At 36.6% G+C, this 72089-nt stretch overlaps 3 protein-coding genes and 2 long non-coding RNA genes across 13 annotated transcripts in view; 2 read left to right on the plus strand and 3 right to left on the minus strand.

The window, feature by feature from the left end:
* Positions 1 to 598: 598 nt before the first annotated feature.
* On the minus strand, positions 599 to 2710 carry LOC147406747 (uncharacterized). The gene is made up of 2 exons (XR_015175796.1): positions 2632 to 2710; positions 599 to 877 (listed from the first exon to the last, which is right to left on the minus strand). It is a non-coding gene; the product is annotated as an uncharacterized LOC147406747 (long non-coding RNA).
* A 3716-nt stretch (positions 2711 to 6426) lies between these two features.
* Positions 6427 to 11849, plus strand: EMB2453 (Tetratricopeptide repeat (TPR)-like superfamily protein). 3 transcript variants are annotated; one of them, XM_086434940.1, is made up of 3 exons: positions 6427 to 7000; positions 8863 to 10147; positions 11392 to 11849. In XM_086434940.1, exons 1-2 carry the CDS (start codon positions 6638 to 6640, stop codon positions 9973 to 9975), a joined length of 1476 nt encoding a protein of 491 aa, XP_086291066.1. In that variant the 5' UTR covers positions 6427 to 6637; the 3' UTR covers positions 9976 to 10147; positions 11392 to 11849. The 3 variants fall into 3 exon arrangements, with proteins under 3 accessions (XP_086291066.1, XP_086291067.1, XP_086291068.1); XM_086434941.1 differs by having other exon boundaries at positions 11396 to 11849; XM_086434942.1 differs by having other exon boundaries at positions 11498 to 11849.
* Positions 11850 to 12707: 858 nt separating this feature from the next.
* LOC147406749 (uncharacterized) lies at positions 12708 to 22480 on the minus strand. The gene is made up of 3 exons (XR_015176573.1): positions 22060 to 22480; positions 21105 to 21241; positions 12708 to 13148 (listed from the first exon to the last, which is right to left on the minus strand). It is a non-coding gene; the product is annotated as an uncharacterized LOC147406749 (long non-coding RNA).
* A 1660-nt stretch (positions 22481 to 24140) lies between these two features.
* On the minus strand, positions 24141 to 52366 carry LOC147406750 (transcription factor TGA4-like). 4 transcript variants are annotated; one of them, XM_086434944.1, is made up of 11 exons: positions 51781 to 52366; positions 50322 to 50382; positions 50134 to 50229; positions 41818 to 41983; positions 41640 to 41714; positions 38281 to 38340; positions 38110 to 38187; positions 37949 to 38012; positions 29145 to 29416; positions 26599 to 26826; positions 24141 to 24776 (listed from the first exon to the last, which is right to left on the minus strand). In XM_086434944.1, exons 4-11 carry the CDS (start codon positions 41977 to 41979, stop codon positions 24624 to 24626), a joined length of 1092 nt encoding a protein of 363 aa, XP_086291070.1. In that variant the 5' UTR covers positions 41980 to 41983; positions 50134 to 50229; positions 50322 to 50382; positions 51781 to 52366; the 3' UTR covers positions 24141 to 24623. The 4 variants fall into 4 exon arrangements, with proteins under 4 accessions (XP_086291070.1, XP_086291071.1, XP_086291069.1 ...); XM_086434945.1 differs by lacking the exons at positions 50134 to 50229; positions 50322 to 50382 and adding an exon at positions 44953 to 45097; XM_086434943.1 differs by lacking the exons at positions 50134 to 50229; positions 50322 to 50382 and having other exon boundaries at positions 51781 to 52365.
* A 14643-nt stretch (positions 52367 to 67009) lies between these two features.
* LOC147406751 (UBP1-associated protein 2B-like) overlaps positions 67010 to 72089 on the plus strand; it is an 8987-nt gene continuing 3907 nt past the window's right edge. For 3 of the 4 annotated variants that reach the window (XR_015176574.1, XR_015176576.1, XR_015176575.1), the window contains exons 1-2: positions 67010 to 68416; positions 69108 to 69288. Coding sequence is in view for 1 of the 4 variants with exons in the window: in XM_086434948.1 (XP_086291074.1) it covers positions 67157 to 68416 (1260 nt within the window). In the remaining 3 variants the exon portion in view is untranslated. Of the gene's footprint in view, positions 68417 to 68556; positions 68819 to 69107; positions 69289 to 72089 lie in introns of those variants that run through there. The other variant, XM_086434948.1, reaches the window with a different exon arrangement.

Raw genomic sequence — 72089 nt, forward strand, 5'->3', positions numbered from 1 at the left:
TCCAAATAGCAAAGGATCTACGATTCTATGATTGGGGCGTCTGCAAAAAGAATGTCAAATTGTCACGATTCATACATTTATCACATTAAAAGGTAGACGATATGAGCTGCTTATTTTCAAATTGTAATAAGATAGACGAGAATTAATTCTTAAGAATACACGAGGATTTTATATCTTGGTGTCCGCCCCCATACCCCTCAGCATAGCACCAAAACTCATAGGCGGACTCCTGAATTGAGATTGATTATAATAAACAAATATGCCTCTATTTCTGACTTGGGCACAAGTTTTGGTTTCTTTCTTAGAGATGAGATAGGCTCCTTCATAGATTATTTGCTTGGACCTCACCGTGAGATTGATATAAATAGAGTACGAGACATTGCCATGATCAAGGCAGTAATGTTTCCTTTCCAATGAAACTTTCAAATATGTTCAGGTGGTATTGGATTCAATGATTGCAAGTAAACTTTACTTAATTATCAAATAAATTAACGAGATTTGGGCGAGATATGGTTCTTTAAGAGGCCAGTTGCCTCATCCATGCTAGTCTGGCCTATGGGTCTGGAAACCCATCAATTTAACAAACACGCAGACACAATGATTAAAGTTTATTTAAAATAGGTATTATTGATTTTAAAATTTATTACAAACTTAGTGAAGGTTATATATCGAAATAGCATCGACATATCCCTCTAATAAGCTAGTAAGCCAGAATCCGCACAAGGTTTGTCACTATAGTAACGGCATAAACAAAGAATAGGATTCTTTCTATCACATCGACCTTTTCCACCATAGTGATATGCACAGAAATTCTTGCATTTAGGTACACATGGGTCACGCGAGGTCATTTTCTTCGTGCAGATGTAGAGTGCTTCACCTGTGTTTCAAAAACATGCAAAATGTAGTTACTAATATAAAAATTGGGATATTAATTAATAAGAAAAAAAAAAGATTCATTGTATCTATATTATTAAAATGCGAGCAAGATGAGAATTGTTAACAGAAATTAATATTTAAAAATTTTAAATTACAAAAATACCCTTGAATAAATTTATCGATGAGTTCAATAATATATATCCATCGTAATTTAAATAAAATATTATTTTTATTTTTTAAAATTCTAAAGAAAAAAAAAAACACCCTAACAGTTAGAGCCCACTAGTTTGATCGGGACTATCGACACTAGTAGGATGATTTCGATAACTCGATATCAGTGAACAGTCTTTCACCACCTAAATGATGTGCTTGAATGGTTCTCTTAATGGAAGGGTTTGAAGTACTCAGTCATTTAATATATAAAATTTATGTTGAATAGGTTTCTAAAGGGTCTGGATCTAGTGAATCATGAAAAATCACATGGTTCTAACCATGAACATACAAAATCCAATGGTTAGAATTTAATCGCAAGATAAGTATCTCCGAGATATGTATTAGTGGGATATGTATATGATAAATTTAGGGGGAACTCAAAACCAATTGGCAATGACTAGAGAAGCCCATGAACTTATAAGCAAAGAGACAAGGTAATTTGTGTCCAATGTGAGACTAAACTCAACAGTATAAATCCTAATCATTTGATCTCATGTTTACACGACCGGACCATATGTATTTATGAGTAATTTTCTTTGAATCATCAGATTCTGATTATTTTTAAATTATAAAAGTACCATTAAAAAAAATTCATTAATGTGTTAGAAACAATTTATAAGAAAGTAACTTACAACTGGTAAAATAAGGTTTTGAACCCAAGTTTGTAGTATCAACACTCACAAACTTTACCTACTTGGCGAGCTAACACTTTCAATTTAACTTCGTCTAATTAAACTCTTATTACTACAGTTAAGAAAGACTCAATCATTAGAATAATAACAAACAAAATATAATCGGACATATGGCAAATCTATCTGTTGCATTTTTATTACAAAAACTCATTTAGTTTATCAAGTTTGTTATTCAACAAACATTGAAGTGGGACTCATGCCATTATAAATGATTAAATACCCATAATTCAATCTATTCTCTCTGAAAATATGATCAGGGTATAATAGATATTTAATTAAAAGAATTAAAAATATTACAAGCATTAAACCTTTTTAAAAGATGAGTCTCATTCCAAGATTTATTAAGTAAGAAAACACTTTCCTTATCGCATCAATTTGTGACTCCAAAAGCATGATCTCATGTCAAGATTGTAGAGGACAAAATTCTAAGAACTTAACAAAAAAATATTGATTTTCACCATTAAATTTTAATTTTAAATTTAAGAGTCTGATGGCCATCTTTCTTCAACATCTTGAATCAATCTTAAAATATATATATTTTTTTCTACTTTTCTGAATCTAAAAGTTTTTAGCGATAATCCATGTGGGACCAACAACCCTTTGTAAGATTACATGCTAGCATGGTTTATAAGGAAAAGTTTGTTGAGGGAGAAACTTGATTAAATAAAGGAGTTTTTGTAATAAAATTGTAACAAATAATTAAGTCTGCTGGTAAATCTTTCTTAAAGCAAAGAAATCATATTTTTCCTACTCGACGTAAAGAAACCTCGACTGTTAAGACTAATTGTCTTCATTGTCTGTGAAGTTAAACTTTTTTTTAAAAGAAAAAGTGAAGTAGTTGGAATATTACCTCCTTGGAAGCATAAGAGGACTGCAAAGAGCATGAGAATAACAATTGATTTCATGGTGATGGATGAGTTACAAACCGCAGGGTTGGATGTTAGAAGTTAACAAAGATAAGTGGTATTTGTAGTCCATCACGTTTATTATTTGACAGTTACATTGCCTTGTACAATAAATATACAGGCAATACAACTCATTTTGATTGGCTGATACCTGAAATACATTTATTATACATAAAGATATGAAAAAAAATATTTAATGGTTAAGGTCATCACCATCCTCATTGATTTGGAGAGTTTACCAAAGGAATCCGACTTTGAAGCAGTAAAAACTTCGAAGCCGGTATCCCACTTCAAAAATTTGAAGGAGCCTCACCATTGGATTACATCTGGCATTTCTAAGGAGATGTTTCAAATTTTGGTGTAATTATAGGGGTATTAAATAAATTCAAAACACCACGTGTCTTTTAATGAGAATGGTTCCTTCAAAATTTGAAACGGGCTGCCTGTTTCAAAGTCAGACACCTTTGAAGTGGCCAGGCCGCTTCAAAATTTTTGTAGGAACCCTCCTTTCAACATGACACATAGCTTTTTGTGTTCATTCAAACACCTACATTTTCATTAATGTTTTAGATATATCCCTAAAGCACCACGTGTCATCAATGAAGGTGGCTTTACTGAACTTTTGAAGTGGGATGCTCCCCTCAAAGATTTTTCCTTACAAAAGAGTCTTTTACTGGGCATATATACCTCAAACACAACTACTATATACAGATGAATGCAGCATTTGGTAAATCATAATCGGTCTATACGCAGCTGATACTTGTGTATCTGAAGAAAAATATCTATGATTTTGTGCCCTTGCCACGTCAACTGCGAACCTTACTTTTTCAATTTTGTCAGGCAAAAAAATAACAACATTTATTATTAAATAACAAGATTCCCCCTCCTTATAAAATGATCATAAATTATAAAAGAATAATTCTAACTTTCCTACAATGTTCAACATTAAACATTAAATATTTACAAATTTTTTACACAAAATATGAAGGATATATTTTATTTTAATCTTATTAGCAATATAAAAAATATATATATAAACCCCGAGGGGGTTAGTTCAATGGTAAATTTTAAATCCAATAAACGGTGAGAATCTATAGATTGTGAGTTCGATACCAAGTATGAGTAGTATTTCCTTGAGGTCACCCGCGGGGGCACACCCTCACTTATCCAGTGCATGTGTTGTGCAAGCGTTGCACGTGCCCGAAGGAGGGACTCATATGCCTTGGCTCCGGCCCTTGCTCTTCCGGTCCCCCTAGTCGAACGTAAGTTCAGACACCCCCCATCATGCCTAAAAAAGTATGTATATGTTTAAAGAAAAATATAGGAGTTAGTGTATTTTAATTAAAGTGCCCCACAGTGACAGGCAGACTTATCTATTTTATGAACTACACTAGGCCTGCCATTATTCAACAAACAATCATAGTATACATACAAGGAATCCTAAACATGAGCCGGCAAGGGTATTGAGGTATTATATTTTGGGATTAATTCTTTTAGGAGTTGTCTACCGTACCAGAAGGACAGAGATGGTGATGTGAAATGGACTTTAGGATTTAAAACAATCTAAATTCACTGTGGGGTTATATGTTTACTCTTGGAGTAGATATGTTGAAAATCAACCAAACAAACCTATATAACCCCAATCGATTATGAAATTAGAAGTTTATAGTTTTAGATAGTTAAGGAGAACGTAAGAGCTTGAATATTTGTTAGAGGACATATCACCATGGCCAAAGTTGGTACCTATTGGTAGCTAAACTGTTATATATAATAAGAACTCAAAATAATGCATATAATGGGAGATCTCGAGACATTCATCATAGACCCAACATTCTACGATAATTATTGATAGATGAGATCATAACAATTGACTTTGCAAGGTCAAAAGAGAATTTAGCATATCAATTAATTTATTTAAAGAATAATGCTGAAGTGACCTTAATATTGGACCTCACATCGTACACCTTGACATGAAAGTGTATGAGAACCATATATACTTTTCCTCGAGATACAAGTGAAAAAGCATCTATGGTTCCTATCCACTTTCCCGTCAAGATGTGCAATATGAGGTCCAATCTTGAGGCCACTCCAGCACGACTCTCATTTAAAATGTATTGAGGGGATGCAACTGAAACCTATAGATAAATAAATATTTGGTGATTATAACAGTTTGTGGGCTACCATAGTTGAAAATTACTCCATATGCATTCCTATGACATAATACCAACACATGAACTAATGAGAGAATGAGTCTATGATCTTAATGTTTTTGTTTTTTATTTATGGTGATATACACTTGTTCTCTTGATAGATGGATTTCTATGCCGTGGAAGTAGGTTTCTTGTTATAAGAATTCAGGACTATGTTCGAAAATGATATATAATACAAAGGGGCGGAGCTAGGATAGGATTTTTTATTAGTGGGAGTAAGTGCTAATTAAGGGTGGTTGACCAATAATCTCCATAAGAGTGACAAAAAAGATTTCGATTGAAATCATTTTAAAGCTATCATCTTCAATGTCTTGTAGAAACCCTTGATTTTTCTACTTAAAAAAACTTTTACTTCACTAAAAATCCAATCACATTCTTGATGTTTGAAGATAGAAGCAGAAAGTCATTCAAGACTAAAAGCAAAGGTAAACACCCTACCGTAAAGTTGAATATGACTGATTTTGGAGATATAAAAAGGGTTTTTAACTAGAAATTGAAGATGATATTAGGTTAAACTCATAGACTTCAATGTCTTATAGAAACCCTAATTTTGGTACCCAGAGATCCAATCAATTTCTTGAGATTTGAAAGTTGAAGAATATAGAATCTCAAAGCTACAAACGTGGATGAAAATACTTACTTTGTAGTTGGAGATGACTAGTTTTGGAGATAAAAACAAGAGTTTTTGTCATAGTCACAAATTTTTCTGAATTTTAATTTCTAAAAATTTGTAAAATTCTCCCAATAACGGACTTGCCAATTAAATATTGAATTGACAAATTTATCAATTAATTGTTGAATATGATAACAAATTTTCTCTTTTCCTCTCAAAATAGTTGAAAATGTTGAATTTTGATAAGAAACTCAAAAACATCATTTTTATCTTTTTTGTTTGTTTTTTATAATGAAAAAACATTATTGACTCAATCCAATTAACCACTTGAAACTCCTCTTAATAAGTACAGAATCCGAACTTAATTACTATAGTTCTTGAGACTGAATAGTGATTGAAAGTGAGGAATCTTAAGTCAACATTCATGTGGGCCCAACGATCCTTAATAAATTTAATTTAATTAAAATTATGGATAGTATTATTTGCACCCACAGTTTATGTTCCATGCACCTAATTTCTTAATGTACATTAATCCACCAATGTGCTGAAAAACATTTTTCTTACTAAGATATTAGGAAAAGTTTCTTGATCACATCACCTTGCGGCATCCAAAAACATGATACAATGCCATAGGGTTATAGAGAACAAAATTTTAAGAACTTTGAAAAAAAAATTAATTTTTCATCGTTGAATTTTAATTTTAAATTTGAGACTTCAGTATGAAATATTAAGTTGAAATTTAATTTAATTCAATTTTAATTTTAATTTTAAATTTGGCAGTTGGATTGCCAATATATTAATCCACGCGGACCCAACGATCGTTAGTAAGATTTGAAATCTTGCTTAAGTTAAGTAAGGATAGCTTGACTCAAATGTGTTTTGGGTAGGTGCAGTGAGCAGAAATGGTGGGTGCAAATAGTCTGGCCCAAACATTAACCATAGGCAGGCATTTCAATCCGACTCTCAGCACAGCCGCTAGCCGCTCAATCTTAATTCTTAGCAGAAGCATTGCAAATTTCTCCTCTAAATCTGACAGTAACAGACATGTCTCCTCTAAAACCCCACTTTAAAATCACACCTTTTCTTCAAAACCACCCATTTCACTAAATTTAGCGGAATCCCACGAAAATGTCCCAAAATCTATCACTCTTGTCCCTGCAATTCTCCTCTCTAGGTTCTGTATTTTCTTCCAGACAGAGAGAACCCACCATTTCCGAGCTCAAACCAACCCACCATTTTCTTCCACAAAGATATTTAAAGAAACCCATTAGCAGAATTACCTGTATTTCGACTCGCCCAAAGAGGAAATCGGGTTTTAAGAGCGATAAATCGGAGTATGAAGAACTTGTTCGTATAGTTTTGAGGAATTTTAATGACAAGAAGCCATTAGTTTCGACATTGAACAAGTATGTTAAGATCATTAGGACTGAACACTGTTTCCTTATGTTCGAAGAGCTTGGAAAGAAAGATCGATGGCTTCAGTGCCTTGAGGTTTGTTTGATTCTCTTCATCTCTTATTTCTTATTTTATAACTTTTTTAACATTCTTTTATCCTATTTTTGAGTATTTTAGTTTCTGGGTTTTTTTTTTCGTTGGTTTCTGAATGTATCTAGTTGTTTGTAATTTGAATCTTGTTGTATGGTTCAGTTTGCTATGAGTGAGTAATTATACAACTGAACTGAATGGGTTTTTTTTTTTTTTTTTCAAATTTAGATAAGGCATGTTCTGCAAAAATTAATGGAAATAGATAATCCATTAGGCTTGAATGAACGAGAGAAGGTTTGGGCTAGGTTGACAACTTGTATAAAAATAATATCAAATCTTTAACATGGATCCAAATTCTTTGATTTTGACTGATGGATTGTGATGTACCCTCCCAGCTTATCAATCCCACATTGCTTAATTGATTCAAATTGTGATATGTTTGCATTATTTTCTTTTTTCGTAGATTATTTTTCTGAATGGTGCATACTCTTGTCAAATAAAAGCTTATTTTACATTATGATAATTACATTTTTTTAATATGCGTAGTGATAATTAGAAATATGCCACCATATTATATAATCTATATACGTCATGGTTTTAAAACTCGTTTTGACGTCTCATCTTGTCTGTGAATGAGACTGAGTCGTCTCGGACGAGTTTTTCGATACGTTTTAGACGTCTCGTTCAAAAATGGGAAAAATGAATGTGGATTTTAAATCTCATCCGATACATTGACTTGTCTATCTGTCTCGTTGGTGGACGATACCGAGATGTATCAAAACAAGTCGTCTCGGTCTCGGATGAGATATAAAACCGTGGTATATGTACAAGTATGTGACCCGTTACATTAAAAGAGTATTTTTACAACCAATATAATGAATATTTGGGCTAGGAGATGGGAATGTGATGAAAGCCACCCTTGAATACTCTTGGATTGTGAGATTTAAATGAATGTGAGGGTGGTTAAATACCACTTTCTACAATAAAACATGCATGGTAACCTTGTGGGATGATTTTGAAAATTGATCAGTGGCATTGTTTTGGATTAGGAAATGTGGAAATGGTCCTGAAATAGTTCATAAAGGGCATATAAGATTTTTTATCTGGCACATATCAATACCATATAGTGGGTGCCAACCAATCTACGTGCATACAACATAGGTAGGAAGAATGTCTCTTCCCTTCCACCCATCCTAAAGCAAGTATTTCTCAGTATATGTCACAGAACCACTTAATTGAAAATATACCATGGTTCCGTAATTTTGTCTTTAGGAGTTTGTGGAGTATTCAGGATTCATGATAAGATATGGAAAAAAAAAAAATTTATACCAGCTGCCAACATATGTAACACACCTTCTTTATCCTGTCTCGGGAACTATGTTGTAGGCCTATATCTCGACACTGGTGGAGTGCAACATTTATTATGGATTATGATAATATACCATTTAATGTCATGTACAGGGTGTAGAATTTCATCCAACTCAGGTGTAGCTCAGCTGAACCGTCTTGTGTTCTGGGGGTTCTGACATGAATTTCATAGAGAGATTCTATTGCCACACCAACTTTTGCTAATACCACCCAGTCATATGTAATCACCAAAGAATTAGCACACATCTTGGGGTGGCAATAGAAACTCTCATATCATATGCAAGTCATTTAGAAGAGTCGTGCCAAACTTCATATGTATTGTACAGTGACATAGCTGAGTCGGAATTGAATATGGTTGCAGTGTTAGCTGAAACACGCACAAACACTTAGGTTTGGTTCCATGAAGATATAGGTTTCTGCACACACAAAAATTGATGTATCAAACCCCTCTAACCCAACTAGCTTGATTGACCAATGTTCCATCTAAATTCCTCTTTCAGGTATTCAGGTGGATGCAAAAGCAACGCTGGTACATTGCAGATAATGGCGTTTACTCAAAGTTGATATCAGTGATGGGAAAGAAAGGCCAAACTCGGATGGCAATGTGGCTCTTCTCAGAGATGCGCAATAGTGGGTGTCGACCAGACACTTCTGTGTACAATGCACTCATCACGGCTCATTTGCACTCCAAAGATAAATCCAAGGCTTTAGCCAAAGCCCTCGGATACTTCGAGAAGATGAAAAGCATAGAACGGTGCAAACCCAACATTGTAACATACAACATTCTACTGAGAGCTTTTGCTCTGGCACGTAACATGGATCAAGTAAATGCCTTGTTCAAAGATCTAGATGAGGGCATTATCTCCCCTGACATCTATACTTACAATGGTGTAATGGATGCATATGGGAAAAATGGGATGATGAGAGAAATGGAATCAGTACTTACCCGCATGAAGACTAATCAAACTAAGCCAGACATCATCACGTTCAATTTGCTGATTGATTCATATGGAAGACGTCAAGATTTTGATAAGATGGAGCAAGTATTCAAGAGCTTATTACGCTCCAAGGAGAAGCCTACATTGCCTACATTCAACTCAATGATCACAAACTATGGGAAGGCAAGGCTTAGAGAAAAATCAGAGTCCGTATTTAAGAAGATGACTGATATGGGCTATGCACCAAGCTACGTCACATATGAGAGTCTCATCACAACTTATGGGTTTTGCGATTGTGTTTCAAGGGCTAGAGAAATTTTTGACGAAGTAACAGAATCTGGGAAGGAGTTGCAGGTTTCAACTCTAAATGCCATGCTTGATGTCTATTGCATGAATGGGTTACCAACCGAAGCAGATCTGCTTTTTGAGTATATGTGTAGTAACGGGTTGCTTCCTCATGCATCAACTTATAAACTTCTTTATAAGGCCTACACTAAAGCTAACATGAAGGAGCTTCTACAGAAATTGCTGAAGTATATGGACAAAGATGGTATTGTCCCGAACAAGAAGTTCTTCCTGGAGGCTTTGGGAGCCTTTGGATCTTCACGGGCAGGATCTGAGTCTAACAATAGGGAAGCTCGCTCAGCTAATTCTCGGGGACGTGCAAAGACATAGCCTGAAGTCATGGAGTTCTTGATATACACTTTCCATCTTTTCTTGAAATTGAAGATTTAGAGTCAAGCCCATAGCTCAAATGGGATGATGCACTAAGTCACAACCATGAGATGGTGGATTCAAGCTCAGCTTAGTGAAGTGCATTCTTGATTTTTGTCTCTGATTTCGTGTGGTATGAATTCTTGGCTTCGATGAGCACTCTATCGTTTTTTCAGTAAATATATCCTTTTGGCATCTTCTTAAGTTAGTTCTTTTTTTTTTTTTTTTGTACTTATTGTTTCGTTTGATTCTTGCATCCACCCTTTACTTTATTAGTTCAACTGGTACATAGCTTAAAAGTCTTTGCTTTGGCTTGATCATAGCGTATTTACCATATACTAGAAGGTGGCATGTGCAAATGCACATATATCCAAAGGCCTTATTTGTAATTTAAAATAGTAATTAAAGGGTGGTTTTGAAGATCACATAGTAAAAAGGGTATTTTGTAATTTTGAAAACTAATCAACATGATGTGTGATTGCAATTTTCTTAATTTTTGACCAAAATGACCCTGATTATATTAAGTTTAAATGTTAAGGTGGGGACATTTTTGGAGTCCAAATTTTTGTGTTGAACTCCTACTACTCCACCTTCTCTCATTATAATAGTAAAGATGTGTCTATTGCTTTGTTGTATCGGAACTATATGTTTAGTTATACAACCATATTTTTATGAATCATTTCCGTCTTTTTGAGCTCTCAAACTCATGTTATTGTTAAGATAAACAACTATGATATTCAGACTGCATGCTATTAATCATCCAAGATGCCCATCAAGTGGAAGTCTAGATTGGCAGGCATGGAATATGTTTATTCCCATGAAATAGGGAATGCCATAGTGACAGAGCCATATAGCCCAGTAACACGAAAATACAAAGCGATTCTATTCTCTTCTCATTCAATAGGGGGACCAAAACAAACCCAAGCTCCTCAATTTCAGTAACTTTCAAATTGTCACTGGGAATCACGAGCCAATCATTCTTAAATAATTTCGACTGAAGTTTACATTCATAAGTCTTCAAGAAATATCTTATGTGGGTGTAACATTAGAAGTAGAAATATTGTTTGTATATTTTCTGGCTTTTTTTTGTTTCTTTTTCTTTCAGTTAGGATGTTATGGGTTTTAATTTAGAAAAGTGAAAAAGATTTACAGGTAATAATATCTTTCCTTATTACTATAAACATTCTTAAGAGACCATTTTGATGTGACAATAGGTTAAGCTTTTGTGCCTATAGTATAGAGCATCAGTGGTGAATGCTTAAATCAAATTATTATCATTTTGTTTGTTTACTATCTGCAAAGATCAACATTTCATAATGTTCATTCCATTTAGTGATTAATGTACTATATGTTATTGTATTTTTATTTTTGTTCTAGTAAGCTGGACTAGACCCCACAACCTCAAAGTAGAAATGCAACATGTCAACTAACTGAGGTCCAAGCAAGTTGAATGCAATTGTCGTATAATACTTTGTGAGTACAGAGGTCAGGGGACAGGATTATGATGAGGAATCACATGAGATTGGAGCATTTTCTGCCATTGAGGAAGATCCAGGATGTTAGGTTAGGTAAAGGCAAAAAGGTCATGGGGAGAAGATCAACACACAAAATTGGGGCATTTTGGACTCTCAACTCTCTGTAATCTTCGCTTTGATCATTTACTTGTATTTTTTAGACTACACCGTATTTTATTTCAAAAGCATTTATGTGATGGGATGCTTAAGATCACTTTTGATCCAAAGTTTTCATTTGTCCTTACAAAAGACTTGTTACGGTGATTATTTGATTCATTCTAGAATAGCTGCCGAAATAGTAAAGAGATATTATTCGTATAATTAGATGAGAAATGGATGGTTTCGATGTCATTTTCAAAAAGCCGAAGGTTTAATTGTGGAGATTGAATTTGTGCAAAATGATCTTGTTTCGAAGCCCTCTTGGAGTTCCAGGCAAATATGTTAGTCTTTCAGATTTGTTGCTTGTGTTGATTCCTTTGGCTTATTAATAGTTTGTGAATCTTGCATGTGCAAATTCTTTTGGCTTACTTACAGGTCACAACCTGTAAGTGTCACCGTGTCGTGGAGAGCCCAAAAAGATGAGCTTAGGAACCATTAACTCAATTTTCACCTTCTGCATTCCACCCTTCAATTTAGGGTAAACTTTTTTTTTTTCTTTTCAGAATATGGCCGTCATATGGTTTTCTAGGTATCAACCTGTAAAAGATAAATGAGTACAAAGTTGAGCTTTACAAAGTAAACAAGTTTCATAAATTGCCGCAAATGAGGTAACCATGATATAGGATTTCATGGCAAGTGGTGTAACATGACATAAACCAAGGTAAAAATAAGTCTGGTAAGATAAATCAAATAAAAAACATGGAGAAAGCCCCAGACATTCACATTAACCCTAACTCATATATTCCTTAATCCTCCCTTATTGCATTTCTGAAATGTTTGACAGATGGAGGAATAAGATTCAATAAGAACATTGCATTCTCCACGGGTAAAAATGGAAAAGAATAAGGTTTCCATTGTTCTTTCTATATTCTGCACGGCAGACAAACTTGACCTATCAAATACCAACAATAGGCTAAGTAATTCTGCTATTATTAGGATAAATAATCAACTTTGATGATCGTAGTTGCAGATCATTCATTATAAAATATACATGGACAAATGTCAGGAAAGAGAGTAATGTGACGTTTCAAGGGCCACTAAATTCACATTTTTTTATTATTTAAGACAATTATGCATACAATGTCGTCGGTAGCAGACATGAATGGCCCACCAACAGCCCCATTTATGTCACAGGGAGTAAAAAAACTTAATAATTATGTACAATAGGAACCAGTGTGCCGAAAGACGGCCTATAAAATTTAACCTGTGATGATTGCTCGTCTCAAGTTCAAAGGGCTTCTAGTATGTATGGCATTCTATATGAATACTTGGAGATCTTCTCTTACATCCTGCAAATGCTCCGTATACTGGTATTGCTATACTGATGATACACCCCTACAAAAGCGGGACTTTAACATTAGATTTTGGGCATAACAGCAGTAGGCGTGTACCTTTGAATGCAAGAGGCACTGTGCACAGAGATTCATCTCACACTCCTTCATCCATCCATGCCTGAGAAGCCTGACAGAACAGAGACGGAGAGGACGTAGAGTGAGTAGAATGAGAATAAACCAGCATCTAATATGAAATTCACTAGGGAATCCTGTTAAATCTGGATTTCCTTCATTTAAAACTTCAGTAGGCTATAGTTTCAAGAGAAATTATAGGAATTAACTCAAGAACGCAATCTCAATTCATCAGAAAGCTGATTGATTCACAGTAGCACTACCTATTCAAAGGCCGTGTGAAACAATAATTTGTATGAATAGGTAATTCTCCTTCATTGACTAAATTTGGCTTTAGTTAATAACATCACATTGATTCTTTTTTTTTTTTTTTTGATCAGTAAAGATGATTTATTGATAAAAGGGGTCAAGATGACCACTCAAAACAAAGAGAAGATGCAAGACAAAGAAACCAAGAAAACAAAGGAAAAGGAAACAAAACAGAGATTTGACCCCCGAGTTACTCTCGTTGTAACGCACACACCATGTCCCAATGCACGACAAAGTCTTCGAAGAAAATTCCTTTGAACTCTTTGTAAAGTTTACTCCAAGAGAACAGGAGCTCTAGAACAGAAAGAACTAATCTTTCCATCGTAGAGACTTTCCCCTCAAAGATGCGACGATTACAGTCTTTTCAGATACCCCAACAAATCGCAAATGGAACTAAGAACCAAAGAATCTGTTTCGAAAACAAGAATGAAGCTCACCACGCCAACCAAGAATCCAACATCACCTTAACAGATTGAGGAAGACAAACCACCATCCCGAATAAAGGCAAGAAATGCATCCAATGTGATGAGTCACCCTACAATGTATGAATAAGTGATCCACCGTTTCCTCCTGGGATGTACACATACAACATTGATTTGGAGAAATGAAGCCTCTTCTGACCAATTGGTCTAGCGTTGCAAGTCTCCCTAGAACCGTCAACCAAATGAAAAACGATATCTTCGAAGGTATCTTACCACCCCAAACAAAAGAATAAGGGAATAACACATTCTCTAATTCTCTTATAGAATTATGATCAGTCATCAGTCCATTTACTTTCGCCATACTGTTGTTAAAATATTCAATCAATTCTTTAACCTGGTGAGATCTGTTGTGCATTAGGTCCCTTGATCCAGTGGTCACACATACTGCTACACAATCTATGTCATGCTTAAAGTCCAGCTGTCAACCAATGGGAATCATTAAATTGCTCTCTTTCCTCACGGAGAATTCTCAGAGGGATTGTACTACAAGACTTGAGATGATCATTTTTGTGATCCTTAGTATTTTGCGGCATACTACATGTACATTTCGGCACAGGAACATTGACCAAGTTTATTTTTCATAATAAGATACTAAAAAAATGCTTGCTTTATTTGCAAGGAATCTTAAAATTGGTTTGAAAGAAAATACGAGTCCACCAACGAGTTGAATATTCTTCTGATACATGGCTGCTTCAGAAAGTTGTGCTATTCAAAAACAAGAAGGTAAAAAATAGAGGCTGTGGTGGCTAAATTATCTAATGACGCATCAAGATTCAGGACCAACATGCAACATGCCTTCATTGGGAACATGGTGTTCGTTATCATATCACTTCATTTTCTCCTCATCTATGAGCAATTCATAAGCAATTGAATCTTAATGAATCAAGCTTTAACTGTTTCGCCTTCCTGGGGAATCCCTCTCCCATTGTACACTTGAGCAAGGTATAAAGTCTGATCAGTAAATGATTGGCACATTTACATACAGTAGGAGGGGGAAATACTGAAAAAGATAATAAACAGCACTGATAGTAAAAGATAGGACAATGTCACAACTGACTACTCCCGACTCGTGGGGATTCTTAATTGCCGCGTAAAGATGCACACGACCAAACCATCTAAATTAACTCTCCCTTATTTTATCACTTATTGGAGCCACTCATAGATTTTAAATTTAAATTCACTTAAGCAATCTAAAGTCCCAATTACATAGGAAAACTCTAATCTACCCCCATTAATAATACACTTAAACAAAAATAAATAAATAAAGAAAATTAACTCCTAACGCCTGAGCTTAATGGGTCTCAATGTCCTCATCACATATCCTTACTAAAGTTGGAAACTAAATACAAATTTCAATTCCTTGATGTTTGTTACAAGCATGGGTATTCCATTATTATTTTTTTAGGTTTTTCATTATGAAACATCAAATATAGAAAGAATGACTGTACATCTTATCCATTTCTTCTTCTTTTTTAAATGGAATGCTTAGAAATGTTCAGGTTAAAGATAAAATGGTTGCAACATCAATTTGAGTCATGGCCCAAACAAGAAAATAAATCATAAAGTTCTGAAGAAACATCGGTCAAGAATAATTTTGTATAAGAATTAGGAATTGTCAAAATTGAAAGGGAAACTCATAATTTCATTCTATTTGAAACCTTGGATGGAGTAAAATACATGTTTAAGGCCCTTCACGATTGCAAAGGAATATTCATTTAGAAAAATTTTCCACCAGCCACATTACGAGGCATTTGGGAGAGGAAAGTAAAATTCAATTATAAGGTTTTTATGGGTGGAAGTGCTGGTCAGCACTTCATTTTTGCTGAATTCCTTTTTTTGATAAATATAAATTTTATAAATGAAACGACGAAAAGGAGGCTGAGGTAGCCCCCAACAACAAAAAGCAAAACAACAAGAAAAGGAGAAAGAAAGCAAAAATGCATGCCCTGCGCAGGGCTACAAGTTACAAATATTATCCCAATTAAAAACGAAGTCTTGGAAACACACTCCTTCAAAGCTTTTGCTCAGCTTAGACCAAAGGAAGAGCAAACCCAATATTTCCAAGATCACAGTGTGCGACGAACTCTCCTTGCCATGAAAAACTCTGTTGTTACGTTCTCTCCAAAGACCCCAAGCAATTGCGAACGGAAGGATAGTCCATAGAAGCCTTTTTCTAGAATCAAAGATATTTAAACTCCAACCCTCCATAAGCGCCAAAACAGATAAAGGAAGAACCCAATCTACCTGAAACCGGGATAAGAAAAACATCCAAATATCTCGGGAAAAAGGACAGTGGATAAGTATGTGGTTTATAGACTCCCCATCCCTAGAACAAAGAAAGCAAAAATTTGGAGTAATCCACCCTCGATAGATCAAATTATCCAAGGTGAGAATTCTTCCCAACGAAGCAAGCCACATGAAAAAAGACACCTTTGAAGGAACATGAGTTGACCAAACAATGTAAGGAAAGAAAGAACCGATACCCCCCGGTATCAAACAATTGTAGAATGACTTAACAGTGAACTTCTTATCCTTCGCCTTGACCCATTCCCTTCTATCCGGCTCGTTCTCTCTTAATTGAGTCGAATTAAGGAGATCTAGAAGAGATGTAACAATTGTCAGTTCCCAATCGTTGAAGTTCCTCCTAAATCCCAGATCCCAAGAGTCCATGTTCCCGTCCTGAATCAGACATTGTCTAATTGAGTTATTTTTTTTCAACGAACAAGCGTACAAGGATGGGAATTGAGTAGAAAGAGGTGAAGTTCCGCACCATAAGTCCTCCCAAAATCTGACATTTTCCCCCATTCCAACTTTGTATCTGATTTCCCTATCAAACTTCTCAGTAACCTTCATAATACCTCTCCACACACTACATCCGTAACTCCCTGTTGGTTTTTCACTGTACCACCCAAATCTCTTTTCTCCATATTTAGCCTTGACCACTTTCCTCCACAAGTTATCTCTCTCTTCCCCGAATCTCCACAACCACTTGCCCAGTAAAGCTTTATTAGTTAATCTTAGTCCCCGAATCCCCAGGCCTCCTTTCTTCTTTGGAGTGCAAACTATCTTCCAATTCACCAAATGATACTTTCTACCGCCATTATTATCATTCCACAGAAAATTCTTCATAAGTCTCTCAATTCTAACCTCCACTGATTGGGGCAACGAAAACATGGACAAGAAATAGATCGGAATACTCGATAAAGTACTTTTAATCAATGTCACCTTACCTCCTTTTGAGAGATATTTAGCCTTCCAGGTACTTAATTTCTTTTCCATTTTCTCTATGACCCCCTCCCAAATGTTTTTACTGCAATAAGGAGCCCCTAGAGGTAAGCCTAAATAAGATGATGGAAGTTTATCACTCCTGCACCCCAAGGTAGTAGCTAAAACTGGAAGACCCTGCACCTCACCAACACCAAATAACTTGCTTTTCTGCAAATTGACATGTAAACCTGAAACTGCTTCAAAGGTACATAACAAAACCCGAAGGACTCTCACTTGTTCTCTAGAAGGATCTAGGAATACTAATGTGTCATCTGCGAATTGCAAATGCGATATCAACGGACCCTCACTAGACACTCTAAAACCAGATAACCTTCCTATCTCCACCCCTTTTCTGAAAAGATTTCCCAAAGCCTCTGTCACTATCAGAAATAAGAAAGGGGATAAAGGATCCCCCTGCCTCAACCCCCTAGAACTCCGAAAGTACCCTGCCGGACTACCATTAACTAAGATAGAGAAAGAAACTGACGTAATGCACTTCATGACCCACCTAATCCACCTAGAACCAAAACCCATCCTACCCAACATATACTCCAAAAAATCCCAACTCACATGGTCGTAAGCCTTTTGCATATCGATTTTTCCTATCAGCCCCGCTTTCTTGTCTTTGATTCTAGAATCTAAACATTCATTCGCCATTAGCACACCATTCATTCGTCATTTTTGCTGAATTCCTAATGAGAGACACAAATTATACTTTAAATTTCCCCATCCTAGATGATTGTTGTATCCAAACTTATCAACTAGTTATCAACATCATCTTCATTAAAGCCTTGTCCCAAGAATTTGAGGTTGGTTGAGCAAATCATGTTCCTCCATTCAATTTTGTCTAAAGCCACGTCTTGTGTTATTTCAAGTGTGTTCATATCCAATCTCACTACCTCAATCCACGTTCTTTTTTATATTCTCTCGCTTTTTTAGAACCTTCAACTTGCGCATTCCTTCTAATTGGGACAATAATCGACCTTAAATGCACATGAACAAATCAACTCAATTGCCTTCCCTTTAGTTTATCATCTATTAGGGCTACTACATTTTTGCAAATGCTTTTATTTTTTGTCTTTTTTACTTACATCAAGAAAGAAGTTCAAACTTTTATAGGGATACTAGCAACACTGAACAGGTTTATATCTTTGATAATCAAATAAGTGCATACTTTTCTTTCAGTTTCTCAAGAAGAATGAGAAGTTTGAATGGAGTGACCACTGCAATGACGCCCTTATCCCAGAAAACCACCAATGTTGTCAAAACTGGAACATAAGAGAAGAAATCAACATTTATTTGTCGGCTTCAAAGACATATGTCAATTTGATACTATTCCAAATAGAATATGGAATGGAAAAGATAAAAAAAAAAAAAACCAATTCCTTTTCCAATGAAACTTTTGCTAGTGTAGAAACTAGGTATACCCCACTTGAGGGGAATAGTTTGCTTCCTTTCCTTTTTGATCAAAAAGTTGACACCATATTTTCAAGGGCAAACCATCATAATCATGATGGAATATTTAGTTAAAAGAATTCATCGAAATGCTGAAATGTCAAGAGAATTTCAAAATGGCTGACCAAGTTGAATGAATTTGAATTGTATACGAGTCGAGGACATCGGTCAAAGGGCAAGTTTTGGCATATTTTCTATTTTGACTTGCCAATAATCGACGTAGAATATATTCAAGATAATTTCCTACTAGATTTTTCCCATAAAATGCAGATACTTTAGGGTCTAGTGAAGAAATTATTGAATCGTGTAGCCAAGAAACAACATGGAGGTTGTTTGTTAACAAGGCATTCAACTTTAATGGTGCAGTAGCATGAGTAATCCTAGTAACTCCCAACAATACTAAGATAAGGTATTCAAACAAAATTTCTTAACCCCTAAGAATGAAGTTGGATGAGAGACCATCATCATTACCAAAGCTTTATCCAAAAAAAATTGGGCTGGATTGATTGGATGAATCTTCTTCCTCCACTCAATTTTGTCCAATCAATTCATGCCTTCTTTAAATTTGTGTACATAAATCATCTCTCACTGCCTCAATCATGTCCTTTTTTATCATTCTTTCGCTCTTTTAGAATCTTCAACTTGCACGTTACTTCCAATCAAGCCTCTTATTGGTCTTCATTGCACATGACCAAACCATCTCAATCAACTTTTTCTTATTTAATCACTTATTGGGACTACTCCTACATTTTCACAAATGCATACATTTCTAATTTTATCTTTCAATCTTTTTATTCATCAATTTCAATATTCACATCTCCGTCACACCCAATAGATAAACATGATATTTCTTGATTGCTCAACATACAAATCCATAAAGTATAGCCCAACAAGAGAAAAGTGGCCATAGAAAGGAATATCCTTCTTTATTCAAGCTTGTGCTTTTATTGATATTCGGTTAGGTGTCTATTGTTAGAAAATTGCCACCAAAAGATCCCATTGAATAATGTTTCTTGGGCATGTGGAGCAACTAAGAAAGATAAAACCAAAAAAGAATGCATTTGCAAAAATACAGTAGCCTAATAGTTCAATAAAATAAGGGAAAGTCGATTGAAATGGATCGGTCAGGTGCAACGATGGCCAATGCAACCACAAATAGAAAGAACATGCAAGTTGAAGGTTCTAAAAGAGTGAGAGGAAGACTTAAAAGAACATGAATTGTGGTAGTGAAAACAGATATTAAAACACTAGCAAAAACAAAATACACGGCCCCAGACATTATTGAATTGAGGAACATGATTCGTTCAGCCGACCACAAAATTTTGGGATAAGGTTTTAATAATAATGATTATAATAATGATAGCTAATCTTACTATCATCATCATATAAAAAATAATAACTTTAATTTGTCTAGGTCTCTAGGATGCAGCGATCACATAGGACACCTCCACTTCTTACCATTCAACTTTAAGTCTATGGACAATATCCTCTTCCATATATCTCCATCAATATGATAATGGAAGGTGATGAAAATCATCCCTTAGCAGTATTTATTGGGTTGGGTTCCTCTATGCATGCCTCAATGTACTCAATGCCTTTTTGCAATTCACACAAGATCCAACAAAAGTTCTCAAATCCAAAAAACACGAAGGAGATTGGTATCCTTGATGCCACAAACAAGGCTATTCTTGAGGATATTAAGAAAAGATAGGAAACAACAAATCTAAGTAGGTTGGCATACTCAGTGAAGTATTATGGGCATACCAAAGCACCCCTAGAAGATCACGTTAGAATCACCTTTTTCCCTAACTTATTGGATGAAGACTGCAATTCCTACTAGGATGCTTATCCCAATACAAGAGCTCAATCGATTTACTCACACAAGCACAAGATCTCAATCAATGCACTTTAGATTGAAGCTAGTTATTAGGGTGATAGATATCATTTTGGTTTGCTTTTTAGTAGGTAAGTCTACTCGACCTTCTTATGTACATTCATTTTTTTATTTTAATGAACTCTTATAAATAAATAAATTGCAATCCATGTAATGGGTCATTATATGTATGAAAACCACAAAACCATGGTCTTATTAATGGATTCCATAAACCACATTTCAAAAGGGCATTAATCCATAACCACCATGAGAAAAAATGGATCCCTAAAAAAGAAGACAAGCACAACCAAGCATAAAATGGAATTCTGGCCTATTTAACTTAATACAACTGTCAAATTCCCAGCTCAATTTGAGCATCATTTCTTTGCAAGTAACCCCACTGATGCGAAGAAGAAGATTAATAGGAGAAGAGGAAGAGCAAAGGATAGGGGTGAACCATTCAAAACAAATCGATTTATAATGCATGAGTCCACCATTTTATTTTAGGCTCCACAAGATTCCCATTACTAAACTAGAAAATCAAGAATTAGCAGATTTTACTGAATTTGGAAAGTACAGTGTTTAAATATTGAAAAACAATATAGGTTGAGATGGAGAAACAAACCATGGGGGTATTAGAATTCTTTTATTTTTATTTTTTATTTTTCCTCTTCGATAACGCATGGTATCCCAATCCCAAGAATTTCGCCAGGCATCCATAACCAATCTATATTTTCTCTTCATTGGCATCACTTTCCAACCCTGTAAATTAAACACAAAATAACAAGAAAAAATATTGAATTACATACTAATGTATTATCATAACAGTAGCAACTAGAAGTCTTTCAACTTGGTAAAAAAATGGGGAAAAAACATATTAATTAGTGCACCCCACAACAAGAATGCACATGTAGATTAACACACATCTCTGCTGAGCACACAGAAATATGATTTTAAAACTCGTTTTGACGTCTTGTCTCGTCCATGACCAGGACAGGGTCATCTAAGATGAGTTTTCCAATACGTTTGAGTTGTCTCATTCAATAATGAGAAAAATGAACGGTGGTTTTAAATCTGGTCCTATACATTTGACTTGTCTATCTGTCTCGTTGGTAGACAATATTGAGACGTATCAGGCGAGCCGTCTCGGTCTCTGACGAGATTTAAAACCATGCACACAAATGTATGTATTTTGATCACTTTCTTGACTCGAGTGATTATAGTCCACAAAATTACTCCTAATACTAAGGGATACTTCCACACAATTGACCACCACTTACAGAACCATAACTACATTACTAACTCACCACCATTACAACATACTTCCCAGGCGATTAGAACCACTAAAGACACTACAACCGATCCCTCACAAAATTAGGAGTTAGAATCACTACAGAGCCAACACACTCCCAAATCAACTCAATGACACGTAAATTCTTATAAATCTGCTCAGATAAACAAGAAATTGACAAATGACAACAGAGATCCACAAATAAATAAATCGAAAGCTTCGACTATTGAAGCTATATTGTCGAATGAAATTGATTAGAAAGAAATTAGATTTTCAGGTGAAGTTTTACCGAGAAGATTTGTCATCGATCCATTTCGATATCCTAAAGAGAATTCTTCTCCAATTCACGCGGTGTTGCAGCGGATCAACCCTCATGAAATCTCGGAAACTAAAACCAGAGCGAAGAAAGCTCGAGATGGTCCGTAATTAGGGTTTCAGAAAGAAAACCCTAACCGAGCTCGGGTTTTACTACTTCAACAGATGAAGGAGGAGAATAGATGTCAGATGATCATCTTTTTCTTCCTTAATTTAGATTTAATTAATAGAGATTAGATAAGGAACCTAAGAATTAGGGTTTGCGTGAAGACTGCAGAAGGGAGTTATATATAGTCGAAGAAAACAGTGCCTCCATCGCGGGAGATTGTGATTTTAGTCGAACAAAGTTTTGCAAAGTCTTATGGATGTTAGGGTGCAAATATTTACAGCGTTTTATGGTCGTCAAAGGGCAACTAAGCACACCCAACAAATTTGTGGCTTTTGCTGGAGTGATTCAACCAAAAATTACTATAACAAATTTTTAATTAATTCTTGAAAAACTTTTATCAACAAAATAAAACTTATTTCTTACCCTTTTATTTTCTCTTAATTCTCATCCTCACCCCAAAATTTTGTAAGGGTACGTTTGATTGCATGGAAACCTTATTTTCATTGAATTTGAAATCCATGGAAATATAGGTAGGTTGGAAAATCAACAAGTGTGTGTTTAATTGCATATGGAAAAATCAGGAAAAAAAAATTTAAAGAACAAGTAGGAGACTTTGATCCCTCTCCATCTTCTCCTAATATCCACCGTCATCTCATTTTCGATCTCTAGTTGTTTCTAACCTATCAAAATCTCAAACATCAATTTACATTGGAATCACATCAAGAACCCTAATCTTACTCTCATTAACTCCTTCATCCCCCACAATTCCTCCAAATCCGACCATTGTTAATGAAAACGGACTTAAATCCAAATATCACACTCTCTCCTTTACCAGATCAGTATCACTTAGCATTGTTTGGTGGATTTGATTTATGATTTGTGAAAATTGGAACAATTTTAATACTTTCAAATGGATTTGTATTTTGGATTGATCCTCTTTTGTTGAATCCAACACAGAGGTTGAGATTTCCCAAATGGCCAGATTTCTATTATGATTGAGACGATCAATTCTACATGTAGAGAGAGAGAGAGAGAGAGAGAGAGAGAGAGACCTCAACAGCAGTGCAGTGATGGTGGTCAAATGGTAGGGTGAGAAAATGAAATCCAGCATTGGTTGGACTTTTAGATGTGGGTGAAAATTCAATTTGCATGGAAATTTTCAATCAAACACATGTAAATTGTGATTTTCCATCATTTTCTATGTGTAATCAAACATACCATAGAATTTAGAATAATATAATAGAGTAAATTACATCAATCTTTACTTACTAGTAGAATGCATGTGAACGCAACAAAATATTAAATAAATTTTGATTTTATTATTTGTCATCGATCCTACACCATTAAGTAATTGGTGGCACAATCTGATTTTATAAAATCACAATAATACTTGTTGATGATGAAAATGAAGAGTTAACGAGTAATGAATTTAAAGAGCGACAAAGGAGACAGGGATAACGCATAAGGATTTAACATGAGAGACAGAAAAAGGAGAGGAAGAACAAGGCAAAGAAGTAAGACCTAAAAATAAAATCCTAAATGAGTTCTCTATCTTATTTTAAAATAGAGACTTGATAAACTAACACACTAAACTGACACAGTGATAACGTGGCATATGCACAGAACCACAGATATTTTTCTTTGGGATACACAAGGAAAAAAGATATGTGGTTCTGTGCACATGCCACATCAACCGCGTCATAGAACCACAGACATTTTTCTTTGGGATACACAAGGAAAAAAGATATGTGGTTAGGTGCACATGCCACATCAACCGCATCAGTTTCAGCAAGTCCGGTTATCATTAGTCTTTAAAATACCCTTGATGCAAGCCCATTTTGTTCTGTTAACATGACATCAATTGACACTAATGCAGGCGCATTGTATGAAGTTATTGCTGAATGTCACTAAGAGTAAGCCACATGCATGTAATCCTGTTCTGCGAATATTCAAATACAATTAATTATATAAGCATCTTCATAGTAAAGAAGGCAACAGGCGAAAAAACCAAGGGATCCTCTCAAAACAGTGGGAATATAAACTGACAAATACGAATGTACATTTCAAGCACCCCTTTTCAAACCCTACTACAAAGCAAACAGATAAAATCATCCCCAATCTATAATTTTACATGAGAAGGCCAATATATGTTCACTGACGGCCAACCAACTCTTCGAACAACCATTTTCGTGTAACAAAATAATATACAACGTGCATTAAGGATAACTCAATACACAAACCCACCTCTTTGTATACAGATTGTGGATATTCATATTTACACCTTCCCATTGATCTCAGGAGGGCAGCCGAGCTAAGCAGATTACGTGCAATAGATGCAATGGAGCTTATGATATGAGCTAAGAACATTTTCCCTGCTCAGGTTATCTATCTGACTGGCAATGATGTTATATGGATCCCCCCCATTTAGATTAGGCTGGCTCACGAGGACGAGCAGCCCAAAGAGAACTTAGGGTACGAAGACGGTGGAAGTAATCCCCCAAAGTGAGCAAGCCCTGGGCTGCTTGCCTGGTTGTCAGGATGTGAGACATCCGCTGCAGCGTCTGCTGGCGAAGGTGGTCTGCCTGTTCAGAAGAATCACTTGTAGTTAGTCGGTTAGTCTCAAAAAAAAGACGGGAGAATCACTTGTAGTTAGTCAGTTAGTCTCAAAATGATGGGTCAAGCTGCACATGCATAAGGTAAATATCTGATTGAAGGTTGTTTCCATAAACAGGATATAAGGACAGTAGGCATACATTCAGATGGTGCCACATAATTGAGTTAACATGTAAACAAATGTGTATTTTCAATATTTCATCTCTCAGATTAACTGAAAAAAAGGTACAATGGTCCCAAGAATTTGCATATGAGCTCTTCTAAGGTTACATGTAGTTAAACCACTTGAGGAATGAACATGGTCACATTAAGTTACACCCAAAAACTGTTCTTTTCTTTCTTTTTTTTTATAACTTTATTAACATTACTATGTGCAATCATTGAAATAAATATGTTTTCCCCTTCACAGCTTCAAACAAAAAAGTACCACCAAGCTTTGTCCAGGACTGATCAATCCATAAATTCTAGTAGTAAAAACATCATTTCCTTGTGGAATGAACCTGCTCCATCCTTACAAATTTTCCAGGGGGCAAACAACATTCCCCTTTAAAAAGCTTTACAAGAACAACCACTTGTACATCTACATGTTCATAAAAGTTCAAGTCAATGTTTGTTTTTTTGTTCTCTCTCTGTTCTTTTTTTCTTTTTTTTTAATAGGTAAGCTGTTGAAGGAGGGTATCGAACCCAGATCTATGGTATTACCATTTACCAACCAAGTTGGCAACTTCGTAGTTAAGTAGTTGGAAGCCATCAAACATAAAGGGAGTTTAATAACCTGGCAGTAAGTTATTGGTAAATCTGTTCAAGCGATTTTGACTAATACCTCAGTATTCTTCTCGGTAAGCTGTGACAGAGCATCTCCACGAAATAGTAAACTAAGACTTACAAGTCCGTACTACCACATGACAATCCTTCGTAAAATGCTCCACATTAAGTCATTTCAAGTTCAGAATTTAGCAGGGCCAAAAAAAAAAAATAGTTCATCTTCATTGATTGTAATCGGTCTTCATTGCATGGTAAACCATCTCAATCAACTTTATCTTAATATATCACCTAATGGGGCAATTCTTAATACATTCATTTTGTAATTTATCTTTCTTAGTCTGTCCACTCATCCATCTCAGCATCCCTATCTTTGTTATGCTAAATCTATTAACAGGTTCTTGATCACCCAACACCAGCACCACAAAGCATACTTCATTTTTTAGAAGTCAATCACATAGCATTCCGGAAGCACAGCTCCAATTTAACCATCCAATTATAGTTCTATGGGAAACATTTTCCTGAAATTTTTATATCCTTGTCTATCATAGAACCAAGGTAACGAAAATGGCTGCTTTGGGTATTTTTCTGACCATCAGTTTTTCCTGGGCATTCCTATCCTTGGGCATCAATGCTATAGTTGCACTCCACATGCTCTCTCTTGATCCTATATCTTCTAAAGCCTTTAGACTCCAAAGGAGCTCTCATATATTTTTGGTTCTACCCTGCCTTTTTCATGACTATAAGATATTCTACCGTATCTCAAAACATTTATGGCAACATTAGTCGTAAAGCATTCCCAACTCACAATTATGCTAAGGTTTAAAAAAGAAAAATCTCAACCTCAGTCTCAATGAGTATTAACTAGCATGCGGCACCTAAATATTTGCACACGTGTAAAATCTCCTTTATGCAAAGGATGACAAAGAAATATCTCAAAAATATAATATATGAGAAAGCAGCACTAGCATCAGCTAAATACATAATAATTATGTCCAATTACTTGATGAGGCTCTTGATATTTTTTACCTGGTTCACAACACTCACAAGTTCTTCTAGCTTCTCCATTGCAGCAGACATCTGTGTCACGTAACTTACTTCACCCAATGGTTCCATGGCTAAGGTCTGAGCAAGAGTTAGATGAAGTTGATTCATCCCTTGAAAAAGAGCATCTTCGGCTTGCTGAGATGCGTGTTTCAAGTTAGAGACAAGGACTTCTTGTTGCTCTGTCAATGTCTCAATTTGTGGTGTGAGAACCTGTTACCAACATAAAACAAAGATGGAATAAGCATTATCAATTATTAAACATTCAATTAACGGTAGGCTACAAAAAAATCCATAAAAGAATACAACAAAAATGAAATACCGAGCAACTACTCACATATATCTATATTAGAGTACAATTAGTACTTCATCCCAACATGAATCTGCTTTCGTTATGATATCCCCGGATATTTAAAGAACGAAAGCATTAGTAGTTAGTGTGGTCATTGCAGAATTCTGCTCTCTGCAAATCTAATGGTGAGTCTGTTAATCATCTTTTTCTTCATTGTGGGGTGGCTCATCAGATTTGGTTTTTCTTTTTCTTTTTCTTTTTCTTGTTGTTCAATTTATATTGGTGTGCTCCCTTTTCGATTCTGTTGGGGTTTGTGGAAAGAAAGGAATGGGCAGATCTTCAAAGGGAAGGAGCATTCTACGCAGAAGATCATTTTTAGCATCATGGGTTTTTTTGTTTCATTGGTGCAAGTAGTTTCATGAGTTTAGGGGCTTTTGGGTGTGGGTGGTTCTTGTTGTTTGCTGTTGCTTGTTTTTTCTCTTTCTTTCTATTGTTTTTCGTTTCTGCTTTTTCTTTTTGTTTTCTGCTCTCTTTTGTTGATCTCCTTGAGGACTCCTTGTCTTCTTCTAATAAAATCGTGGTTATCAGTGGAGAAACTGAGTGTGAAACTCTAATATAATCTAGTCATGTGGACCAAATCCCAGAGGTTGGAAACATTGATTATTGTGTGCAAGGTACACTCAAGAAGCAACACTCCTAAGATGCAGTATCCTATAACTTGAAGACTATACAGCCAAGGTCACAGTTCCAAATGATTAATTCAAGATACAAAATAGCTTCCCTCACAAAAAGAACACAATCTGATGGAACTCCAAAAAGACCATTTTGATTTTGAGGACATTAAAGTTTAACATCCCAGTGGTCATGAGAATGTTGATGCATATTACTTTTAATTTCTGTCACAAGTCATCCGTAATAAGTTTCTGATTTTTCAACCTCAAGCCTGTAATCAGTTGAGCCAGTCAAAGTATTCCAAAATCTCATGCGAGTGTACAAGTAAGATGTACATGGACAGCATTGAGGTAACGTAGTATTAACTTGTTCTCATTGTACTTCATGTTCACATAATAACGTAGAAGGCACATGAAAACTTGCTTCATCATATGCATAAAAACTTTTGTTCAATATCTAAACTACCTTATTCAATAGTTTCCCACATGAGTGAAGTTGAGTAACTGATATCATAATAAAACACACGCTTCAAGCCAACAAGGTGACCAACAATCTTTAACGCTATAGAAACATATTTCGGAAAGGAATGGGGAGTATTAGAAATACAATAATTTCAGTAATTCAACGTTATATGGGGTTTGATATTGTCTTTGAATTCCTTGTTTTTTCCTTGATAGGCAAGAGAGTCAGTGGTTAGTAGTTAGTGGATGAAAGCAGGTTCAAAACCCAAGGTAATGTCTACAGTCACTGCATTACCAACTTAACAACCTGGCACCTTCATGATTACCACCTTACTGTAAAAGAATGTATAACATTTGTCCCTCGGGCAATATATAAGGATAGATCTAGAGATTTTTTATTATCTGTAAACCCAAGCAGAACCGGTACATGCAGGGTTCTGGACTCACTGTCTAACGACACCCAACTAGGTTTTCTTTTTGGTAAAAGATAATAGATGGAATAAATAAGACGGTCTATAGCATCCAACCACTGTTTTTTGAGATTGAATACATCTTAGCTGGCATCCCTGGAATAGTGAGCGTAAAATCCTGATCACCTCCATATCCCCGACAGGACCTTATATTGCACTAAAAGTCAGTTATTTTATGTCTATAATATTCACAGAAAGATACACTAATGACTTAAATGTAAACGTAGCTTTAAGAGGAAGAATTCATGAAATATCCATTCTGATACGAAGTATGGTAATGTAAGGGAAATGCAGTATACCTTGATGAGAAGAGAAATGAAGAACACAGAGGATTAATGATATAGAGCAGTGACTGAAACATTTTAGAAGATAATAAAAGAATAAATGAGTAAAATCACTACAAAACACGATATCCGTCTGGTAAATAGATAAAATATAGTAAATGTTAAGTGGTTTAATGTGTTTTATTCATCAAAAAACAAGTAAACATTTACAGGAGAAAAATGGTATGAAGGGAATTCTGAAACATAAAGGCTATATGTTGACCAAGAGTGTTAAATGAAGTATGAAAATGACTATCAAGCACTAAAAGATGAGGACTCTCCAAATAATACATTGAATTAAACCATGCATCACCTTTAGAAGCTCTGATGGGCGAAATCCTCCAATCCAAAGGAAGAAACGTTCAGCTGGCGTTTTCCACATGCCAGACATCACATAGAATACATCAGCCTTTGCAGCAGCTGCTTTCCTACTGAAAAGATCGCCATAGTGCTTCATGCCACTATCGACAAGTATTCGAAGTTCTCCTTCAGTTATACGAGTTTGCAAAGCATTTTTCAGCTCACAAATCTGTCTATTTTGCTCTTCGACCCAGCGTCCATACTCCATCTCAAATGCAACAATCCCTACAAGATACCAATAAGGGCTACTAGCACGAAAGAAGACGATGAAATTACAAGAAAACAATTCAACAAAATCTCTAAAATTTTAGAAGCATACAGGCACTGAAATACAAAGACAAAGCTGATCCGATTATTATTGAGCAGCAACAGAGAATTCCATAAATATCTTAGAAGCATGTGGGACATTTTTGAGGTGATCCTGATTGCACATCAATCGTTGTAGAGTCTCTCTTTGGAAGAGTTGACAGTTTTAAAGAGCATAGGGCTCCAACCAGGAAAAGAAATTGATTAAGGTACAAGAAAGTTCCTTATAATTATCGGAAAAAAGGGACAAGAAAGCAATTCAACAAACCCATAAAAAATGGGGGAGAAATCAACAAACCTCTCTAAAATATTATAAATATATAGGTGCTATAGGCAAACTCAAGGTATAAAGTCTCATCTCAAGGCGAAGTTGGAAGAAAAACCGAGTATGTCTCGACCAAAACATGCCAAGACAAACCGAAGTATTCTGAGATAATCGGAAGCATACAGTGTTTCAAGGTCAATGTTTCATTACAGTCTCAACCGAAAACCGGGATGTCTCAACCAAAACATTCTGAAACAGAACGCAACTTTCAACCATGGATAGAATACACAAAAACATTCCAAGACAAACCGAAGTATGTCTCGATCAAAACATTCCAAGACAAACCGAAGTATTCTGAGATAATCGGAAGCATTCAGTGTTTCAAGGTCAATGTTTTCATTATAGTCTCAACCGAAAACCGGGATGACTCAACCAAAACATTCTGAAACAGAACACAACTTTCAACCATGGATAAAATACACAAAAACATAGCCAATCTGATAATTATTGAGTGACAGCAAAACTTATCCCAGAGACTTGGGGTGCCAAATGAATCGTGCTCCTCTAGTCCACTTTGTCCATAGCCAAGTCTTTTTCTATTGAAAGCCATGTTTTTAACATGAGCAGTTACTTCATCTATAATGAATGCAAACAGATACAAATTCAAAAACTATCCTTGATGTAGACCACAGGGAACTTCCTTCTTCTCTCCATTTTCCTTCACACAGGTCCCAACCCCTGTATGCATGTCCTTAATTATGTCAATGTATCCATTCGAGTGGATCACTTACTTATTCACTGTCGGGTGGCTTATCACATTTGGGCGCATTTCTTATCTTTGTTTGGTATAGCCCAGATCAGTCGAGTCGGCTTTGGAGTCTTGGTTGACGTGGGGAAGATCTTTCTTGTCTTCTAAACAGATGGTCCCTTTCACAATTTGTTGGGGTATTTGGAATCATCGCAACCGGTGCATTTTTGAAAGAAAATAATCTACGCTGGACGGTTTAGTTCTTTCTATTTTGGAGCTTATGTTTTCTTGGAGCAAACTTTATAAGGTGTTTAAGGAGATCTTTTTTGAAGATTTTGTTGTGAGATGGGATAGGGTTTGTTCGTTGTCGTGAGAGTTTTGTCGTTTTGCTTTTTTGCCTTGTTTCTTTTTTTTGTTTTGGGTTGGTCCTCTCGACCCCCCTTGGTTTTCTTTCTCTTAATAAAATTATCTTTAAAAAAAATATGCATCCATTCGAGAATCCCTTGTTTCCCAATGCCCATCAAATTAGCTCTCTAGGTACTTTTCCTATGCTTTCCCTAAAATCTATGAGGATTCTTCCTCATTTCTTTATACTTCTCTATTATTTGTCTAGGTAAAAAGATTGCCTCGATGATTAATCTATCTAGCACAAAACCAAATTGGTCCTCTAATAATATTCAATTTTTATCTAAACCTTTGTTCAATCCCTTTTACACATATATTCATAGTGTGGCTTTTTAGTTTGATACTCCAATAGTCAATATATCTTTGAATGTCTTCTTTATTCTCATATAGATACCATGATGCTTTTTATCCACTCATCCAACGTCTTCTTCATCTTTAAAATATTATAGAATAGGCTTGTTAGCCAAGGCAATCTGAAATTTTCCATGCATTTCCAAACTTCTATGGAATACCATCAGTTCAAAACAGAGAGAAAAATTAAGAGTGTTTATTAATTAGCCCTAATTAGACTATTAAGACTTACATAAGATAAACAGAAAAAAGGGAAAAGACTAAAATGCCCTAATGACTTATTTAACACTCCCCCTCAAGTTGGTGCGTGGATATCAACAATGCCCAACTTGGATAAGACATCTTCAAAGGAAGCTTTACTAACACCTTTAGTAAGAACATCAGCAAGTTGTTGAGAGGTAGGAACAAAGGGAGTACAAATCTGTCCAGAAACTATCTTTTCTCTAATGAAATGACGATCAACTTCTATGTGCTTCGTTCTGTCATGCTGAACCGGATTTGCAGCTATGTTAATAGCTGATTTATTATCGCAATACAGTAAGAAAGGGACCGGCACAGGAAGACATAAATCAGCTAGTAAGATTTTGAGCCACAACAACTCGCATACTCCAAGTGTCATAGCTCTGTATTCTGACTCAGCACTCGACCGAGAAACCACATCCTGCTTCTTACTACGCCAAGTTACCAAGTTACCACCAACTTTAGTACAATACCCAGAAGTAGACCTTCTATCAGTCACTGAACCAGCATAATCTGCATCTGTCCATGCCTCAATGCGAAGATGACCATGATTATTAAATAAAATACCTCGACCAGGACATCCCTTAAGGTATCTAAGAATACGATAAACAGCAGCAAGATGAGATGTTCGAGGCGAGTGCATAAACTGACTGACAACACTAACAGCATAGGTAATGTCAGGACGAGTCATGGACAAGTAGATCAACTTTCCCACAAGACGCTGATATTGGCCAATATCTGATACACACTCCCCCTCAAAATCAGCCAACCTGTGATTCTGCTCAATAGGAGTATCAGCTGGCCGAGATCCAAGCTGACCAGAGGCACTGAGTAAATCAAGAACATACTTACGCTGAGAAATAAATATACCAGACTTAGACCGGGCAACCTCAATACCCAGAAAATAGCGAAGATGGCCAAGATCCTTAATCTCAAATTGACGTCCTAAATAAGTTTTGACCTCGGTAAGGCCATCGGCATCATCTCCAGTAAGAACAATATCATCCACATACACAATCAGAGCAACAATTTTGCCTTGGGAGTGACGCAAGAACAAGGTGTGATCAGCAGAACTCTGATGGAAACCAAGCTGATGCATGGCCTTAGTGAAGCGCTCAGACCAAGCACGAGGAGACTGCTTCAGACCATAAAGGGACCGGCGAAGACGACAAACATGTGCAGGAGAAGCAGAAGGAAGAAACCCAGGAGGTTGGACCATATAGACTTCTTCTTGAAGATCACCATTGAGAAAAGCATTCTTGACATCTAACTGAAAGAGAGGCCATCCGCGGATAGCCGCAACAGAAAGGAGAACACGAATGGTGGTCATCTTGGCAACCGGAGCAAAAGTTTCCTGATAATCAATCCCATAAGTCTGAGCATAACCTTTGGCCACCAAACGGGCCTTATAACGAGCAATGGAACCGTCCGGATTATGCTTAAGCGTGAAGACCCAACGACAACCCACAGCTTTCCGTCCAGGCGGAAGAGGAACAATGTCCCAAGTTTGAGTCTTGTCAAGAGCAGTCAACTCATCAATCATAGCTGCACGCCACTCAGGATGAGCAATAGCATCTGCAACAGTAGTAGGAAGAGAAACAACGGAAACAGAAGCAAGAAAACTCTTATAGGAGGGGGATAGTACAGAATCAGATATATAATTTGAAATGGGATAAGTACAAGTGCGCTTACCCTTACGAGTGGCAATAGGACGATCATCACAGGGAACAGACGGAGGCGGAGCTGGAGGCGAGGAGGCGAGCTGGTCGGGCATCGAAGTGATGGTAGTATCACGGGGACGTCGAGAGTAAACCTGCAATGGAGGAGAAGACGAACTGACGGGGGGTGGAGAAGGAGGAACAGGCATGGGAAGGGGAAATAAAGAAGGAAAAGAATCATCAGGTGAATCTAGAGGAAACCACTCAGATTGATTACCAACGGACCCACTATAGTAAGGAGTATGCTCAAAAAAAGAAACATCTCGAGAAATGAAACGCCGGCGAGAAGGAGGATGGTAACAACGGTATCCTTTCTGGGTAGAGGAATAACCTAGAAAGATACATTTTACGGCCTTAGGGTCAAGTTTAGTACGAGTTTGGGCAAGAACTTGAACAAAACAGACACACCCAAACACACGCGGAGAAAGTGGAAACACAGAACGATCTGGAGAGAGCTTAGAGAGGGGTGTGGCAAACTGAAGAACACTAGAGGGGGTCCGATTAATAAGGTAAACAGCAGTAAGAACTGCATCGGCCCAATAGGATTGAGGCACATTCATGCCAATAGAAATGGCACGAGCTAACTCTAGAATATGACGATTTTTGCGTTCTGAACGACCATTCTGCTGAGGGGTCTTAACATTGGACATTTGATGCTCAATGCCAGACTCTAAACAAAGTTTCAAGACCTCACTATAGGTGTACTCAGTACCATGATCAGAACGGAAGGTCTTGATGGTACAACCAAATTGGGTATGAACCATAGCAAGAAATTGCTTGAAGATACCATAAACCTCACTCTTGTGTTTCATAAGATAAACCCAAGTGGTACGACTGTGGTCATCGATGAACAAAACAAAGTAGCGAAAACCAAGAATGGATGGGACAGGGGAAGGACCCCACACATCAGAATGAATTAAGTCAAACATAGCAGGAGTAGTGGTATTCATACTAATAGGATAAGAAGAACGCACATGTTTAGCTAATTGACAAGTTTCACAAGACAAATCAAACAAATTGTTATTATGAAATAAAGTAGGGAACATGTGTTTCAAATATCCAAAAGAAATATGGCCTAAACGTAAATGCCAACGCATTACAAGAGCCTTATTAGACTGACTACGACTACTACTAAGCTGAAAAGCAGAATAAGTGCTAGGGGAACCGGGAACGTCCAAGAGATACAATCCATTTACTTCATGTCCAGTGCCAATCGTCCTCTTCGACTCCAGATCCTGAAAGACACAATAAGAGGGATAAAAGGTTACACTGCAGTTCAAATTTTTTGTAAGACTACTAACAGATACAAGGTTAGTAGTAAGTTGAGGAACATGAAGTGTGTTAGTTAAGGATAAAGAAGATGTAATGGGTAAATGACCTTGACCAGCTATGGAAGACAAAGAACCATCAGCTAGTCGAACCTTGCGATGACCAGAACAAATACTATAGGTTTTAAATAGGGAAGACGTACCGGTCATGTTATCTGAGGCACCAGAATCAATGATCCATGGTGAGGAAGTGGTAGAAACACTGTGAGCAGATGCTAAGGTACCTGAGTGAGCAAAGGTAGAAACTGGCTGTGATGAGGTCTCTATCTAATTGAAGAATTTTCTGAACTTGTCAAGCTCGGCTTGGGACAGAGATACCGAATCCGACGAGGAGGTAGTAGCTGAAGGAGGTGCTAAATCATTCGTTTGTTGAGAAACTACATGAGCTGAAGACCGTTGAGACTGTTGACGATGCTGATTAGGACGACCATGAAGTGCATAACAGCGAGCTTTCACATGACCCAACTTTCCACAATGATCACACTTATGTCGCTGACGGGTAGGCAGAGACTCACTGTGGGACTGTGAAGAAGGTAGACGAGCAAGCATAGCGGAGTGATCTCCCGAAGAAAGGGGTATGACAGCTGCGCGACGACTCTCATCAGCCAAGACATAGGAATACGCAGTCTGTAGGGAAGGAAAAGGATCCATTCCTAATAAATGAACTCTCGCATACTCAAACTCATCCCGAAGACCAGCCAGAAACTGAAAAACCCGATTCTTGTCCAGAATTGATGCATACAATGTCTCATCAAGAGGGTCCTTCCAGGAGTAATACGAAGAATAAAACGTCAACTCTTCCCACCGAGCACGTAGTTGTGATATATACGTAGTAACAGAAGAGTCACCCTGTGAGAGTCGAGAAATCTCACGCTCAAGGTTAAAAATTCGGACATTGTTTTGACGTTGCGAGTAAATACTCTTTGCGGAATCCCATATCTGTTTTGCTGTCGAGGAGAACATAAAACCGGCTGCAATGTGTGGTTGCATCGATGAAACCAGCCAAGAACGGACCATAGAATCGTTAGCAAACCACTGGGAGTAAGAATTGTCGGTTTGTGTAGGTTGTTTGTCCGCCCCTGTGAGATAACCGATCTTCCCTTTTCCACCAATGAACATTTCAACCGATCGTGCCCATAGAAGATAGTTAGGACCATCTAATTTCACGGTAGTGATTTGAATACCAGGAAAGTCGGTTAAATGAGACGGAAAACCACTCGACCTATTACTAGTACCAATGATCGAGGAAGAGGATGACTCAGAGGCCATCAAATAATCCGAGTACTTTGGTTTGAAGAAAGTTCAAGAAGATGAGAGCACAACTCCTTAGGATAAGGTGATCGCAGCACCCTAAAGGTGACAATGCACGATCAAAAGAGCTATATGGGCTAATTAAATACTGTTGTGAGTGATCCAATAATCATTACCGCAAATATAGGTAATCAATGAGCAATATAAGTAGGAGAACAGCCTCAAAGAGCACTCTAATGTGATCGAAAAACTTCGTAGATGTTCAAAACACTGCCGGCCCCCTCTTATAACCACTATGTGAGTAAAACAATTAAAACCACAGCCACCGGATGAGTCGTACAGGTCAGAACAGCAACTTGCTGTGTTGAAAAAACTTAGATAAACCACTTTCTTTGATCGTAGATGTCCAAGCTGCTCCGATAGGTGTCGCACGACCTCAATACAGCCACCACACGACGTCACAACAGCCACCAACGACCTCAATACAGCCACCAAAGGCGTCGTACGACTTCAGTACAGCCACTAGAGGCGTCGTACGACTTCAGTACAGCCACTAGAGGCGTCGCACAACGTCAACAGCATCGTTGCTGTGAGTATAGCCTGATCGCAGGCTTTGAATCAAGTTAACTCCCTATCGCATGGGGTTTTTAGCAACAAATAACCCCCGTAGGGGTGATATAGGTTGAAGACGAGTGATGTAGGGGCTTTGTTTCCAAGGAAGAATGATTCGATTGAATTTGTAGAGGAAGAAGAAAGAGTTCGAGTTCGAGTTCGATCGCAGGCTCTGATACCAAGTTCAAAACAGAGAGAAAAATTAAGAGTGTTTATTAATTAGCCCTAATTAGACTATTAAGACTTACATAAGATAAACAGAAAAAAGGGAAAAGACTAAAATGCCCTAATGACTTATTTAACACCATCTAGTCTAAGGCCTTACCTGTTTTCATCTTTAGTAAAGCTGTTTTAGCTTTTGAATTTCTAATTCTACAGAAGTATTAGTGCTCTCATCTCTCATGTATCTCTTGCTAGCCCAAAGTCTCTATGCTGATCCTCATTTAATAATTTCTGAAAATAAACCCTTCACCTTTCCCTAATCTTTTCTTTCTTAATAGCATTCTCTCATCTTCACCTTTAATGCACTTGATATTATTTAAATCTTTGGTTTTCTTTTCCCTGATTAGCGCCAACTTGTAACATCTTTCTCACCGCCTTTAGTGAACAAAAACAGAAATTTTTATAGATAAGCATGGGGGATATTTGGAAGGAGTGCATGAATTGCACAACATTCCAAGTACTTTGTGGCAATTTGGTTCCAAGGATCCAATGCAGCCAGAACTTGTTTACGGTTTCAAAGACCTTTTCCCTATGACTTTTGGATTAGGGAGAGTGATAGTTTAATTGATCGTTGAGCGAGGAGATGGACTTTCAAGGCCCTTTTCTTTTTTTCTTGGACCACATAAATGTAAATCTTCAAAGCACTCCCCATATATGGGACATATCTGACAGCATAATCCAGTGAAAACCTAGTCAGGCCTTACTACAGCAAGATTAGCATGAGGTTATGTCAAGGTTATTTAAACAAAGCTTGTTGTGAATGCTTCTTCGAAATGATATTTCCAAAGCATTCCATAATCCTCATTTTGCCAATCCATATGAGGTCAACCCTTAGTAATTAAAAAAAATCCAATTTGGATTTTAGTAAACCCTAAATGACTGGACAGCTCTGTAAACGACCCACTGTGGATTTTAATGATCACTAAATGACTCAATATCTGGAAAAAAAAAAAACTGAAGAATTCCAGAATAAACCAGTGGAGAAAATAGGGACTTGAAATGATCAATGAAGAGATCAGTAAGTGAGTGCATAAATGTCACTTGAGCTTCAACTTAAAAGATGAGTACTTGGAACCCTCGACGATAATATCTCAACTGCACAGAATCTGTCCGATGCTATACAGTCACAAAATGTCCAAGAAAATAAAGTGAGAAATAGTCCATAGAATTTTCTTATCTAGAGTATTTCCAAATGAAGTGGATACCTACTACTCACAAATTCAAAAGCAATATTTACTACTGGCAGCGGCATTTGGTGAATGAGGATATCAAAAAGATTAATAATAATTTGTAACAAGTCAAACAACAAACCTGAGTTCACAGTTCCAGAGAACCCCAGATGACTAGTATCTATTCCACCACCTATGTATGCACCCTGCGATAAGGCATTCACTGTGGCATCAGATAAGAAAATAAATTGCCATTCTTCTTGATCAATAGAAGATGATAATAAAAGAAATTATTCTTCGCACCTGCTGTCTAGCTCGCTCAAGCTCCTGCTCTATTTGTGTCAGCTTTAAACGACTTGTCTCCAATCGTTGAACATAGGCCTATGAAACAGAAATAAATCAGGTTAATATGACAAGTCCAAACAGAGAGAGCTTCAAAAATAGACATATATTTTCTAGCACATTTCTTCTTACCTTTTTCCGCAAACGACTTTTGCGAGCAGCCTCACGATTTTGTGCAAGACGCCTTAATACCTGTAAAAAAAAATTATGCATTTATTGGAGTTGGGAATGCATACTGATAATTTGTCGAAGTAATAACTGGAATATTATTTCCATACTATCACCCATGATGCATGCACAACTAGTGATGCTTGGCCTGTGAGCCAAGTCACACATACAAGACGGTGATACAACAAACAAAACCTGCAAAGAGACTAATTACACCACAAAGGTATTCATGGGGATTAAGTAAACTTGCTTTTAAGAAATACCAACTTCTTTTTATGCGACAGCCATATAATCTTGGTCAAGTCATAACTACGTTTGGCACTAGTCTGGTTTTGAGTAGGGATGTAAAATAAACCAAGCCAACTCGCTGATATTTAAGGCTGACAGTCAGCTCTCACTAAGCTGAGTCTGAGCGTCAAATCAAGCTTACGACAAGAACAATGCTGAGCTGAGTCTGGTACTTCATTGTTATATAGCAATTTTTGACAATTTTATGGCACTTGAAGGGTTTGGATACACATGTTTAGGGTCTGGGTAGTGATAACACTACCAACTCGAATTGTTTATAGCCTATTTGGGTGTACTGGCATGAGGTTCAGTCATAATAAGTATCATATAAATGCCGCAGCGATGCAGCCAAATGGTTTCTATTTTTTTCTGCTTCACCCGAGTCAAAAAACCAGTCAAGGAAACTCATTATGAGTCGCCTCTTAAAAGCTGAACTCATAATGAACATCTTATACTGTATCAGAGATTTGGCTAAGTAAGCAGCATACTAAAACTGGTGCACTGGTTCTTGATGAGAACTATATGCCAGTAACAAGGAAATAGCAATTGATGGAAGTCATTTCCCTTAATTTAAATAGGTACCATTTTTTTCTGCTTTGCAGTCTCAACCAAGTCAAAACCCAGTCAAGGAAACTTGGATGAGTTGCCTCTTAAGAGCCCAACTCATAAAGAACATCCTATGAATGTATCTGAAATTACGCCAAGTAAGCTGGCTACTAAAAATGGCTCACTGGTTCTTGATGAGAACCAAAGCCAGTAAGTAGTAAAGAAATTACAGTAAAGGGAAGTAATTTCCCATATTCAAAGAAATCACACCCCCTCCCACCTCTTCCCTATTATTAATGTTTAAGATTTTTATAATTCAGTTTCTAATTTTTTATAACACTTCTGCTACCAACATAAATTCGCTTTCCAGATCTTCTGGCAACTTAGGTTAGAAACATGATGATGGTCTATATCATCTTCTCTCAAAAATCCTCTTTGGATGGCATTTTCCCAATTCTCTGTCTGCAGCTTTCGATACCTTAAATTTATTGTGTCCCTTATTCTCTCATTCTTCTCTAAATGTAACCGAGCAAAAACTGATGAAAGGGAGACTAGCTTTTTTCTCTCTCCATCTTCCCTGATTGGAGTCCACTTCTTTCCTTGAGTATACTCATGTCACCTGGCCGCTCTGCAACATAGGTTTGTCAAAATTATTCCAGCCTGAGTGTCCAAATCTCCCACTCATCTGAGTCATTTTTTCTATCCCTCATCAGCCAACCCCCTTTTCCCATTATATTTCTCTCGGAGACGACAATCCATCTCCTATTTTTTCATGAATTTCAACATCTGCTCTTTTCCTTGGGTTGTTGATAGAGCACATTATTTGTTCTTATCACTCCACACTCATGGACCATCACTAGATCGATTCATGATCCATTGTACGTTTCCTTTGTGGATCTCAAGGTATTCCCCCTCTCCCCTATGTTTCCACATGACGTTGTGTCTTTTTTCCATCTTTATTTGACAAATTTCACCTGATCAATATGTACATCCTCTTCGTCCAAGACAACTACATCTAGCTAGATCTAACGGGTCACGCACTTTTGGTCGTTGAAAATTAATACTCCACTCTACAAATGTCCCTTTCTTTTAGATATGTGAGCATAGTTTTCAGTGTCTGTTAGTGTGGTGGATTTTTTTAAATTCTGTCAGGTATCAAGCAACCAAGTTGTGTCCCACCTGCCCCTCCAAACCATCTTCTGATATGACTATTCATCTGGGCCTGTGGTTCGACTACAGAGCATATCACCTTACCCTTCCATGCCATATCTTGTGAGCCACATCACTGATTCTTTTGGTTAGTGATCCAATTCTCCCCTCCTACCATCCCCCCGGTTCCCAAGGATATAGACTTCTCCAAGCATCTCTAATCTCATCCTCCTCACATTTGTCCATGTCACTCCAAGAGGAAGCAAACAAACCTCTCCTTGCTGTCCGTCGTGGCAAGATATTTACCACGTCAGATCAAGACATAATTCCCAACATACTTGAAGCCCCTGTGAAGATTATTGATGACCTAACATACTCAAATATGAGATTTTTGAAACAATTCATCATATTCGTAAGCCTTTCCAATCCATCTCTAAGGACCACAATTCAGGACAGACATATTCTATGCATTATCTACTAGAAACTTGCAATAATAATGGCAACCATCCACTACAAAACTAATTCCAATGAAGAAAAATGGACGAAATAAATGCAACAACAACAATAATATATAGTAAATAATAACTAGCAGTAATTTTGTTGAGTGTTGTGTTATCCACCTCCGCTCCCAAGAGTCACGTGCTCACGTATCATGCCCAAGTTTGACCTGTGACCCTCTTATATTCATAGTTGCGCCTTCCCCATCAGATCGGTCTTCAAGGATAAATGGTTGTCAACATGGTATCAGAGCACTAGGTTCGTATAGGTCATAGGTTTGAGTCTCCTCGAATGAATTTTCCACCTTTATGGGTGAGGGGGAGTGTTGAGTGTTGTGTTATCCACCTCCACTCCTGGGAGTCACGTGTTCACGTATTGTGCCCCAGTTTGACCCATGACCCTCTTATATTCATAGTTGCTCCTTCCCCATCAGATCAGTCTTCTGAGGTAAATGGTTGTCAACATGGTATTAGAGCGCTAGGTTCGTATAAATCACAAGTTCCAGTCTCCTCGAGGGATTTTTCAACTTTATGGGTGAGGGGGAGTGTTGAGCGTTGTGTTATCCGCCTCCGCTGGTGGGAATCACGTGCTCATGTATCATGACCTAGTTTGACCCACGACCCTCTTATATAAATAGTTGCGCCTTCCCTATCAAATCGGTCTTCTGGGGTAAATGATTGTCAACAAATTTAACTTAATTGTACTTCATATTCTCAAGGCAATTATTTTTCGTTGTTCTGGCATATATGCGAGTTGCATATAAAAACAGGATGAGTAAGAATTTGAATACCAATTTAGTAGAGAAAGGGAGAAATAAATCATCAACAATGAAAATTGTCTACCTTTTCAGAATGCTTGGTTTCTTCCTGGTCATACTTTCTCGAAGGTCCTAGCGGTCCATGAGAGGTATCTTCAGACTAGATAAGATATAATAGATAAATGAAATCTAGCATATCAATAGAAGAATTTAACCCCAACTTTCTATAACCAAGATAATTGAATAAAGTTCAGAATTTCCACCGTGTTGTCAAACTTTGTGTCCACCTCCAAAATCGTGGATGCACCTGTATTTGGACTGTTATCAGCTTTGAATGAGTCTATCCACATGCTAACCTGGTGAGGTGGTTCATATATACCCATCCTTGACGTGGCAAACTGAGTTGATGGAGAGTTCATATTCATAGCACTAGAGATAGAAAAGCCAACTTAAAACGGTTAAAAATACAAAAAATGATGCCACACAAGTACAAACATAAGAGTAATAAGTAGCTGCACGATGTAGGGCATGATACAAAAATATATGTTAAATCATAAAACAACAGAATTCCACGAGAAATTTAAACAAGGCTGCCTGTTGGGCAAATCATTAGTCGTAACACATTCGAAAAATCTTACACATTGGATATTCAGAAGCATTGCCTATGAATGAAAACACTGCTCTAGTCCAAATGAAGTTATATAATACTTCAGATAGAAGCAAAGTAGAAAGAAAACCTGATTATATCTTGGTACACATACAACACCACCTATGGTACTCTACAAGAGCTTCCAATTGAGCATAAGTGAAAAGTTCAGAAAGTTCTATGTGAGAAGGGAAAGACTTGCCAACAGATAGAGTGAGAGCAGGGAGGGGTATATAAGGAAACAGAATGAGCATAATTGTCCAATGTGACATTTACAACTCACACTACCAATCCATTTTATTAAAAGTTCACCTCATCTTGACTATACAAGTGGCATCTTGAGATACACATTACCAACTTATCTTACTGGGAGATGGCCGAAATGTTATCATTCCCTGACACCAGGTAGAGCTCAAAGTTGATGTACCCAAGTCCAACCAATAGCAAGTGTGAAGTCTGGATAAGACCAGCTCCTACGCAAAGCTTCACCAAGGAAAATCACTCAAAGTAATGCAAACAACAGTAGAAAGTGTGCATTTAATGCACACCTAACACCATAAACCTCTAAAGGAAGATTGACGCACGTGACTCAACAAGCGCATTAAATGGATACCTAATACCACAACCTTCAGCATGCACATTTAATGCATGCCAAATCACTCGATATTGCCTATAAGACTAACCCATGTGATGACCCACTCACATTAAATGCCCAACTATCCAAGTATGGCACGTCAAGTCAGAAAAAATCACTCACCACAATGTTACAACACATGGCATCCAAGTGGGGTAATTGTGTCCGAGAATGAACAAACAAATACATATCAATCTCAACACTAGAGATAACGGCACTATCAATGATGATTAATCCAGAGACCCTTATTCTTTAAATAGTAGCTTATTTGAAGACAAAGGTACACAATTTTTAGACCCAAAGTCTAATTTCCATTTAAATCGTAACTACCTCGGTTGTCGAAGAGTCTTTGTAAGTACCACCATCAGTAGTTTGAGTCAGGGATCATAAGTCGAGGATAGGATGAGGTAAGGTTGAAGTCAAGATCAACCACAATTATCACTCACAAACTACCAAATTAAAAAGTTGGTACCTTCAATGCGCATCATTTTTAATGAATTGGTCACAAAATTGCCTTCAATGGGACACCATTTAATTAGTGAGAAATCATGGAACATTGACATATTGTTAAGGGTTTGCATTGAAGTTCACAAGGGGCCAATATTTACGAGATTGTAAATCCCATCACAAACCCTGATCCAACTCTGAAATGGATAGTAAATAACATGTGTGAGTTTTGGTCAATCCGCAACAAATCGATATCACACTCTCCTTAATCAATTTGCTTTTCTATTTGATAAAAAATGTTGACAGAAGAATTGTGAAGAGTAATTGTCAAGTCTCAATCTGAGAGCTTGGCAGAAATTTATAATAATAAAAGAGTCAAAAGACAAAATTGCCCTTATATATAAGAAATAAATAAAAGTTATTATTAGAAAATAACTAGGACTAAAATAACAACTAGATTATTTCCATTACTCCCTCTCAACTAAACCCAGCTTGACAAGGTGAGAATTAGTGATAGAAGGACCAACAGACTTTGTAAGCATGTCGGCAAGCTGATCTGAAAAAGGTATGAAATATTATTTGAAGTTCACCAGATCAAACTTTCTCCCTGAGAAAGTGACTATCAACCTCAATTTCTTTCGTGAAGAACTGAGTCAGAAGCAAGCATGATAGCAGACTTGTTGTCACAGAATAAAGTAGAAGAACTAGAAACAGGAAATCCCAACTCTGTCAACAAAGATAGAAGTCAAATTGCCATAGCACGATACTCAGCTTCAATAGAAAAATGAAAAACCACATTTTGTTTCTTACTTTTCCACGAGATAAGATTATCACCGTAAAAAGTACATAAACTAGAGGTGGATCTCCTATTTGTGAGAAAACCAACATAATTAGCATCTGTAAAACAAAACAAACACGACTGAGCGGTGAAAAAGTAGAAAAGCCCAAGACCAGGATACGACTTCAAGTAATGAAGAATATGATAAAAAGCATCAAAATGAGAAGTACGCAGAGTATGCATGAATTGACTGACCACAAAGGACAAGTCCGGTCTAGCGTTAGTCAGATAAATCAGACGACCTACAAGTCTCTGATAAGAAGAAGGATTCGATAAAATATAACCAGAGTCAACATAAAGACGATGATTCTAATCCCAAGGGGAGAAAGCAGGACAACAACCAAACATCCCAGTGTCTTAAGGAAGATCCAATGTGTATTTGTACTGGGATAACGAAATACCACAATGAGAACGAGCCACTTCTATCCCCAAGAAGTACTTGACGGGACCCAAGTCCTTAACCTCAAAAACATGACCCAATAACATCTTTACCATATCAATCCACCATACATCATCTCCAATCAGGATAATATCATCCACATAAACCAGAATAATGGTGCAACGGCCATCCAATCCTCGACGAACAAACCAGGTATGATCTGAGTGGCATCTGGAGAACTGCATAGATAAAATAACCTTAGAAAACGTTAAAACCAAGCTCGCGGAGACTGCTTTAAGCCATACAGAGATTTGAGAAAACGATAGTCCTTGATAAAAAAATAAACTGGACAATAAGATGATCAGTAACACACACCCACTTACTTTTGTGAAGTGCAATAGGTAAGTGATAGTCAGAAACAGATGGGATAAGAGCAAGGTAGGAGATAATATACCTGAGTCCAATAAGGAGGTTGGCAAAGTTGGAAAAGGGCGAAGGCAACGAGAATAAACCTTAAGTGTTGACGAAGTTAGATCGAAGACCGGAGAAAACAACACTATAGAAGGAGCATAAGAAGAGTCCTGCAAAGGAAAAGAATCCTGCAAAGAAGAAGTGACACAAAAGTAAAGAGCATTTTAAAAAAAAGTGACATCTATAAAATGTATGACACAATGAGAAATAGGATCATAACAACGATACCCCTTTGACATGGATGAGTAACCCAAGAAAACACACTGAATGGCTTTGTCATCTAATTTCAAACAATGAGAACTACGGTCCTAAACAAAGCAAATGCACCCAAAAACTCTAGGTATAATAAAAAAGAGGGTGTTATCAGGACACAAAACATAAAGAAGCACCTATCCCCCTAAGGTACGACTTGAAACATACTTAAGAAGAAAAATCGCAGTGCGGACCGCCATGTTCCAATATAACTTCGGAACATGCATGCCTCGAAAGAAAGCAGCGGACAATGTTCATAAGGTGGCAGTTCTTGCCTTCCACCACCCCGTTCTGCTCAGGGGTGTAGGGACAGGTCAACGGGTGAAGCATACCATGCTCATTAAAGTGAAAGCAAATCCCATCAGAAATATATCCACCTCTATTATTAAACCAAAGAGCTTTAACAGTGATGTTGTACTGAGTCTGGATCATTTTAAGAAAGTTAACAAAAATAAGAAGCACTTCAGACTGAGATCGCATCAAGTAGACCAAAGTATAACAAGAATAACATCGATAAATGTAACATAATACCGATTACCAATAAAAGCAGTAACAGGGGAAGGCCCCCCATACATCAGAATGAACTAGATTAAACATAGCGTTAAACCGACGCATGCGAGGGATATATGAAATATGAGTATGTTTGGAGAGCTCACATACAGAACACTGAAACTTATGCCCACTACAAGCATTTTTCAAAGAAAGAAATAAAGAATATAAATGTTAAAAATTAGCATGTACTAAGCGAGCATGCCACAAATCTAAGAACTGAGAAGAAAAAGTATGACTCCCAGAAGAGGATAACATAGAGGCCGGAGCAACAGTATGTGGAGATCCAAATAGGTACAGCCCATACCCCTTACCAAAAATCTTCCTCTAAATCAAATCTTAAAAAGTACACTGAGTAAGAAAAAAGGTCACTGAGCAATTTAGAGATTTGGTAAGACTACTCACAAACAAAAGATTAAGAGATAGGTGGGGTACATGGAGCACAAAGTCAAGAGAAATATTAAATGATAAGGGAATGGTACCCTTGCTGTGAATGGGTGTAAAGAATCCATCAGCAAGGCGAACCTCCCTATGAGTATCAGGAAAAATAGATGAAATGAAATAGCTAAACTCACCGGTCATGTGATCAGAGGCATCAGATTCAATAACCCATGTCAGGGGAGCTGGACCAGATTGAGTGACAAGAAATACAAAAGATATACCTGAAGCCACAAACGAAGATGAGCGAGTATGGATCTTATCATAAACAGAAGTGGCAATCTGGGTCTGAAGTTGCTGTAAATCAATGGTGCCAGGAGAGACAGTGGTAGGAATAAATGAGGAATCCACAGTGACAGCATGGGAAGTAAAATGCCCCAACGAAGGAGTGGCAATACAACTCAACAAATGAGGATAGAGCGGAAAGCATCGAATCTTCTCATGGACTGTCCTCCCACAAAAACTGCAAATAACACTACTCCCTCAACCACAATTAAGGCTCCCTCGGCCACAACAAGTAGTAATAGTACCCAAAAGCCATCCAGATTTGCCTCTACTTCCAAAATAAAGTCTCACGAACCAAGACCAAGACTGACACGATATCATAACTTTCAACGACAAATGGATTAAAAAAAGGAAAACCAATAACCCACACAACATTGTTGTTGTTGTTGCAAACCTTTGCACAACCCAAACAACACAGCTCCTAGTCCACAAACACACAACAAAGCATTGTTGTTTTGCTGTTGTAGGCCCCCACAAAGCCTCCAAACTGGAATCGCAGACCTCCAAACAGGGTTGTGGTGTTGTGCAGACCACCAAACAGCCACCAAAACTATCGTAGATCACCCAGCAACAGGTTATTGTCACAAGTCACTGCAAGACTCCCAACAGGTCTGTGGTGCTGTCGCAAGTCAACTAGCAGCCATTTTTGTTGTTGTTGTTGCAAACCTTTGCACAACCCAAACAACAAAGCTCCTAGTCCACAAAACACACAACAAAGCATTGTTGTTTTGCTGTTGTAGGCCCCCCCAAAGCCTCCCAAACTGGAATCGCAGACCTCCAAACAGGGTGTGGTGTTGTGCAGACCACCAAACAGCCACCAAAACTATCGTAGATCACCCAGCAACAGGTTATTGTCACAAGTCACTGCAAGACTCCCAACAGGTCTGTGGTGCTGTCGCAAGTCAACTAGCAGCCATTTATTGCTGTCACAATCTCCCAAACTGGGGTCGCAAATCACCAAACACGACTATGATGCTGTGCAGACCACCAAATAGCCACCATCTCAGTCGTAGGCAGCCAAAAAAAAAATTTGTTGTTGTCACAGGTCACCAAGGATGTTTTCCTTGCTGTTGAAAGTCACCCAGCAGTAGTCTATTGTTTTCACAAGCCACTGCAGGCCTTCCAACAGGTATATGGTGCTGTGCATACCACCAAGCAACCACCAGCACTATCATAGACCACCAAAAAGCCACCAAACAACTGTTGCAGGCCACCCAACAGCAGTCTATTGTTGTCACAAGCAACCGCAGGCCTCCCAATAGGTATATGTGTTGTGCAGACCACTAAGGAGCCACCAACACTGTCGTAGGCCAACAAAAAGTCACCAAACTGATGTTGCATGCCACCGAAGGCCCAAAACAAGTCAGTAAACCCTAGAGGAGACACCAAATTGCTGTCGCAAGCTAGGGATAGATCAAAAGAGTTTATCGAAAGGCAGAAAACCCTATGATAGGGTATAAACACATCGTAGAAAATCACTGCATGTGAAAACGGGAACAATCCTTATCGCAACATGTGATTAAGGAATCATGAATCAGAAAAAAAAAAAAACACCCGATGGGGAGACCTCCTAACGAAGCTCTTACTAAGTTATTAGGTCTTCAAGATCTGAGGTGTTATAAGGGAAGAAAAGAAAAATAAAAAATAAATAAATAAGAGAAGATTCAAGGCTCCAAGAATCGAAGATGAACAAAAAACCCCAAGGAGAGGTCAATGGGTCCTCTAAGAGGCTCTAATACCAAAAAGAACTATGAAGAGTAATTGTCAAGTCTCAATCTGAGAACTTGGCAAGAATTTATAATAATAAAAGAGTCAAAAGACAACTGCCCTTACATATAATAAATAAATAAGAGTTATTACTAGAAAATAACTAGGACTAAAATAAATAGATTATTTCCAATAACATCTACCAGAACCCCTTTAATAGTATTCATAATACTATTCACGCATCACAATAAATCAATGTGAAGATTTAGACCATCGAGGTTCCACATTTTATAAATAGAATCCAAGGCTCCAAAAATTTATTGCAATTTTCACGTTTCACTTGCTTATCCTGAGACTTAATAAGAAAGTAGCTATATCGACTACTGGTGTTGATACACTAAGCCTTTCATGCTCATCAATCATTAGGCATTGAAACGACCAAATACATCAATAGAAAACCTCAAAATGTACATCTCAAATACAAATAAATCGTCATGCAGTGGATACAGTTTGATGAAATTGCATTTCGCTTGATCTGCCTTTAAAGTCATACTCTCAATATGAAAACAATCTGCACCAAATGGATGCATAAAAGTTCAATGTCATGTGACACTGTCAAAGTAAGATCACCCCATGTATGCACCAACAGTGCACTGACTAATCCACTTCATACACCTTTCTTAAAATTCCTTCTCATAAAATAGGCACCATATGGAATCCATCTGTAGAATGTTAGTTTCCCATTTATTACAAGTCATCTTATGGGATCCATCATTAGAATGTCTCAATCAAATCGTTGAGCAAAGCCTAAGTGGAAAAGCATCACAACTGCCAATGCCTAATAACTAGTATAGATGCCCATGGTTCAAAATATCAGAATGTATTAGTTGATGAGTATCGGTATTGGTCAAGACCAATACGAAACATTGATCCCAAAACATTCACTGTTTCGGGAATGTATCGAGATGTATGGGATTCTATTGGGATGTTTATCTCCCAGATTTTATCAGTTTTTCATTTTTGTTTTCTATTTTTCACCTTTTTTGGGTGGGGGCAGGGGGGGGGAGGGGGATGGGGATGGGGGAGGAAGGTGTCAAAAATTCACTGAGAACAAATTCTTCAAGGTTCAGAGTCATGGATTTCACTAATGGGTACAAATGTTTGGTACACTGTACATATAGATTATCATCATCATTTTTTTTATTTTAGTTTTTTGAAAGCCTTATCCACACTACAATAAAAATAAAGGTAGGTATTTCTCTAACATATACAAACATGAACATACTCCATTACTTATGGTCATAGCCTTATCACAGGCAAATCAATATCATTATGTGCATAAATGGCATATCTACACTTTGGTGATTGCTATAAATTAGAAGAAAAAAAAATCTGGATGATCAAACACAATGACACGAATAGGCTTGGGAACCATGGGTTACAAAACCAATGAAAATACTCCTCAACGTCAAATATGAACATAGAAACAACATCAATATTTTTTCTATTTTATTCTTTTTAAGGGAAGATAATCATTTTAATATTGTGTCTACTGCATACTTCCAAGGGCACTATATTGACCTTTTGATGAACGGAACCTCAAATATTCTTCATAGCTTAGCTCATCTTTACTACTGTATTTAAGGTCTGCTTGTTGTCTTGTACAAATGGAATAATCAGCCTATTCTCCCCTCAGCTTGTCTGTCATTTTTTTTAGTCTCTCGTCATTGCTATTTAAATGTTATTGTAGTGTTATACCTGTTTACTTATGATATCAGAGCATCAAAATCAACCTATCACACCCTTCTCTTCAGATGGATTTCTCCATTGACCCCTAAACTTCACTGTGACAATCAGCATGCAAATGAAAATGTCCTACAATCTTACTTTCAATGCCTAAAAGAAAACATATTACATTTGGCTATCAATTTACCTGACAAGAGGTAGAAAACAAAGAACCAAGCTTATGTTACATCAGTTCCCGTGATCAAGTCAGAAATAACTTCGCCAAAAGACTTTCTGCAGCAAACTGCATTTCACATTATCATTTGATTAAAGCCACCTATATGCACATTTAAAAGCTGATGTGTCTCACCCTATTTATTAAAAGGAACAACTGACCTATTTTCATATTTGCTTCTCTCTTGTCTTCTCTACTTGGAACATTTTTGTAGCAAGATTCCTTTCACGTATTGTGACCCCATCAAAAACGAAGGAAGTTTCAGATATTGTTTAGCAAATGTCTTTTTGCCTAATTAATGTATCGGGATCTTTTGTTGCTAAATAATAAATACATTAAGTTGTTAGCATGATAGCGTACACAGCTCTGCTTCTCTCAGATATTATCTAGTAGAATAGCTGATTAGGCCATAACTTCCAATTGATATGTAAACTACAGTACCAAATTCTATGGAATTGAGTTTTCTGTGATGGCAACCCCTGCTGCAAGGCCTTTTTATAACGTTCCAAGCAAAGTAAGTGATAAAATGATTCTCACAGCTTTCTATTTTCTAGACAAGGCTCAAAGAAAATTGTTTCCATGGAATTGAATTTTCCATGATGGCAAACCCCTGCAGCCTTAATGTCCCAACTTATCATCCTAACCACAGCACACAAGGCTCAAGTACATTAGGGGATGCAACTGTGCTGCAACAATCATAGTTGAAATAGAGAGGGAGTGGGATAGACTAGGGTCCTCCATGAAATAAGAAACAGAGTCAAAATTAAAATAGCAGCAAAAAAAGGGGATAATAGGATGGTCGAACTCCTGAGAACAAGTTCAACCATCCAATCCCATCTTTCACGAAGTGTCAAGCTTCGTATTTTCTTCTCAACAAGTAAAAAGAACCTGACTCCCCTGAACGAGGCTGGAGAAAACATGAAAGATAGAATAGACCGATGATCCATTCATCTACTCACATTATGGATATCCTCATAAAGGACTCCATTTTCTTAAAAGAATTTGGTTCTCGATTTTTTGAATAAGAATAAAAAGTTTGTGATTATCAATATAACCAGCCAAGAAGTATAAACACAACATCATCAGCCTTAAAGCCAACACCAAAGTTGAGCAACCCCATAAGTCAGTTTGAGAGGAATCCAATTGTTGGAGACCCTTGTAGTGCCCTGAGGCAGAATCAATTTTTTTTTTTTTTTATCCAACCAAAAACACACTGAAAAAATTGAACAAATCCCACAAAAGCCAGAACCAGAAATGATCTTTTCCTTCAAAGAACCCAAAAAAACGGTAGTTTCACCTCGGAATAATTCATAACAAAGCAGATTCAAAATTTAATTTTTGGAATGTTTCATGAAATCATGATCATATTAAGTCAACTCAACTTGCTTAAATGAATCATAAGTTCACCACTCCAGACTCTTCTAGCCTATTTAAGCATATTCCATCAAAACGTACAAAAGGGATTAAAAATCAAACTTTCAAACAAGGTGCAAATAAACACATCTAGAAGCAGACTTTTACCATATTATGATAAAAAATAACAGAAGATCTAATAAAGTGATAGGGTAAAAAAACAGGAAATTCGAGTAAAGCAATCCCAAAACCCTAAAAAAATCAAACCTTCAAATCCCCGGAAGAAGGAAAAGAATCCCCGCTCAAAATTCCCCAAATCCTCGTAATCTCACTAAACCAAAACCGTGCAACAATCGAAACTTCACAAATCCTTGAAACCCTAATCCAACACTTATCCTGCTTTGAAACCCTGATTTCTTCAAAACCCTAACATCCATTCCTCGACTTCGAACCACCAGACAGAGAGAGAGAGCTTAAAAAAACAAAAGGAAGCCTCTTTACTTGTTCTCTATTTATCTTCCTCTTTGGTCAACGTTTTAACGTCGTCATATTTCCACTAAACTTTGAAAATGCGCACCAGGTCACTACACTCTCCGTTCCCTTAACCTGCGCACCCTCCCGCTTAAACTACGCCTTCTACCATCTCCTCCAATTCCAAACTGATAACTCAGTTCGCGACGAGTTTCTAGATGACTCCCGACATCGGGAGTTAAACTTACGTGATTAGAGGGTTTATATTTGAGAGTTTTTTACTAAAAAGCTATGATGACACTGTCGTTATGTCAGTTTGTGTGTCAGATTCCGGTTAAACATGCGTGTAACTTTGGTCTGATAATGACATGTCGGAGTTTTTGCATTCGAAATTCTTAAAATGCGCTTTCCGCGGTTAATAAGATTAGCCTACAAACGCCAGACCATAAAGCGGCGGGAGAAAAACGGTTTGTGACTTCGCGTACGCCACGTACTGGAAAAGACTAAAATACCCCCCTCCTCCTGGAATAATGTCTTTATTGTAAGCTAAATAGTGTACATCTGTACTCGACTCGATGACATTATTATCAGTTTGCTTTTGAAGTGTATGTATAGAAGGGGGGTCATTCTCCTTATCCTTTTATCAGAAAGCGACTCGTTGATGTGAGAATAATGACGTCATTATTGAAGACGTTTTTTTTTTTTTAATAATTTAATCAACCCCTTGATTTTATGTAAAAATTTGAGATACCCTCTTTTTTCTTGCTCCCTTTCTATTTTAGACACCCCTCTACGATGAATATTCCTTTGTGTTTTCCAAATGATGACATGCCCTTTGGACTGTGTTGCCCCTTCTCCCCTAATTTTAGACACCCCTCTATATTCTTGTAATAATTGAGACAATTCCTTGTGTTTTTAAATTCATGGCATATCCTCTTTGATCCATGGTTACGATGAATCAGATTTGGTAATTATTTGATGGGACTTCAATTAGTTTATTTGGATAAATTCATTAAAATTTTGAGAAAAAACTACTACCTTGACTTGTGTCTACTCTAATTTATTCAATTGGTTTAATTGATCATTTTTCATTAGTCTATTGGAAAAGGTCAAATTAAGAAGGCATCCAAGTGTTGAATGTTTGAGATACCTCTTTTTTTATATTTTTAAATTGATGACACTACTACCTTGACTTGTGTCATCTCTGATAGGCTAACAATAAATAAATTAAATGCTCTTTTTTCAACATCTAACCAAAAAAATCCTTTAATTTTTTACCCTATATCATTTATCGTTAAGCTCTTGAAGTTTACTAACTAACTAAAGTTTGCCCCCCTACAAGAAATCCTAACTCCATACCTATTTTACTTCTCTTTTTCTTTTTTTCTCTTTTTATTTATTTATTATTATTATTAAATAATGCTCGGTACCCCGCATCTCTTTTATGATGGGATAAGTCTCTTGGATAACATGTCTCAATCCCACGTATATTTCCTAAGGGAAATTTTATTAACACGCCACAATCGCTAAGTACGGGTTAGGTTGACCAAAAAAATAATTTTTTTTAAAAGGGTACCCTCGTCTTCTCTGGTGAATCAATACGCCGGAATTCTCCTCATCTCACTCCTCCTCCTTCAATCTTTCTCTCATTTTTCTTTTTATTTTTTTATTTTTTCTTATTATTTTCTTCTTCTTCTAATTTCTCTTACCATCTCTGTTTTTTTCCTCTTCCTTTCCTCCCCTAATCTCCCTATCTACTTGTTTTTTCTTCTTCTCCTCCAATCTCCAATCCCTTCCCTTTATCTAATTTTCTTATTCTTCTTCTCCTCCTTCTCCTCTTTCGACTTCGATCTCTCTCTAGTTTTCTTCTTCTCCTCATCCAATCTTTCTCTCTGATTTTTTATCCTCCTCCTAGTCTGAGTCATCGAAATCATTGGAAATGATAGGGATGCCCTTTGACATGGACTGCCCACACATTTTTTGGATTTTTAGATATGCCCCTAAAAATTAGAGGGCCTATAGAGTTCTTGTAGATGAGATAAGAGGATATTCCTAAGAATTTCTAAGAATAATAAAGCTTATAAATGGAATATTGGTCTCTGATAAAGTTGATTCAAATAGTGAACTTATGTCTATATTATTTTAGATTCCCAATCTAACGAATGCTTTTAGACCACACATAAAGGAAAAGCTAGCTACAATCGATTACCCAATACATAGGATAATTTTCCCTCCATGTGTGTACTCAATAGCATTAGTCAAAGTTGGTTCCCTCCCTTCTCTACAAGATAGAACGAGGAGATAAAAAGAAAAGAAAGAAAAAGGATGGGTGCCTTAAAAATGCTCGAATATCAAAAAATTATTGAACCATTTTTTCTTTTTCTTTATATTTACATAAAACTGTATATATGATTTCATAATTATTCACTTATTTACCCTTTCAACAAACCTACATTCAACAAATTATATAACCATTTTGTAAAAAGAAAAAAAATCATTACAAAATTGGGTGAATGGCCATTTTTGTAAATATTAAAGTAAACAAACACATGTTTGGTTTGGTTCAATAATTTTGACAAAATATATAATTATTTTAATAATCTTTTTCAGTTGCTCTCAGTTTTATTGGGTAGGTATATAAATGGACCTCCTTTATTTCCACTCTTGCTTTTTTATTTAATATTAATATACACTCTATCTCTATCACAAAAAAAAAGTAGGCCATTTTGTTAATTTCACTGTACTTGGGGTATCTTCTCATAAATACCCCTTGTATTCATCTAAAGAATTATTTTAGATATATTTCAAATAAATAATAAATTTCATGGAAAAAATTGTATAAATTTAAACCGATTCTACCTAACATGATAAAGAATAAATTACACGAATTTGAGTTAAAGTTCAAGTATTCTCTTGGAACCCATTCTACCTACCATTGACATCTCTAGTGGCCAAAGTGTTTTAAACCAGACCAGTCTAGGAACCAGAACTTGAGAGCTAAAATTGGCTTGTGATTCAACCGTTGAATTGAAATTGACCAGAAAGTCTTATAATTTCATACAATATTTTGTTAAAAAATATATTTAAGAATGATTAATCAAATTTTTTAAGTGCTAACCAATCTTATTGAATAATTTTAGCGATTTGACAATGGTTTGAGCCACTTGCACCTTCTAATTCAGTCTAATAATGATCAATTGATCTTATGAACATTACATAAGAACTTGTGCATGTGTATTTGCCAAGTGCATGTTGAGTATATATTTTCCTCCACTCTCTGGTGTGTCATATCTCAGTTAAGTCCCATGACTCTCTTATATTCATAATTTTCTCCATCTCCAATAGATCAATCTTTTGGAGTAGTTGGTTAATTAACATTGTATTAGAGTGTTAGGTTCGTATAGGTTACAGTTAGATTTTTCCACCCTTATAAATGAGGGAGACTGTTGAGTGTATATTTTCCTCTGCTCTCAGGTGTGACATATCCCAATTAAGCCCTGTGACCCTCTTATATTCATAGTTTTCTCTCTCTCTCTCTCTCTAATAGATCGATTTTTTGGAATAGTTGGTTAGTTAACAATGTAGGTGATAAGATGTTCCTCTTATTTTTGTGGGTTTGAATCTTCCCTTGGGCAGTTGTAAAATAGGGTAGATTTTATTCGAAAGCTCGTTTGGTTTTATCCCATATATATATATATATATATATATATATATATATATAATATAATGTATTTCTCAATGTTTAGAAATAAAATAGATGACCCAAAGTAACAATAAGTATTTTGGGGGGAAATTAATATGAGGTTCACGCCACGAATTGATAAGATTCAATTTCGAGATTTTGGAATCCGATTTGATCTATTTCGTGGGAGGGGGTGTCAACTAGGGTTTGAACCTCGAGGGATTGGCTCAATGGAAATTTTGGACCGATAAGTGGTTGATGCCTATAGGTCGTGAATTCGATACCCAGTATGAGCATTAATTCCCCAGGGGCCACTTGCGAGGGCCCACCACCCTCAATTACTTGATGCATGTGATGTGCATGTGTTGCACGTGCTACGAGACTAGTCCTTAGACAAGACCATGGTCTATGAACTGGGCAAAGCCTAGATACAGGCTTGGTCCGCTGTCTACCAGGACACCCAATAATTAAAAAAAAATTAACAATATGGGATTTGTTAAGATATGGGGGAAAACAAAAAAAGAGTCAGTTCAAAAAAGGCCAAGGTGCTTTCATGCCACAATCCCTAACAAAACACATACATGCATATATGCAAGAGCAATGTTAAGTTTCATAACCTCTACCTTAAAATTTAAATAATATAAGCTTTATGGTCATTATTAATGAGCTAAACCGATGACGCTTGAAATATAATTATCTTGATTAAATTATGATAATAATGTTGATAGATTAGATTAGACTATATTAGGATACCTTTTAGATAAAAGAACTAATAATGTTGATTGTGTTTTTGTCCTCCTAACCTTACTAAGGGTCCTCGAGCTCACATCTTGACATCTAAAAACATGATCTCATACTTCAGGGTCGTAGAAGATAATATTCTATGAATTTGAAAAAAAAAATTTCACCGTTGAATTTCATTTTGAGTTTGGAAACTATTCATTTGCAAAACCTTGGATCAAGTTCAAGAGAAGAAAAAACATTTTAAAAAAATTTATCTGAACTTTCTGACGAAACTTAGAGGGTTGTGGTGTTGGATTTCTGATGTGATAATCCATTTAACTAAAATGACTCTTAGTAAAAGTCAAAATCTTACTATGTTAGTAAGGAAAGGATTTTACATTTTGGTGCAAGAATCACTCTTGCAACCACCACCGTTATCCAAGATTAGCCCCTACTTTTTTTTTCTTTTTTTTTTTTACCTATTGTTAATGGGTTTTGGATTCTTTCTCCCCCTTTTGTTCTATGGTGATTGTTAATTAATGGCATAACCTTTTCCTAACTCATCACTCGCACAATAAGGTTAAAAGTGGAGTTTTTATATAATATAATAATATATTAGAAAAACTATTGGTTGAAGATGACGACCACAATTGCAACGCAATATATACAAGATAAGCTTAAAAAATATCAAATATTCGAATAAAGTAAGTTCAAGTGGGTGTAAGGGATCAATAAAACATGTATTTTATAAAGTTGTGGTGCAATGATGTGGTGTATAGATCTGAAAAGACTCTCCCAATGATCCGGTTGGTTGATTGGGTAGTGATTATTCTACTTCTTCTTCTTCTTCTTCTTTTTCATTTTTTCCTTTATGGGCATGCATGTATTATGTGGAAACTGATGTCATGATTCTGTTGAATTCAAATGATCCCTACAAATAAAAAATTGGCACATGGCATAGTGTAGGGCCCACCCCCTTGAGACAATCTGATTAGTTGATTAGTAAGCAGAGTCGTGATGATAAGAAGCCATCTCTGACCACCACCACCACCACCATCACCACATCATAGAACAGTAGATTATTTCCATCGAGATACACAAGAAAAAGATTTATGATTATGCATATCCTGAAGCAAATGATCTATGGTTCTGTGTTGGGGGCGTGTGTTAGAGGGGGCATTAGAAAATCATTACACTTAGTAAGCGTAAGCCCACGATCAGGGTGGCCAAAGCCGAAGAATCCGACATGTTTGAGAGAGCTCATAATTTGTCGGATCTCCAAAAGTCTAGATTGAATCAAAAACAAAAACTCTCACTTCATATTTCATACAACCTTAATTGTGAATGTAAAATGATTAATTGAAGAAACTCTTGTTATTGTTTTTGTCTTTATTTTTATTTTTATCATCCCTAATGACTTTACGAAAGGGGTCAAATGATATACGATAACCTCTCTCACCTGCGACCCAACCTAAAACTTTCAACATACTTGTTCTCCATAGAACCAAGTCTTCTAAAAAAGTGCTGAGTTGGAATTCCATTTTAAGATTACTTTAAGTTTAGAATAATATAATCACAAGATAACTAAGAATAGAGAGCTTTCACCCGTTTTCCGCGTGACTCATGGATATTAAGAATGTTGATATCAGGATGATAGATTGTCATTCCTAGGATTCTTTAGAGTTAGAATATTAGGCCAGTTATATAATAACCAAGAAAGAAGAGCTTTTCTCTTTTTTCCGCTCGACTATTTATCTAATTAAGAGTACCAACTTTAGTCATGATTGATCGATTACCCTTACTATCCAATCTGATATTGAATTTAAGTAGTTTCGTAATAATAAGCCAAACACAAGTGTAAAAAAATAAATTTGAGCCAAGTGAAACGTCTACAAATCATTGATCAATCTGATTTTTGGAAAAGTCGTGCTGGAGTAACATTGAAATTGACATCGCTTGAGACACTGGTGTGCACAAAACCATAATGCTTCTCTCTTGTATCATGATGGATGGCATGTACGGTTCTATAGACACATCCACGATAGCAATGTTTGGAACGATGTCAATTTTAATGTTACTTTAGCATTTTTCTCTTCAGAATCCTAAATGGGAGAAGATTTTAATTGGCCTATGGACTCTTGGTTGTGCCAAGTGTCAATTTTTGGAGGTGGGTTCATTGAATCATTCTCAACATGCTGATGCATAGTGTTCAAGACAAAGGAAACAAGGTAAGCCATCCAAAAATGTCAGAACTCACAAGTGATGTAATATTAGCCTTTATTTTATTTTTATTTTTTTCCATCCGTGGTGGTGGTGGTTTTAATTGCACTTTGTAAAGTGAAATGCCACTTGCATGGTTAGTGTGGCGTCTCATAAAATGGAGGAGATTCCATGCGTTATATAAATAATATACGCATGAAATCTCCTCACGTGCGAGCTACGTGTGAAAGTCCTTTAATAGGAATATTAAGGTCTTGTCTAAATTAAATCACAAAGTTGTACATAAGCACAATACAACCTTATCATATTGAAATACACCAATGTTCCCACATATTAAGCTCATTCTACAAAGAGTCGTGATAATATGAGACCCCTCTCTGGCATACACCCCCATCATAGAACTGTAGATCATTTGCCTCGGGACACAAGAAACATATTTGTGATTATGTGTATCCCTAGACAAATGATCCACGATTTTGTGATGGGGGCGTATGTCAGAGAGGAGCGTTAAAAATCATTACACTTTTGCAAATGTTAAAAAATTATTTACCAATTTCCCTTCTCGCTTCTTGGTGGTACTAGAGGGGCTTCCCCATCCTCACACTTCACTACAGTCCTATGAAACATGACACCACTTTCTCAATTGCAATGGAGCAAAATGAGGATTCGTCGGAGCTCCAATTAAGTTAGGCCTTCACATGTCCTCCAAACCTTCATATATCTCATTTTGGTGGGCCTAGGTCATCCGACAAGCGACATAACTCGCAAGCCCAAACCCGATCTGGTAATTAAATGGACCTTGTTATACTAACCATAGGCGGAGTCAGGATTTCCTTGTAGTGGGGGCAAACTATGGTTAGTTGTATAGTGAAAATGAATGATTTTAGAGAGAAACTAAGATGTTTTTAGTTAGAAGTTGAAGAAAATGATATTTAGGTCATTTTAAATTAATATTTGAGAAATCCCAATTAGGAGACAATGTCATCAACAAAAAATTGAAAAGGAAAAGAGGGGGGGGGGGGATTGGAGGGAGGTGAGGGTGTGGGGGCAAATGGGGAGAGAGGTGAGGGAGTGGGGACAAATGGGGCATGTAATTAGTTGAAAATATAGGGGTGTCTCAAAGTTCTGTGGGGGCAAAAATTGAAGGGAGGTGAGGGTGTGGAGGCAAATGGGGAGAGAGGTGAGGGAGTGGGGACAAATGGGGCATGTAATTAGTTGAAAATATAAGGGTGTCTTAAAGTTCTGTGGGGGCAATTGCCCCCACCAGCTCCTTCGTAGCTCCACCCCTGATACTACCTACATACCCAAGCCCAACTCAACTAAGATGTTTTTAGTTAGAAGTTGAAGAAAATGATATTTAGGTCATTTAAATTAATATTTGAGAAATCCCAGTTAGGAGACAATGTCATCACAAAAATTGAAAAGGAAAAGAGGGGGGGGGGGAATTGGGGAGGTGAGGGTGTGGGGGCAAATGGGGAGAGAGGTGAGGGAGTGGGGACAAATGGGGCATGTAATTAGTTGAAAATATAGGGGTGTCTCAAAGTTTGTGGGGGCAAAAATTGAAGGGAGGTGAGGGTGTGGAGGCAAATGGGGAGAGAGGTGGGAGGGAGGGGACAAATGGGGCATGTAATTAGTTGAAAATATAAGGGTGTCTTAAAGTTCTGTGGGGGCAATTGCCCCCACCAGCTCCTTCGTAGCTCCACCCCTGATACTACCTACGTACCCAAGCCCAACTCATGCTGAGGCGGGACCAAAGACCAACCCATTGACAGCTCTACCTGAAATGTTGAAGTCCCTAGGCATGCAACTCAGCCAACGACAATGCCTCCTCGACTTCCTCCTAATTAGGTGTCGAGCTAATCAAAGCATTGCTGACAATTGACAACTACATTAGTCCTCTACATGCCAAGAAAGTGACCCTACTCTGGGAATTCGATGGCTAGAAATGATCGAAACCTCCCCCATAAAAATGAGAGATGTTGGCTATCTCTTGAAAAGAGTCAATAGTATTGACTAACGTTTGAGGAATAATGCTTTTGATTAGTCAAGGGTGTGTTTGATTGCACGTAAAAAATGGATGGAAAATCCATTTTTTATGTGTTCGATTGATTTTTTCTATGGAAAATAGATTATCGTTCTTAGAACGAAAATCCAATAAATTGTACATTTCATTTTTTTCACCCCTATGGAAAAATGAAATTCAACCCCAAATTAAAACTCTTATCTTCTTCTACTTCCCCACCACTACCACAACTAGAGCTAACAATGATCCGAAATATATCCGATGTCCGAACCAATCTGATAACATGAAAATCAAATTTTCGGATCGGATTCGGATCTACTCCAATTTGTTCCGAAAAAAATCTGATCCGAACATATTTTACTAATTTTTTATTATTCTTAATTTCATATAAATACATATAGACAAAACATTTTAATCTTTTTAGTTTCCCTCTATATTTATACTTAAAAAAATAGATTTTTAAAAATTTTATATTTTTTAATTTTTTTGAACATTGATCATTTTAAAATAAGGCATGTGTTCAGATCGGATTGATTTCAGATTAAGGATGAAATGAAACGGATCGAATTCGATTCACATATTCATTAATACGTTCGAATTGGATCAGTTCGAATACATAATTAAAATTTTTCAAATCGATATTGGAGTAGTACTGATTAGGTATCAAATCGATCTGTTCCAAGTGCTAACCACAGCCATCGTCACCATGTCTCTCTCTCTCTTCTTTGCTTCTTCTTCCTCCTCTTCCTTGCTCATCCCTCTCTTTTGCTTCACCCCCATCTCTCTCTCTCTCTCTCTTTTCGTATTCTTCTTCCTCTTCCTCTATTTTTTTCCCTAGTATTTTTCTAGATGCACTCAAAACATTGGATTTTGATTTTCCACCTGAACCATCTTCCACCACAATTTCCCCATGAATTTCAAATTTTATGAAAAATGACTTTTCATACAATCAAACAGACCCTAAGTGAAAAGTTAAAAATGTCACATTAATTTTTTTAAGAGATGAAAGTACTTACCCTTGTTATATGAACAACTCTTTCATTCTCTATCATGTCCTCTCCCTTCGCTCTTGTCAATCTTTGTATTTGTCTCTCTCTCCTATGCCAACACACCCACTCACGAATTGTTCAAATTTAAAAATAAAAAGATCCCACAAATGAACATAAAGATTTCATATGACAATAATAATTAAAATTTTTCAAATCGATATTGGAGTAGTACTGATTAGGTATCAAATCGATCTGTTCCAAGTGCTAACCACAGCCATCGTCACCATGTCTCTCTCTCTTCTTTGCTTCTTCTTCCTCCTCTTCCTTGCTCATCCCTCTCTTTTGCTTCACCCCCATCTCTCTCTCTCTCTCTCTTTTCGTATTCTTCTTCCTCTTCCTCTATTTTTTTCCCTAGTATTTTTCTAGATGCACTCAAAACATTGGATTTTGATTTTCCACCTGAACCATCTTCCACCACAATTTCCCCATGAATTTCAAATTTATGAAAAATGACTTTTCATACAATCAAACAGACCCTAAGTGAAAAGTTAAAAATGTCACATTAATTTTTTTAAGAGATGAAAGTACTTACCCTTGTTATATGAACAACTCTTTCATTCTCTATCATGTCCTCTCCCTTCGCTCTTGTCAATCTTTGTATTTGTCTCTCTCTCCTATGCCAACACACCCACTCACGAATTGTTCAAATTTAAAAATAAAAAGATCCCACAAATGAACATAAAGATTTCATATGACAATAATTTGTCACGGTGAAAAAAGTTTATTTATTGAAGTTGCTATCGAGGTGTGCTAAATTCTAATCTCAAGAGTAATCATGATTTACAATTTTTTATTTTTTTTATTTTGTGTGGGGGGGGGGGGGGGGGGGGGGGGGGGGGGAGGATAGATCATAGTATAGTGTTACACCCCACTTAAAATGAAAAGAAAACTAATTCTTCTCTTTCATTTTTTTTTTTATAAGGAAAGGTTCTTACATGCAAAATAATCTTGAGAAACGTACATATTGATTTTAACTCAAAACATTGCATGATTAGAACGAGCATAGGCCCGATTTGAAATGACTTTGTTGAAGAAGAACAATAGACATCATTAATGAAGTAAGAATGGAGGTGGGTTATTTAAGTCTTTTTGATAGAAATTGAGAATTACCATTACTAATTTACCACAAGTCAATTACATTTGCTTTTAGTAAAGAGGTAGATCACATCTTAAATTTTGTAGAGGGTAAACCTAGTCTTAAGGAAAATATTGAAGTGACATTGATATTGACGTCGATCACACATTTATGATGTGGATGTATGTACGGAATCATAGATGCTTTCCACTCAAGATATATGATTTCGTACATATTTCACATCAACAATGTGGGACCGTGTCAATGTCAATTCATTGTCACTCCAGCCCACTCTAGTTTTAAACATTTTGAATTGGGCATTAAACCCATGAAAAATGTTAAAAGTAACATTAAAATAGACATTAATTCTTACATTGTTAAGGTAGATGTATGCATGGAATCATATATGATTTTCATCGAGATACGAGTGAAAAGTATTTATGATTTTATGCAATTTCACATCAGCAATGTGAGAATTGATGTCAATTTTAATATTATTCTATCACGACTCTAAACCTAAAAGACGTTACCTTCGTGACATAAATAATAAGAAAAGATTAATGTTGAAGTGATGTCACTGGGGAACATATCTTGACTTAGTAGCACATGCATGTATATAGATGCAATTTTTTCAAGATATGAGTAAAAAATATCTACGGACATACGTGTATTGAGATTCGCTCTACACGACTCATAAGGAAAATATTGAGCTGACTCATTTTTTTGGGGGTTATGAAATGAGGGATCACATCATGTACGGTGCAAAGAGGCACATCTTGAACAATTGGAATATTACAACATTTTGAATTCAACCTGACACGTCAGTAACGGTCAGATTTTGAAGACACCCTCCTCGTTACAAGACATGTGGCATTCTAAATTTATTTTACACTCCCTACATTTTTATTAATATTTAAAATAACTCTTTAGAAATACCACATGTAATCCAAAGAAAATGATTGTTCCTTGGAAATTTTAAAAATGAATGGCCACTTCAAGGGTTTTTCCACAATTGGACGTTCGCTCGTTGTCTTAATTATCGATGAAGTTTGCTAAGAAGCACATTTTTTTTCCTAATAACAAAATGAATGAACTCATATTGTCTTTCGACAAAGAAAATATGGTTGTTTGATATTCTATTTTATAGAAACTCAAGAGATTAATAAATCTTTATTGAACAATATTTTCTCGGGGCCACTGCAAAGGTGTTCCTTCACTTAGTTAATGAGTGTGATGTGCGGGCGTTGCACGTGCTTGGGGTAGGGTCCCATATGCCTTGGTTCATCCAGCCACCCTAGTCTGACGTGAGTTCGAGCACCCCATTATTAAAATAAAATAAAAAAATCTACTAAAGGGGAGGTGAAAATATCAAGTAAGTTACTTAAGGAGTGTCTCATATTATATACTTGTCTTGCAAGTTGCCTTGATTGTTATCATTAAAAGCAACCTTTTGAGTCATATAGCCTTTACAAAGTGAGAAATGAGTCCATCTTTAGAACACCTGAGAGAAAGAGGCAAGAAATCCATCTGTCAATTCTCCCTTTATTTCTTCTTTCCCCTGTTTCTTTATTTTATTTTTTAAATAGAGACCCACCTGGCATAATCAGGCCCATATCTAAGCCCAATTCTGGTTTGTTGGGCTTGGTAAGCCATTTTGCTAAATTTCCGGACCAGCCTAACCCAGGTAATAAATGGACCTAAGTTCAGTTATTATCTTTAGACACAATTAAAAAAATCGGCCCATGCCTCTGGGTCTCACCAATAAACACCAACATTATTAGAGTCCAACTACCTGCAGATCACCAACAACTAATGGCACTCCATCACTTGCAAAATACACCTTGCACTCCATTTGTATGATTGCACTTAATTAAAAAAATAAAATAAAATTGTACATCTACTTACACTTTGTCCATTTTTAAAATCTCACTCCAAACCCCTTTATAAGCAATTAGTGAGAAAATAAGACAAATATTTGTTGAGTAGAACAATAATATGGAGAAAAAAAAAATCAATATGTTTCACAAACCTACCATGAGGCAACTGAATTTACATGGATAAAGATCCTTTTGTTCATGAATATCTCAAGAAATAGTAACAAAATAGCTAACATAGACAAGGAGAATGAATAATGGGAACATCTAGCAAAATTGGTGTAATTGAAATTAAAAATCATATCAAACTAGCTTTCATTCCAAATAAACAATAGGGTCCAAATTTAACGACATAGACTCACCTTGACATATACCTTGGCCTCGTGAATCATTATTTTTCCCTTTAGCACTACCCATGCTTTGCTTTATCTCAAGTTTGCTTGCAATCTCACAAGTGGTGTTGCAGTCGAAATCAGGAAAACCACCAATCCTAGGTTCTCCATTGCCTCCCATGCTACCCTCATTATGTAGCAAAAGTCCATCATTAGCATCAGAACTCGTGCTTAACAAACAATAGACAACGATGCGAGAAAATGGAGAAGTTTGTTTGTTGTTCATTGAGTGAGCTTTTTTTTTATAGAGAAAAGTTTATGAATGAAAAACTGAAACGTCTCCTACAATCAGGGGCGGAGCCAGGATTTTCTTGTAGTGGGGGCAAACTATGGTTAGTTGTATGGTTGAAGAACTTGAAGATGAATAGTTTTAAGGAGAAATTCAGAGGTTTTTTTGTTAGAAGTTGAAGAAAATGATATTTAGGTCATTTTTAATTAGTATATGAGAAGGCCCATTTAAGAGGCAATGTCACCAACAAAAAATTGAAGGGAGGCAAAAATTGGAGAGAGGTGAGGGTGTGGGGGCAAATGGGGAGAGATGTGAGGGAGTGGGGATAAATGGGACATGTAATTAGTTGGAAACATAGGTGTGTCTCAAAGTGTTGTGGGGGCAATTCCCCCACCAGCTTTGCCCCGGCCTAAAATCCCATTTGACTTGCAACACATAAGGGTATTATGGAAATTAGCAAAAAAAAATATGATTTTTGTTACATTTGGATGTGATCGGATTATCATGATCTACAAGTGTTATTATCCTATTATTATCTTGGTTTTAAAAATCATCTAATATTGAGTTGACAAAAAAAGAGTTATCCTAATGCCATGATTTGAGATGACTCCAATATCTTAAAAATCCCATCTAAATTTGAAAAAACTAGGTTAAATCAATTGTTTTGATATTTTTTTGATGTTAAATAATCAAAATTTAGTAATTAAATGCTTTGATCTTATATAATATAGTAAGATTTTGTAACAAAACATAATTATTAGAATATAAATATAATTTTATAAAAAAAAAAAATTGGATATGTCCAGTGTTTGAAAGCTTACGAAGCAATAAATTTCTTAAGACCACCCTCTAAGGTTCAATTGACCCTCAGCTCAACCAGATGTACATATGACTTTTCGAGGAGTAGTGCGTGTGATTATGAGATTAGTCTCACCCGAAGGGTGGGGATATCCACAACCAGCCAAAATAAATGTACCATTCAAGGATGTTAGAAATCCAATCCATTCCAATATGATAACTTCATATTTGTATCAATTATTTTGATTAGAATAAGTGATTGATAAATTATCAAATTAGTTCTAAATGAATCATATCCTGACACAAAAGGACTCGACCCACTAAATGTTAGAAAGTATATAAATTGTATTATATATTATTTTATATATGAAGACTATTTATATTTTTTATTTCAAAATTGGATTTATCCAATCCAATCTGATAAAAACCCTCGAACGGAAGACAATCCAAATTAGGATTGGCAACGGATCGATTTGGTATTGGATCAGTGCCACTCTAATATCGATCCACATTTTTTTAAACATATATCCGCTCTGATCCGTTTCATTTCATGCTTAATCCAAAATCAATCTGAACACATGCTTTATTTTCAAATAATCAATGTTAAAAATAAATCATATAAAATTAAAAAAAAACTACTTTTCAATTAAAAATATAAAAGAAAATAAAAAAGATTACAACGTTTTATCTATATTTATTTATATGAAATTAAGAATAAAAAGTATGAGTTTTTTTTTTTTTTTTTGGATCGAATTAAGGTACATCCAAATTCGATCTAAAATTACTTCGAATATAAAATTTTAATATGAATCTCATCCGAAAATCCGATTTTTCATTATTTTTTTGAATTAGATTGGTTCAGACATTAGGTATATTTCAAATCATTATCAGCCCTAGTCCAACTCCAATCGACCAATCCTATACTTGTCGGATCGGTTCGGGTCTCCGAAGTAAATCCTGATCCGATCAATTTACGGCCCACGGTCCTCCTCCATGGCCGTAATGTTGTACACATAAACCCTAAAATCTCATGATTCTTCCCCAAAGTTCGCTCCTTTTTATTTTTGTTCTCCCTGCAATTCTCTCTGTTTCTCTCGTTTTCCATTAATGGCGAAAAAGCGAAAGGTCGATGAAGAGCAGGAATCCACCGATTCCGATCAAGAAGAGAATGACTCCGAACCAGAAGAGAACGATTCCGAGCCAGAAGAGAACGATTTGGTGGATGGGTCAGACACGGAAGAAGAACTCACAAAGCTCCTTGAGCCTTTCAACAAAGAGCAGCTAATCGATCTCCTTCGCATAGCTACTTCGAATGATCCTAAATTCCTCGAAGAAATCCATCGAGTCGCAGATCTTGATCCAGCTCATCGAAAGCTCTTCGTCCATGGACTTGGTTGGGAAACTACCTCAGAAAAACTTCAAGAATTCTTCTCCCAATATGGAGAGATCGAAGACTGCAACGTTGTCGCTGATAAAATTACTGGTAAATCTAAAGGTTACGGCTTTTTACTCTTCAAGCACCGTAGAAGTGCTCAAAAAGCCCTAAAAGAACCTCAGAAGAAGATTGAGAGTCGAATGACCGCTTGTCAGCTTGCCTCGGCTGGTCCAGTAACTCCTTCAATTTCAAATAATCTTCCGAATAACCCAATACAGGATACTCTAATGAGGAAGATTTATGTGGGTAACGTGCACTCGGAGATTCTCGCAGATAGATTGCATGCTTTCTTCTCAAGATATGGAGAAATCGAAGAAGGTCCATTAGGGTTTGATAAGCAGACAGGGAGGGCAAAAGGGTATGCTTTGTTTATTTATAAGACGGTCGAAGGAGCGAGAAAGGCTTTAGAAGAGCCGAGTAAATGCTTCGAAGGTCACCAATTGTATTGCCAGAAGGCTACCGATAACCACAAACTCAAGGCTGCCGCGGCGGCTTCTGCTGCTCCCGTGAATCAATCGGGGAGTGGGTTTGATGTACCAAGTGGCGGTGGTGGGTATAATGTACCAGGTGGCATGGGTTTTAATGCCCCGAATGGGGCTTCAGCTACTACTGCTTCCCCTGCAATGTTTGGGCAAGGGCTTCAGCCGTACGGTCAAGGAGTCGCACCAATTCAGGCAGCTCTTGCTGTACTGGCTGCAGCTGGGCAAAACCCAGCTGCATTTGGAGTGCCTCCTGCTGTTATGGCGTCATTAAACCCACAACCTGCAATGGCATCGTCAGCAATGCCCGGTTATGGAATGGGAAACCCTAGCTATCAGAATCCACAGGTTCATCAAGTTAATGCTCCGTATCAGAGTGGACCGACTGGGCAAGGTCCTGTACCGAGGCCACATTCTGGCGTGGGACCCATGGGAGGATACATGCCACGTTAGGTACAATTTTCTTGTATTCTGCTTGTCTTTTTTGATTTTAAAGTTGGGGGTACAATCTTTCGCTTTTTCCGGTTTATTTTTCTAGTATTTTTTTTTGTTTGCTAATCAGTGTTTACTTTGTTTTGAGTTTGATAATTCAGAACGTGGTTATTCGTGTTGGTTTAAAGAAAGGAAGACTTTTGAGCCACGGGCGCAAATGAACGGGTTGAGATGCATTGATTAGTCGGAATATGAAGTTTTTTTTTTTTTTTTTTTTGGCTTTTTAGTTTTTTTTCTTTCTGTGGATGTATTTTCTTTGGACTTTTTCTTTGTGTGTTTTATTAGCAGCTTTGCCGAATTCTTGTTACAAATAATGGTAATTTTCTTTCTTATATTAGTTTTGAACATGAATTAAGTTTCGGATATGCACAATGAAGGTGATTTTCAACAATGCTTGGCAAATACTATCTTTACTTGATTCTTGTTGTTTTAGCGTCCCTAAGTGAGAGAAGGGAGTTATTCTCAGCTGCGTTCTTGAAAAATGGTTTTGAGATTCGTCATGTTTAAAATGTTTGATGAGCACACATTTTCCACAAAACGAGGTTGATTGAGTTTCTCAATATACCATAAGCTTATTGTAATCCTTCAATTGAATGTACAAATGGTCTTTGAGTTCTTATCCTTGGTCTATCACTTTGACAACATGCACTAGGCTTAATCGTGCAACCTGGCCTGCTGTGCATCACTTGCTCTCTGTGGTCAACTTGACATGCCAAATGATAAATCATGGATTCTTTAAGAATGAGGTGACTATCCTATAAGACTCAATCTTGGGAAATTTAGCCTTGTTCGGATTCATTTAGGAGAACTCGTCTCCCTTATAGCTGTCCACTGTAAGTCTCTCAATCTACTTTTCTTGGTTGTCCCTTTATGTTATCTCAAATGTGAATAGACGATCACTTATATTGCTAGTGCATATGCTGTTGAGTTGATTATGATGTATTGATTAGGAGTCAGGATTTTTAACTTTTGATGCTTGATTTGTGGTTCAATTCTTGGTATGCTTATCCTTGTTATAACTTCAGATTGTGGATGATAAAATACTAGTAAATTGTCTCAATATATTACTTGCTTATTAGTTTGCTGGCTATGCTTTTAATTGCGTGCATCTTTCCTCCCATCTGCCTTTTGAAGTTTGATTATTTTCGAATATGATTTTTTTTGTCTCTCTCATGCTAGTCATTTTTCTTGGAACTTTAAATATATGTATTTTACTTTTAGACCAAGCTTTTTTTTTTTCAGATCAATTTAAGCCAGTATTCTTTAACAATTCATATTTTCCATAAATGTATATGTTATTTTTGTTGTGCGGAAGTGCAACAAGATTAAAGAAAAATAACAAAACAAACACACAAGATTTACGTGGTTCGGCAAATTGCCTACGTCCACAGAGAAGAGGGATAAAAGTCCACTATCAACGATAAAGATTACAGACTCTCTGTCCACAGCCGCAAGGAGAACCTCACAAAGCAAAAACATAAGAAACCCTACTCGAAAATACAATATATACCCAAAAAAATTTGCAATTTTGTTGTCAATTTGTCTTCGAGGCAGGGAAAAACTAAGAAAAATTTGTTTAGTATTTGGAGTAAATCATTGTAATATGGTGTACACAATAACACTGTCACATCTAGATTAGTATCAACCAAATAAGGTTGGATCAAATTGTTTTTTATTAGGTAGATCATTTTTAGTTCTATGTCTGTCTTCACTCTCTTTTTTTCCCCACAAGATGTACTGTTTTAGGTGGTTAATTTTACGTCATCAAGGATTTAACAAACTATGATTTCTATAATTGTTGGTTACACTGTCCATCAGTCGGCAGCATTGTTGTTACCCATCCTTAATGTTGCCTCATTCCATACCTAGATGTTGCTTGTATTTTTTCTCATGACCAGTTGATTGACTTGGTTCCCATTTGTTATTCAAAATATTCAAAATATTCAAACAAAAAAAAAAAAAAAAAAAAAATCAAAATCAAAACTCTTTCTGTTTTCCTTTTCCCTTTTGCATAATTAGTGTCATACAACCCTATCCCATCTCCATTGTTGAGAAATCGACATCTCCCATTGTTGTTGGGGCTACCATTTTTTATTACCATCGTTGGAAGGGAACTAATACCATTTCCTTAGTTGCACTGTCAATTGCAGCTCACTCACAGGATCATTTACTGATTTTCATCTGAAGATTTACCTTTATCAACCAAACACAATCATTATCATTGAGACTTAGTCTCAAGCACTATTGTTATTGTTTGACTTTGTACAACCGATATTCATCACTAACACACCACTTTGATGAGGTTCTTTCTATTCAACATGGCACTCTGTCATCAACGTCGAGCATCATCGTCAATGTTGCTTCATAAATGGCTATAATCTCTCATCTTTCATTATTGGTTTAATTTGTTCAGATTTGTTTTTCTACCAGCAAATGGTTCCAAACTCGAACTTGTGGACAGCCCAAAGAGATGAAAATTATCCTTGGGAGATGTTTGCTTATGAATTAAACCAATAACAGCTTTTTGGGGAGGTGCTTTTAGAAGGGTGTATTTGCATACGTGGTGATGACACCCACTTAAATATGATGCCATTAGCCATATGTTGTACAAAACCCTGCCTATAATAGCTTCCACTTGAAGGTGCTCACATTAATTATGATGCTTCTAGTCATGACACCTTTGGGAGGGAGCTCCACCTAAGAACCATAAATGACTTTGCCTTCACGCATTCTTTCCCAAAGGTATCCACATTGGCACCTTTGGTGGCATCCTGAGAATCATGTTGTATGTATGTATCCCATATTGCCATCGTTGATGGTGTCCCTTTTTTTCTCTCTTCTTCAGAAAATTTTCTTCTCTTTTGTTCCTACGGATCTCAGCCATGTTGTCTTCTCTTCTTCTTCCCTCCTCTGCATCAACGATCTTGTATTTGTTACGATGATCTTTAATTCTCATGTTCGGTCCGGGCGACATGGCTGCTTCATCGAAGAAACCCTAAACACATTGTAAAATATCAAAATCAAGTCTATATATATAGATATATAGAGAGAGAGAGAGAGAGAGAGAGAGAGAGAGAGAGAGAGAGAGATTACTCACATGCTTGTCCATGGATCAAGCAAAAAACTCAATCCCAAATTAGGGCAAAATCCCCCCCCCCCCCCCCCCCCCCCAAAAAAAAAAAAAAAATCCCCTAAATCCATGAGTAAGAGAAGATGTTATTTCATCAAGAGATAGAATTCACGGCTGAATTGAAATCCAAAGCGTCTGATCTCCCAAATTTTCACTGTTGTTCATCTTCATCAATCAACCAATCGTTTTTTTTTTTTTTTGGATTTCACACATGAAGACTCTTCATTGCTCACATCTTCTCTAAACAAATTCGGTTTCTTGCCTCGTCTAGGAAGCACACGTGTGAGAAGGGCTTTAGTTTTCTACTTTTGATAATAGAAAATAATTTTTTTTTTCACTTTTTATATAAAGTTTTGTTTTTAACTTTTCATAACTATCTTTATAAAGTTATTCAAACTAATTTCTTTTTTCTACTTTTAAAAGTAGAAAAGTTGCTTTTTGAAGTGTATCCAAACCATATTAATTGAATCCAGCAATTAAAAAAAAAATTTACTTGCTACAAAG

Source organism: Akebia trifoliata, chromosome 3, assembly GCF_017979445.1.
Source record: "Akebia trifoliata isolate Shusen 1 chromosome 3, ASM1797944v1, whole genome shotgun sequence".
Classification (NCBI taxonomy): domain Eukaryota; kingdom Viridiplantae; phylum Streptophyta; class Magnoliopsida; order Ranunculales; family Lardizabalaceae; genus Akebia; species Akebia trifoliata.

Coding starts and splice junctions, on each gene's coding strand:
- LOC147406750 (XM_086434945.1), bottom strand. CDS start 41,979: ATGAATATGAACTCTCCATCAACTCAGTTTGCCACGTCAAGGATGGGT. Junction 38,341..41,639: donor AAACCAAGCATTCTGAAAAG/GTAGACAATTTT, acceptor TTTTTTTTACAG/GTATTAAGGCGTCTTGCACA. Junction 38,013..38,109: donor TTGAGCGAGCTAGACAGCAG/GTGCGAAGAATA, acceptor GCCTTATCGCAG/GGTGCATACATAGGTGGTGG.
- EMB2453 (XM_086434940.1), top strand. CDS start 6,638: ATGTCCCAAAATCTATCACTCTTGTCCCTGCAATTCTCCTCTCTAGGT. Junction 7,001..8,862: donor GATGGCTTCAGTGCCTTGAG/GTTTGTTTGATT, acceptor TTCCTCTTTCAG/GTATTCAGGTGGATGCAAAA.